The 68,905-nt window shown below is 46.1% G+C and overlaps 2 protein-coding genes and 3 non-coding genes across 9 annotated transcripts; all 5 read right to left on the bottom strand.

The window, feature by feature from the left end:
• Nucleotides 1-22,092: 22,092 nt before the first annotated feature.
• LOC132807984 (zinc finger protein 664-like) lies at nucleotides 22,093-25,670 on the bottom strand. 3 transcript variants are annotated; one of them, XM_060821870.1, is made up of 2 exons: nucleotides 25,545-25,670; nucleotides 22,093-24,200 (listed from the first exon to the last, which is right to left on the bottom strand). In XM_060821870.1, the coding sequence occupies exon 2, from the start codon at nucleotides 23,800-23,802 to the stop codon at nucleotides 23,389-23,391; it is 414 nt and encodes a 137-aa protein (XP_060677853.1). In that variant the 5' UTR covers nucleotides 23,803-24,200; nucleotides 25,545-25,670; the 3' UTR covers nucleotides 22,093-23,388. The 3 variants fall into 3 exon arrangements, with proteins under 3 accessions (XP_060677853.1, XP_060677854.1, XP_060677855.1); XM_060821871.1 differs by having other exon boundaries at nucleotides 25,571-25,670; XM_060821872.1 differs by lacking the exon at nucleotides 25,545-25,670 and adding an exon at nucleotides 25,412-25,538.
• Nucleotides 25,671-28,855: 3,185 nt separating this feature from the next.
• LOC132807987 (zinc finger protein 239-like) lies at nucleotides 28,856-36,643 on the bottom strand. 3 transcript variants are annotated; one of them, XM_060821880.1, is made up of 2 exons: nucleotides 36,570-36,643; nucleotides 28,856-30,746 (listed from the first exon to the last, which is right to left on the bottom strand). In XM_060821880.1, exon 2 carries the CDS (start codon nucleotides 30,350-30,352, stop codon nucleotides 29,453-29,455), a length of 900 nt encoding a protein of 299 aa, XP_060677863.1. In that variant the 5' UTR covers nucleotides 30,353-30,746; nucleotides 36,570-36,643; the 3' UTR covers nucleotides 28,856-29,452. The 3 variants fall into 3 exon arrangements, with proteins under 3 accessions (XP_060677863.1, XP_060677865.1, XP_060677864.1); XM_060821882.1 differs by lacking the exon at nucleotides 36,570-36,643 and adding an exon at nucleotides 31,908-31,937; XM_060821881.1 differs by lacking the exon at nucleotides 36,570-36,643 and adding an exon at nucleotides 31,658-31,777.
• A 13,651-nt stretch (nucleotides 36,644-50,294) lies between these two features.
• trnaw-cca (transfer RNA tryptophan (anticodon CCA)) lies at nucleotides 50,295-50,366 on the bottom strand. The gene has a single exon. It is a non-coding gene; the product is annotated as a tRNA-Trp (tRNA).
• A 1,981-nt stretch (nucleotides 50,367-52,347) lies between these two features.
• trnae-cuc (transfer RNA glutamic acid (anticodon CUC)) lies at nucleotides 52,348-52,419 on the bottom strand. The gene has a single exon. It is a non-coding gene; the product is annotated as a tRNA-Glu (tRNA).
• A 9,402-nt stretch (nucleotides 52,420-61,821) lies between these two features.
• Nucleotides 61,822-61,893, bottom strand: trnaw-cca (transfer RNA tryptophan (anticodon CCA)). Its single transcript has one exon. It is a non-coding gene; the product is annotated as a tRNA-Trp (tRNA).
• Nucleotides 61,894-68,905: the final 7,012 nt, after the last annotated feature.

Here is a 68,905-nt window from a genome sequence, read left to right as displayed (position 1 = left end):
CTACACCAGTCACTGTCTGTTGTCAGACAGGAGCAGCAAGCAATCAGCAAGGCAAGTGTTATATTAGCAAGAGGAATTGAGTTCAGAAGTGGGGATATCTTCTGCAGTTAGGGGGTCATTGAATATATCCAAGGCTGCATCCATCTGATTTTTGAACGTCAAATAAGTGAACGTTTATGGGGAAAGGCAAGAAAATGATTTTAAGACCAGTATGGATAGTTACAGAGTCATACAGCACAGAAACAGACCCTTCAGACCAACTAGTCCATGCTGAATATATTCACAAACTAAACTAATCACAGCTGCCTGTGTTTGGCCCATGCCCCTCCGAACCTTTCCTATTCATGTACTTATCCAAATGCCTTTTAAACATTGTTACTGTACCTGCACCCACCACTTCCTCTGGATATTCATCCACACACAAACTACTCTCTGTGTATAAAACAAAAGGTACCCTTCATGCCTTTTTAAAATCTTTCTCCTATCACCTTCAAATTGGCTGCTTATCTTGAAACCCCCACCCTAGGGAAGGATACCCGGCGGTCAACTCGGCTATGTCTCTTGTGATGTTATAAACTTCTGTAAGGTCAACTCTCAGCCTTGCAGTGAAAATGTCCCAGCCTATCCACGTAGATGTTGGCAGATTCATATCCAGTTATGATCTGTTGAATGTGCTGGTCAGGCTTGAAAGACCAAATAGATTACTCTGCTTCCAATTCTCACAGTCTGTGTCCAGGACAGCAAGAGACCATAGGACATAGGAGCAGAAATTAGGCCATTCAGCCCTTCGGGCCTGTTCCACCATTTAATAATGGGTGATAGGTTTCTCAACCCCATTCTCTCACTTTGTCCCCGTAACCCTCTATCCCCTTGATACTCAAAGTCTCCATCTCAGTCTTAAATTCCTCAATGACCAGGCCTCCACAGCCTTCTGTGGCAGTGAATTCCATAGATTCAACACTCACCTCCATTCTGAAAGGTCTTCCCTTTACTCTAAGGATGTGCCCACTGGTTCTAGTCTCTCCAACCAATGGAAACATCTTCCCAACGTCCACTCTGTTCAGGCTGTTCAGGATTCAGTATTGTTTTTGTTTCAATTAGAACATCCCTCCCCCCCAAGTGTGGGCCTGTTAACCAGCATGAACCAGACCCTTCAGGTTGTGGTACAGGAAGGATTAGGTTGAGCAAACTGAGAATGGAGGGAGAGTATGTGGGATGGAGATTTTCAAATTCTAGGGAACAAGAGAGGAGAAAAGAGGACATTAGAATGGATGGGCTGAAGGGCCAAGGAGTGGCAGATGAAAATGCGTGGTTTGCATTTTGGTCAAGCAATGCAGGAAAGACTGACACACTTCAGAGGGGTGTTGCAGAACAAAGAGACCTTGGAGTGCAAGTTCATAGTTCGTTGAAGATGGAGTCACTGGTAGACAGGATAGTGAAGAAGGCATTTGTATGTATGCTTTCCTTTATTGGTCAGACCATTGAGTATAGGAGTTGGGAGGTCATGTTGCAGCTGTACAGGCCATGTTTGGAAGACTGCATTTGTTTCTGGTCTCCCTGTTATTGGAAAGATATTGTGTAACTTTGAAAGGGGTCAGAAAAGATTGACAAGGCTGTTGCCAGAGTTGGAGGGTTTAAACTATAGGGAGAGGCTGAATACACCGGGGATATTTTCCCTGGAAGCATCGGAGGCTGAGGGGTGACCATGTCGACATTCATAAGGGGCATGGATAGGGTGAATACCCAAGTCTTTACCCCAGGGTAGGGAGTCCAAAACTAGAGGGGCATATGTTTGAGGTGAGAGGGGAATTTTAAAATTCTTCTGTTTGGGTACATGAATAGAAAGGATTTAGAGGGATATGGCCACATGCAGGCAAATTGGACTAGTAATTAATTTAGGATACCTGTTTGGCACAGACAAGTTGGACCGAAGGGTCTGTTTCGTGCTGTATGACTTTAATCGTCTTCTGTGAAAGCAGAAATCTGATGGTGAAGACTGGAGTTTCAGGATGTTTTGCCCTTACTGGGAGCAGAAATGTTTGACTGAAGTGTGTTGGTGTTAATGTCTTGATGTTCCATTTTGCTCCCACCTTCCTGGGGATGTTAACCAGGTTGTTCATCAAGAAGCTGCATTACACCCTGAAATGACAAATTTTTTTGCTGAGTGAGGCAATACTTCCTTCAGTTACGCTGTACCAAGGATCCAGTTACAAAAGGACAACTTGGTGGTGACAAACAGTAAAGAAGGTGAGGTGGGATGGGTGGAGAGTGTGTGTGCTTTGAACTGTTTAAAAAGCAGTTCCTTTTTCTATGCTTTTTTGCTGGGGGGGGGGTTCTGAAGGTGTAACAAAGCTGGGTCACAATAAAGATTACCTGAACTTACTACCGGGCTCAGATTCTCATTGAAAGCTTTGAGCTCCAAGAGTTTTTAGTTTTAAAGCTGCTCATTTCTTTCAGCCTGCTGCACTAAGTTTCCAATGTCGCGTATCAAATGGAGCAGTGAATGAGTAGCTAGTATCTTGAGAAATTGGGAATTTTTCAGGAGTGCAGAGAGTGAGTCATTTCATTGGCATTGTAAAGTGTAATGGCAGCACCGGGAGGTGTGGGCTGTGTTCACGAGTTACGTATGGAGGAGCCGGTATTGGAGTGGGGTGGATAGAGTTAAAGATCTCACATCACCAGGTTATAGTCCAACAGTTTATTTGGAAGCACTCACTTTTGGAGTGCAGCTCCTTCATCGGGTAGCTGTGGAGCAGGGTAATGAGACACAGATTTCATAGCAAAAGATCACAGTGTCATGCAACTGATAGGAGATATTAAACAAGCCTAGATTGCTGTTACCTCTTTCATCTTTTAGAATGGGTTGCAGGTTTTGGTTCATTAATATAAATCTTTTTAAACTCACATTCTCGTGACATCTCAGTTCAGACAATGCTTTAAGGTGGAGGTTCGAGTCTATCAGTATCCCAATCTTGAATCAGACTGGTTCTATTTCCAAAGTAGGAATGTATAAAATATTACATGGATTGACTGCCTGCAGTTTACGTGCTCTTTGAGCAAAATTGAATGTATCTGCAAGAATAATCCTGCCAATACAAATTCACCCCAAAGAGATATGTGTGTGCATTCATGAGAGAATGTGAGTGTGTGCATGTAAGATTGTGTGCGTGCAGGTAAATTGTGAGTGTGATGGAGTATAAGCCTGTGAATGTGTTGGGGGGAGTATGTCTGTGTGTCTAATAGAGTGTGTGTGTATGGAGGTATGGATAAAAGCAAGGGCTTGCATTTTGTGAAAACCAGGAAGGGCAGGACATGTACAGTTAATGGTAGGGCCCTGGTTATGTTGTAAAACAGAGAGACATGGGGAGGGGGGGGTGGTGAGGGATCAGGTACTTTTTTAGAGAGGCTGGGACTTTTTTCACTGGAGTGAAGGAGGCTGAGGGGTGACCTCATTGAGATTTATAAAATCATGAGGAGTGGAGGTAAGGTGAATAGCAAAGGGTTCTTCTTAGCATAAAACTAGGGGTTTTAAAATGAGCTCAAAGGCTAGGGGATATATTTCTTTAAGGTGAGAGGAGAGAGATTTAAAAGGAACCTGACGGGCAATGGTTTGACAGAGGGTGGTTTGCACGTGGAATGAACTTGCTGAGGAACTGGTAGATGCAGGTACAGTTACAATGTTTAAAGACATTTGGTGGGTACATGAATGGATTTAGAGGGATATGGGCCAAATGCAGGCAAGTGGACTAGTTTAGTTTCGGAATCCTGCTCGGCATGGGTGAGTTGTTTCTGTGTTGTATACCTCTATGAACCAGAAGTGACCTTATGAAACCAGTAGAATTCTGAAAGGGGCTTGACAGGATAGATACAAATGCTCCTTTGGTGGGGGGGGGGTTGGGGAGTCATAGAATCCCAAAAATGTGGTAAAGTAGGCCATTCAGCCCATCCATTCCACACTGGCCCTCTGAAGAACATCCCACCCATACCACCCCCTTACTCCATATTTCCCATGGATAATCCACCCTAATTTGCACATCCCTGGGCACTATAGGTAATTTAGCACAGCCAATCCACCCTAAATTGCACCCTAATCTATAAATTACCTTCTCAAAAGTGTAATTTAAATGCAGAGCTTTTCTAAGAAAATGTCAGTCTGACTCAACATTGGGACCCAGACAGAATTCACACCAGTTATTAGAAAAACTCTGCATTTAAATGACATTCTTGAGAAGGTCATTAAAAACAAGTTCAGGGATTAACATATCACAGAGCAGAAACCCATTCTAAAAGATGGAAGATTTTAATCTAAAATTGTTTAATGTATCACATTTTCATGACACTGGACTATTTGCTACAAATTCCGGGATCACGATCTAATTCTCCACAACCACCTGATGAAGGAGCGGCGCTCCCCGCAATCTGTTGGATTCCAATCTGGTGTTTGTGTGATTTTTAACTTTGTCCATGGGAAACTCATGAGTTGTGGGACTGGTAACAGTTGTTATTTTGTGATCCATTCCAAGTGAATTTATCCTCTGCGCAGACACGGGTGTGAACAGTCTGTTTTTGTGCATTGTGCGGGATCAGGCGAGCAGCTTTTAAATCCTTATGTTCAGCAGCAGAAGCAAACTGTAGATCAGCAATCGTATTCTGAGTGGTACTTCCAGCCCTCGTTAATCCCATTGGTCAACAGAGAGAGAGGGAGAGGATGTCACATCTAAAGTTCAGGCAGAATAGTTATTTCGGTTGTTCAGTCAGTTGAGTTGGTTCTGCACTCAGATGAGACTGGATATTGCATTTTAATGGATCACAATTGAAACAACAATGAAACACCTTAAATTCAAGGAATTTTGGGCAAATCGAACCTTGAAGAAATAATGTTCTTCCATTAATAACGTTGGGTGACCCAAATTAGACATTTTTATTGATAGCTCCATAATCATATTCCTGCTGGATTATTTTCTGGGCAAACAATTTCAGATGGGAGAAATTCTGTATCCTGGAAGGCAGTGAAATAAAAAAACGGCTGTTTAAAGCATTTTAACTGTGGACCCACGAGCTCTTGTCCATTAAATCTCTTTATTTGCAAAATAGCCCGTGAAAATGTCCATGTCCCTTTAAAATGCAGATTGCCCCTTTAGATATGAGGCCGTTCCGTTAGATGTCGGAATATCTGTTTAAATGGAGCCGTGAGCTTTCCCAATGTAGACAGGGCTCCTCGAAACGTGGCAGTGTCCCCCCTGCAGCTGCAGAGCGAGACAGGAGAGTTTGTTTTTGTGAATGAGCAGTTGTAGCGCGAGGTGGCTGTTGCTTGGTGACGGTGAGGCTCCCCCGGCCCCGCCCATCCCCCCGTGCAGACGTCACGCGGGGGTGAAGGCGGTTGGGAGGAGAAGTCGCTCGAGCGGGGAAGCGGCGGCCGTTAGGAAAATGGCGCCGTGCGGCCCGGGGCAGACCCCCGTCACTGGTCACCGCCGCCTTCCTGGCGCAGCTGCTGTGTCACGGCCACACCGGCCGGCTGTACAGCAGGCAGGAGCCGGTGACCATTCTGGAGGCGGATGGGGTTAAGGGCCTGTTTGGGAACTGGTCGGCCGCCTGGGTGGTGGAGTTCTACTGGTCGTGGGGCGGCCCCTGTGTCAACTATGGGGCCACCTGGAAGGTACTGGGCCCGGAGGTGAAAGGTGAGGCAGGTTGTGGGGGGGACGGAGGGGAAGGAATGTGGGGCCTGTCCTGTCATAGTCACATTTTACACTCACTTTCCATCTGCTTTTACTGGCGCTTGTGCTGTTTACCCCTCACTGTTTTATTAATCCTTGAGCTTTTTGCCCTCAATGTTTTTTAATCCTTTGCTGTTTATCCTCACTTTTTAAAAATCCTTGTGGTGTTTACTCTTGCTATTACTTGTGCAATTCCCTAGGGTAGTGTGGAAATACTAGTGAAGGAGATTAGGCTAGTGGAAGTACTGGTGAGGTAGATTATGCACCAGCATGTATATGTTCCTCAGTCACTGAAGGGGTAGGATCCGGTTGAGAATGGTTAGTAAAGATGTCGTGTACTAAGCCTTGTTAACAAGGACATTAGTTTGTAATTTGTCAAAGTATGCTTCTCATAGAGTTGTACAGACCCTTTGGGCCAACCTGTCCATGCCAACCAGATATCCAAAATAGTGACAGTGTAATGTTGGAAAAACACAGCAGCTCAGGCAGCATCCGAGGAGCAGGAGAATCGATGTTTCGGGCATAAGCCCTTCATCAGGCGAGCGTATGCCCGAAAGGAATCAAAAGATTGCAAATGAAGTGCTTATGCCCGAAACGTCGATTCTCCTGCTCCTCGGGTGTTGCCTGGCCTGCTGTGCTTTTACAGTACTTCACTCTTGCCTCTGATTTCCAGCATCTGCAGTCCTCACTTTCTCCTAGTTGGTTTCAACATTACTGTGAAGCCTCTTCCATGGAAGCCTACCTGGAAGAAGTTCTTCTTCTCCTCTGTCTACAAAGATCTGAGTCCCTCTCTCGCTGTACCCCCCAAGTCCTCTCCTCTGCCCAGAATTTATTCAGCCATGTCCTCAAGCAATTTGACTACCACAGCCATATCTCCTTTCTCATTGCTTGGCTACAGATCCATCTGATCCCACATGGACTCCGGGTCACATTCAGACCAACCCAGTTTGGACCTGAACAGGATACCAAGTACACACTACAAAACCTTCAACGATTCTCTTCCTGAATCCTCCACTCCACAGTGTCAGCCATCTACTTTACCTGCAGTCTGTCCTGCCCAAGCTCAGAGCCTCACTTTTCCAGAACTGCAACCCAGATTCTACATCCTCAGAAAAGATTCCTGTTGAAGGGCTTATGTCCAAAATGTCAATTCTCATGCTCCTTGGATGCTGCCTGACCTGCTGTACTGTTCCAACACTCTCAACTCTGATCTCCAGCATCTGCAGTCCTCGCTTTCTCCGAGATAGCCCAAATTAATCTAGTCCCATTTGCCAGCACTTGGCTCATATCCTCTCTAACCCTTCCTATTCATATACCCATCCAGATACAATTACAACATTTAAAGGTATCAGCCTCCACCACTTCCTCTGGCAGCTCCTTCCATACACGCACCACACTGTGCATGGAAATGTTGCCCCTTAGGTACCTTTTACATCTTTCCGCTCTCAACCTAAACCTATGCCCTCTAGTTCTGAACTTCACCCCTACAGCGGGGAAAGCACAGAGATTGAGCAGCCATACAAAATGCCAAAACAATAAAATGTCAAGCCGTGTGGGGAAAAAAAAGTTGTGGCTCTACCCTTTTTTCTCCTCTTGGTATTTGGACACTTAAAATCTGTCAGTCACACTAGAATCGCCACAGAGCATATTGCAGGGCGCGTGTTCAGTGGTGTCACCAAAACATTGGGCATGTTCCTTGCTGTCGGCAGAAAAAGTACAAGATCTTCTTTTGATGGACCGATATTGAGCACTGGAGGACCCGAAGGTGACTTGTCCTCTTGCCAATCACAGCTCCCCTACTGTCTGAAAGCAGAAGCTGGACCATGACCTTCTGAAGCTGCTGCTGTTCCACTCTCTCAGAATGAAGATTGAGCTTCAGCCCAGACTGCAACTTCCTTCCTCTGTCTAACATCTGTGAGTACAACACTCTTTTCTCACTCCTATTTCTATTTATTTTTCATTCTGGGGTTTAATTGTTGACTTGCAGCAACCAAAAGGAGAGGGAACAAATCCAGGGAAGGGGCAGACTCAGGAAATGTTGGTCCAGGTCTGTGTCTCAATTGGCAAAATAGACTGGCAGGAGGCTGGAAGAATGCAGCAAGCCAGGCAGCATCAGGAGGTGGAGAAGTTGACGTTTCAGGTGTAACCCTTGTTCCAGACTGGTGATGGGTGTAGGGGAAGATGCAGAACAAGGTTGTGCTGGGGGCAGGGTGGTGAAGTGGAGATAGTTGGAGACAGGTAGAGGGTACAACTTGGTTGATCAGTGGGTGGAAGGAATCTGGTTGGTGGCAAGGAGGAGTGGAATGGGAGGGACTGGGAAGGGAGTCGGGGATGGAAAGGGAGGTTATTTAAAATTGGAAAACACAATGTTGAGGCTTCTGGGCTGTTGGCTGCCCAGGCAGAAGATGAGGTGTTCCTTTAATTTACGGTTTGGTTCGTTGTGGCAATGCAGGAGGCCTAAGGTGGTGATGTCAGAAAGGGAGTGGGAAGGGAATTAAAATGGGTGGTGACAGGGAGGTCCATTCAGACTCTGCGGCTTCAGCTGTGGACCATTCCTCAAATTTACATTTGGTCTCTCGATGTAGAAAAGACCGCAATTGACAAACACGTGACGAATACAGTACCGCAATATGAAGTTATAGCCTTTGCTGTGGGAAAAAAAAACAGAAAGGAGGTGCATTGTTTAAATGCTGACATATTGGGATGTGGAGAAGGTGAGGTCTGCAGATACTGGAGATCAGAGTTGAAAAGTGTGGTGCTGGAAAAGCACAGCAGGTCAGGCAGCATCCAAGGAGTAGGACTGTCCACATTTTGGGCATGAGCCCTTCATCAGAAATGATGTATGGATGTACAAAGGGGGCTCAGCGTCCAGTGAACGCCAGTTGTCAGAAGTTGCAGCAAGCAATGAGCAAAGCAAGTGGTATGTGAGCAAGAGGAATTGAGTTCAGAATTAGGGGGATGTCTTCCTGCAGTTAGGGGGTCATTGAATATATCCAAGACTGCATTCATCTGATTTTTGAACATCAAATAAGTGAACATTTATGGAGAAAGGCAAGAAAATGATTTTAAGACCGGTATAGGACAGTTACAGAGTCATACAGCACAGAAACAGACCCTTCAGACCAACTAGTCCATGCTGAATATATTCACAAAACTCAACTAGTCATAGCTGCCTGTGTTTGGCCCATGCCCCTCCGAACCTTTCCTATTCATGCACTTATCCAAATGCCTTTTAAATATTGTTACTGTACCTGCACCCACCACTTCCTCTGGATATTCATTCCACACAAACCACTCTGTTAAAAAAAAAATCATGCCCCTCATTACTTTTTAAACCTTTCTCCTCTCACCTTCAAAATTTGCTCTCTAATCTTGAAACCCCACCCAAGGGAAAGGACCTCCGCCTTTCATCTCATCTATCCCCTTCATGATTTTTATAAACCTCTAAAAGGTCACTTTTCAATCTCCTGTGGTCCAGTGAAAATGAGTGTGGTGCTGGAAAAAATACAGAAGGTCAGGCAGCATCCGAGCAGCAGGAAAATCTACGTTTGGGCATAAGCTCTGATGAAGGACTTATGCCCGAATCATTGATTTTCCTGCTTTTCAGATGCTGCCAGTCCTGTGCTTTTCGAGCATCACACTCTGGACTCTGATCTCCAGCATCTGCAGCCCTCACTTTCTTCCAGTGAAAACATCTCAGCCTATCCACCGAGATGGAGGTAGATTCATATCCAGTTATGATCTGTGCAATGCTGGTCCAAGCTTGAAAGACCAAATGGCCTACTCCTGCTCCCAATTCTGACAGTGTCCAGGATGTTAACAGACCACAAGACATAGGAGCAGAAATAATGCCATTCTGCCCATCAGCTCTGCTCCAACATTTAATCATGGCTGATGAGTTTCTCAAGCCCATTCTTCCACTTTCTCCCTGTAACGCTCAATCCCCTTGATACTCAAGAACCGATCTGTCGCAGTCTTAAATTTTCTCAGTGACTTGTCCTCCACAGCCTTCTGTGGCAATGAATTCCATAGATTCACCGCTCTCTGGCTGATGAAGTTTCTCCTTGCCTCTATTCTGAAAGGTTTTCCCTTTACTCGAAGGCTGTGCCATCAAGTCCTAGTCTCTCCTACCAGTGGAAACATCTTCCCAATGTCCACTCTGGCCATGCTGTTCAGTATTCTGTATGTTTCAGTTAGATCCTCCTGAGTGTGGGCCTGGTCATCGGAATGATCCAGACCCTTCAGGATGAGGTTCAGCAAAGTAAAAATGGAGAGAGAGTGAGTGGGATGGAGATTTTCAGCTTCTCAGGAATAAGATAGGAAAGAGTGTTCACTATGAATTATAATTCATTAGATAGGCCGAGGAATAGTAGATGGAGTTTGATTTAGAGAAATGTGAGGTGTTGCATTTTGGAAAGGCAAATTGGGACAGGATGTATATACTAAATGGTCAGGTCCTGGGGAGTGTTCCTGAACCAAGAGACAGGAAGTGTAGGTTCCTTTCCTTGATAGTGGAGTCACAAGTAGAGATGGTAGTGAAGAACGTGTTTGGTATGCTTTCCTTTATTGGTCAGTGGATTGAGTATAGGAGTTGGGAGGTTATGCTGAGGCAGTAGAGGAGGTCATTTTTGGAGTACTGTACACAGTTCTGGTCTCTGTACTATAGGAAAGATGTTGTGAAACTTTCGAAAGGATTTTGAAGAGAGTTACAAGGCTGTTGCCAGAGTTGGTGAGTTTGAGCTACAGGGAGAGGCTGAGTCGCCAGGAATGTTTTCCCTGGAGCATTAAAGGCTGAGGTGACCTTAGAAATTTCTAAGGTGCATGGATAGGGTGAATAGCCAAGGTTTGTTCCCAGGGTAGGGGAGTCCAGAACAAGAGGGGCATAGGTTTAAGGTGGGCGAGGAAAGGGACCTGAAAGGCATTTTTTTTCAAGCAGAGGGTGGTGCATGTATGGAACAAACTAACAGGGGAAGTGGAGGAGGCTGGTACAATTACAACATTTAAAAGGCATCTGGCTGAGTACATGAATAGAAAGGGTTTAGAGGGATGTGGTCCAAATGCTAGCAAATGAGAGGAAATTAATTTAGGATATCTGTTCGCTGTGGACGAGATGGACGGAAGGGTCTGTTTCCATGCTATATGATTCTAATCGCCTTCGGTGAAAGCAGAAATGTGGTTATGAAGAATGGACTTTTTTGCCCTTACTGGGAGCAAAAGTTACAGTAAAATCTTTCAATTGAGAGACTGCAACTGAGTACATCTGGGATCTTGGTGGGAGATGGGAATTCATTGCACTGTGGAATGCAGCCCTATCCTATCCACACATTTCTGCTGGTGGATGAGACCAGGTGTCAAGATTAGGGGGAGTAGATTTAGGACAGACATTAGGAGGAACCACTATTCCCAGAGAGTCATGAATCTATGGAATTGTTTGCCCATGGAAGCACTAGAGGCAGCTTCATTAAGTATATTGAAGACACGGTTGGATAGGTTTTGCATGGTTGGGGACTTAAGGGTAGTTGGGACAATGCAGGGACGAGGAGCTGAGACGATGGATAAATCAGCCATGATCTTAATAAATGGCGGAGCCAAATGGCCTACTCTTGCTTCTATTATTATGAAACTATAACCTTGCATTTCCCATGGTTCACCATGGCATGTTGGAACCGACGGGCAATGAGTTGAGCATCCCTGAATACTTCTAAGTGCCCGTCACATTCTTCCTCATCTGAACAGATCCTGTGTATGCGTAGGGCTTGTCCATAAGGGGATGGCTGTTTTGGGTGGAAGCTGGAGAAGTGTAGCATCGTGAGGTTATGCGTGGTTTTGAGGTTGTGTGTGGTGCTGAGTTGCTGCCCATCCTTGATGGAGATGCAGGTGTCCAAGAATGAGACAGATAGTAGAGAATAGTCCAAGATGAGTTTGACGATGGGATGGAACATGTTGATATCACTGTATAGCTTTTTCCGTGACTCCTCTCCATGCATCCAGAAGAAGAAAATGTCGTCAATGTACCTGGTGTATAGTGTTGGTTTGAGGCCCTGCGTAGAGAAGTCGTCTTGTTTGAACCAATGCGTGAAAATGTTGGCATATTGGGGTGCAAATTTGGTCCCATGGCTGTTCTGTGTGTCTGGATGAAGAACTGGTTGTCAAAGGTGAAGATGTTGAGATCGAGGATAAAGTGGATGAGTTGTAGGATGGTGGTCAGAGATTGGCAATTGTTGGTGTTAAGTAATGAGGCTGTTGCCGTGATGCCGACATTGAGACTACTGGTCTGTGGGTGCTGAGTTTCTGTAAGAAATCTGTAGTGTCGTGACAGAAGCTAGGGGTTCCATGAATGATGGGTTTCAAGATGCCTTTGACATAGTTGGAGAGATTCTCACACAGTCCTATTGTCAGGGATGTGCAAGTTAGGATGGATTAGCCATGGGAAATACAGAGTAAGGGGGTAGGTATGGGTGGGATGCAAAATAGAGGGCCAGAATGGGCCGAACGACCTGCTTCCAAGTTGTCAGGATTCTATGACGCCCCCAACGAAGGAGAATTGTATCTGCATCTATCCTGTTAAACCCCTTTCAGAATTCTACTAGTTTGAATAAGATGACTTCTGGTTCATTGAGGTATACAGCACGGTCCAACCCCTTCATGCTGACCAGGATTCCCAAATTAAACTCGTCCCATTTGCCTGCATTTGGCCCATATCGCTCTAAACCTTTCTCTTCATGTACCCATCTAAATGTCATTTAAATGTTGTAGCTGTACCTGCATCTACCATATCCTCAGCAAATTCATTCCACATGCAAGCAACATTCTGTCAAAACGTTGCCTTTCAGGTTCCTTTTAAATCTCCCTCCTCTCACGTTAAAACAATATGCCCCCCAATTTTGAGCACCCCGACGTGAAGGAACAGCCCTTTGCTATAATCCTTACCTGCACGCATCAGATTTTATAAATCTCAATGAGGTCACCCCTAAATTTCCTGTGCTCCACCCTCTCCTTATAACTCAAACCCTCCAGTCCTGGTAACGTTCTGGTAAATCTTTACCGAACCCCCTCTAATAGAGTTCTTCCTATAACAGGGTCACCAGAACTGTACTCAGTATTCTAAAATGGCCTCACCAACATTCTGTACAACCTCAACATGATGTCTCAACTTGGAAACTCAACAGCGTGAACAATGAAGGCATTTGTGCGAAATGCCTTCTTAACCACCCAACCTACCAGTGATGCAACTTTCAAAGAACTGTGTACCTGAACTCCTACTCCTCCATGTCTCTCTGTTTTACAACATGACCCAGCAATCCCTCACTTTTATTCATAACACACACACAAACACCCCAACACTCCATCACACAAACTTTACCAAGCATGTGCACATGCTTGCATGCACTCTCCACACAAATCCACATGCATACAGAGTCTCTCATGCATGCGCACACAAACTCAACTCTGTGGAGTGACTTTGTATTGGCAGAATTATATTTGCAGATTCATTCAATTTTGCTCAAAAAGCACACAATTTGCAGGCAGTCAATCCATGTAATTTTTATAAATTCCTATTTTGGAAATAGAACCACTCTGATTCAAGATTGGAATACTGACAGACTCAAGCACTTTTCATGGATTGTTTGAACTGAGATCCCACCTTTTTTTAAAATAAAACCTTATGTCATCTAGAGAACGTGACTTAAAAGAGAAGCGAGTCAAACAGTCAGGGCAGGCAGGGACAAGGTAGGACTAATAAATTAAACTGCATTTATTTTAATGCAAGGGGCCTAACAGGGAACGCAGATGAACTCCGGGCATGGTTAGGAACATGGGACTGGGATATCATAGCAATTACAGAAACATGGCTCAGGGATGGGCAGGACCAGCAGCTTAATGTTCCAGGATACAAGTGCTACAGGAAGGATAGGAGCGGAGGCAAGAGAGGAGGGGGGCGGTGGTAGGGGGTGGCATTTTTGATAAGGGATAGCATTACAGCTGTGCTGAGGGAGGATATTACCAGAAATATATCCAGGGAAGCTATTTGGGTGGAACTGAGAAATAAGAAAGGGATTATAACCTTATTGGGATTGTATTATAGACCCTCTAATAGTCAGAGGGAAATTGAGAAACAAACTTGTAAGCAGATCTTAGTTATGTGTAAGAAAAATAGGGTGGTAATAATAGGGGATTTTAACTTTCCAAACATAGACTGGGACTGCCATCGTGTTAAGTGTTTAGATGGAGAGGAATTTGTCAAGTGTGTACAAGACAATTTTCTGGTTCAGTATGCAGATGTACCTACTAGAGAAGGTGCAAAACTTGACTTACTCTTGGGAAATAAGGCAGGGTAGATGACTGAGGTGTTAGTGGGGGAGCACTTTGGAGCCAGCGACCATAATTCTATTGGATTTAAAATAATGATGGAAAAGGATCGACCAGGTTGTAAATTGGAGAAAGGCCAATTGTGACGGTATTAGGCAAGAACTTTTGAAAGCTGGTTGGGGGCAGATGTTCGCAGGTAAAGGGATGGCTGGAAAATGGGAAGCCTTCAGAAATGTGGTAAAGAGAATCCAGAGAGAGTATATTCCTGTTAGGGTGAAAGAAAGGCTGGTAGATATAAGGAATGCTAGATGACGAAAGAAATTGAGGGTTTGGTTAAGAAAAAGGAAGCATACGTTGTGTATAGTGAATCCTTAGAGTATAAAGGAAGTAGGAGTATACTTAAGTGGAAATCAGGAGGGCAAAAAGTGGACATGAGGTAGCTTCGGCAAGTAGAATTAAGGAGAATCCAAAGAGTTTTTACATACATATTAAGGACAAAAGGGTAACTAGGGAGAGAATAGGGCCCCTCAAAGATCAGCAAGGCGGTCTTTGTGTGGAGCTGCAGAAAATGAGGGAGATACTAAATTAGTATTTTCCATCAGTATTTACTGTGGAAAAGGAAATGGAAGGTATAGATTGTAGGGAAATAGATGGTGACATCTTGCAAAATGTCCATATTACAGAGGAAGAAATGCTGCATGTCTAAACCACCTAACAGTGGATAAATTCCCAGGACCTGATCAGGTGTACCCTCAACTCTGTGGGAAGCTGGAGAAGTGATTGCTGGCCCTCTTGCTGAGATTTGTATCATTGATAGTCAACAGGTGAGGTGCTGGAAGACTGGAGGTTGGCTAACGTGTTGCCACTGTTTATGAAGGGTGGTAAGGACAAGCCAGCAAACTATAGACCAGTGAGCCTGACCTCTGAGGTGGGCAAGTTGTTGGAGGGAATCCTGAGGGACAGGATGTACATGTACTTGGAAAGGCAAGGACTGATTAGGGATAGTCAGATTGGGGTTTTTTGAGGAAGTAACAAAGAAGATTGATGAGGACAGAGTGGTAGATGTGATGTGTATGGAATTCAGTAAGGCATTCGACAAGGTTGCCCATGGGAGACTGATTAGCAAGGTTAGATCTCATGGAATACAGCGAGAACTAGCCATTTGGATACATAACTAGCTCAAAAGGTAGAAGACGGAGGGTGGTGGTGGAGGGTTGTTTTTCAGACTGGAGGCCTGTGACCAGTGGAGTGTCACAAGGATCAGTGCTGGGTCCTCTACTTTTTGTCGTTTACATAAATGGTTTGGATGTAACCATAAGAGGAACAGTTAGTAAGTTTGCAGATGCCTCCAAAATTGGGAGTGTAGTGTACAGCGGAAGAGGGTTACCTCCGATTACAATAGGATCTTGACCAGATGGGCCAATGGGCTGAGAAGTGGCAGATGTCGTTGAATTCAGATAAATCTGAGGTGCTGCATTTTGGGAAAGCAAATCTTAGTGGGACTAATACACTTCATTGTAAGGATCAACCAGGCAAAAGTGAGGACTGCAGATGCTGGAAACCAGAGTTTCGATCAGAGTGGTGCTGGAAAAGAGCTCTATTCCTGATGAAGGGCTTTTGCCCGAAATGTCGATTTTCCTGTTCCTTGGATGCTACCTGACCTGCTGTGCTTTTCCAGCACCACTCTGATCTAAAGACTTAATGGTAAGGTCCTAGGGAGTGTTGCTGAACAAAGAGACCTCGGAGTGCAGGTTCATAGCTCCTTGAAAGTGGAGTTGCAGGTAGATAGGATAGTGAAGAGAGCTTTTGGTATGCTTTCTTTTATTGGTCAGAGTATTGAGTACAGGAGTTGAGGTCATGTTGCGGCTGTACAGGACATTGGTAGGGCATTGTTGGAATATTGTGTGCAATTCTGGTCTCCTTCCTATCGGGAAGATGTTGTGAAACTTGAAAGGGTTCAGAAAAGATTTACAAGGATGTTGCCAAAGTTGGAGGATTTGAGCTATGGGGAGAGGCTGAACAGGCTGGGGCTGTTTTCCCTGGAGAGTCGGAGGTTGAGGGGTGACCTCATAGAGGTTGACAAATTTATGAGGGGCATGGATAGGGTAAATAGACTAAGTCTTTTCCCTGGGGTCAGGGTGTCCAAATCTAGAGGGCATAGGTTTAGGGTGAGAGGGGAAAGATATAAAAGAGACCTAAGGGGCAACTTTTTGACTCAGAGGGTGGTGCATGTATGGAATGAGCTGCCAGAGGAAGTGGTGGAGGCTGGTACAATTGCAACATTTAAGAGGCATTTGGATGGATACATGAATAGGAAGGGTTTGGTGGGATATGGGCCAGGTGCTGGCAAGTGGGACTTGATTTGGTTAGGATATCTGGTCGCTGTGGACAAGTTGGACCGAAGGGTCTGTTTCCATGCTGTACATCCCTATGACTCTATGTTCTGGGATTTACATATTAATGATCTGAAACCTGCAACCCGTTTTAAAAGAGGAAAGACTGAATAGCAACCTTAGGTTGTTCAATATATCCTATCAGTTGCATGACACTGTGATCTTTTGCTATAAAATCTGTCTTATGCTCATGCACCACAGCTCCCCGATGAAGGAGCAGTGCTCAAAAAGCTAGTGCTTCCAAATAAACCTGTTGGACTGTAACCTGGTGTTGTGTGATTTTTAACTTTACCCACCCCAGTCCAATACCGGCACCTCCACAACATTTTTAGTGAACACAGCCCACACCTCCTGGTGCTGCCAGGAAACATTACAATGCTGATGAAGCGAAGCACTCTGCACTCCTGAAAAACTTAGAATTTCAAATAATACTAGCTACTCATTCACTGCTTCTGCTGATACATGACATTGGAAACTCTGTGCAAGGAGGCTGAAAGAAAGGAGCAGCTTTAAAACAAATCCTCTTGGAGTTCAAAGCTTTCAATGAGAGTCTAAGCCAGTTGATAAGTTCAGGTAACCTTTCTTGCGAACCAACTTTGTTACAGCTTCAAATCCCCTCAGCAAAAAGGCACAGAAAAGATAGCTGTTTTTAATCAGCTCAAGGTCAAAGCTCACACACTCCCCATTCCACTTTCTTTACTATTGGTCGCCACCGAGTTGTCCCTTTGTAATCGGATCCTTGGTACAGCCGTAACCCGGAGGAGGTGTTGCCTCATTCAGCAATTTCACCCCATACACTGCATCTAAGTCAGTTTCTTCCCACTCGTTTGCCCAAATGGGACAGTGTTGAGTCATCCATATTGCTGTGGGTTGGCAGGGCACAGGCAAGGGTAAAGCCCTTACCGCACTCTGAGCAGCTGAAGGCCTCTCCCTGGCGTGGACCCACTGGTGCCTCAGCAGAACGCATAACTCGCTGAAGGCCTTCCCACACTCTGTGCAGAGGAACAGCCTTTCCTGCAGTCTCCACACTTCCATGGTTTGTCCATAGGGCAGGATTCCTCTGGTTTCTCCATGGCCAAAGCTGTAGCCGCACACAAGTGAGTGAGTGTATAGCAACTTCGTGCCATGAATTCCTCTTTCCAGGCTGTTTCAGGTTCCACACTCCAAGGTCATGTTGCGGCTGTACAGGACATTGGTTAGGCCACTGTTGGAATATTGCATGCAGTTCTGGTCTCCTTCCTATCGGGAAGATGTTGTGAAACTTGAAAGGATCCAGAGAAGATTTACAAGGGTTGGAGGATTTGAGCTATGGGGAGAGGCTGAACAGGCTGGGGCTGTTTTCCCTGGAGCATCGGAGGTTGAGGGGTGACCTTATAGAGGTTTACAAAATCATGAGGGGCATGGATAGAATTAATAGACAGTCTTTTCCTTGGGGTTGGGGAGTCCAAAACTAGAGGGTGTAGGTTTAGGGTGAGAGGGGAAGGATATAAACGAGACCTAAGGGGCAACCTTTTCACACAGGGTGGTACGTGTATGGAATGAACTGCCAGAGGAAGTGGTGGAGGCTGATATAATTGTAACATTTAAAAGGCATTTGGATGAATAGGAAAGGTTTGGAGGGATATGGGCCAGTGCTGGTAGGTGGGACTCGATTGTGTTGAGATATCCGGTCAGCATGGGCGGGTTGGACTGAAGGGTCTGTTTCCATGCTGTACATCTGTCTCTTATGATAATTGGTAAACAAGTTAAGTCATAAAGGTTAGGTCATCTTTATCTTGAGATACAAAGGACTTGCAGCTTGCAGAATGTGGTTAGTACTTTCTCATCGGTCTACTTCTGCATTCTAATGGTTTTAGTAGTTATTTATACAGCTATAGACACAAACAGCAGCTCGTCACGTAGCAATGCAGAAGCAATCTTGTGCAGCTCCTTCAGCCATTTTATCCTACCTTCCAGAGGCCCCATATCCTCTCACTCTCCCTCCATTCTCACTTTGTTGAACCTAATCCCATCTCATCCTGAAGTGTCTGGTTCATGCTGATTAACAGGTGTTACAAAGCTAGTACCTTTTTTTCCTGAAAGATGTTCCTTGGCTCAAGGAGACTGTGTCTTTGATTTTTTTTTCCCCCAGAGGGATAATAAACTGGGTCAATCTCCGATCAGTCTGCTTTGGTACAGAGATGAAAAGGATTTTAAGATGCCTTTTGTTTATATGTAAACTGATGAGATTTCAGGCCAAAGTGGTCATATTTTAGAAGTGGCCTGTATATTTAAAAAAAAGGGGGCGTAGTCAGCTCTTGAGCTGAGCAGTTTTAGTTCATCTTGAACTGGTTGGAAGCTGTGTGGCATTGCTCTCTCGCGCGCTCTCTACTTCAATCTGTAGGCATGTGTTCTATTTATACTGATTTTCAGATTGAGTTTGCTTATTGGGACTGTTGTATATATTCAAACAGCATAATTACTTTCTAGTTGGATAGGCTGACCTCTGTAGGTGTTCTTTATTCTGATCTTTGTGTTTAATGATGTAATTTTATGAATAATTCTCCGTTTTAAAATCTAGTCATCAACCAAGCAAACTTATTCCAGGTAATTTTTACTGTACACTTACCAAAACAAATTGCAAAGTCATGGTGTGGGGCTGCCTGCTTAAGAATGTTTTGCATGGTCTGGTTTAGTCCATAACACAGGCCCACACACAGGGAGATCTAATTGAAAAATACCGAACACTGAATGGCCTGGGCAGAGTGGACGTTGGAAGATGCTTCCACTGACAGAAGAGACTAGGAACCGAGGCCACAGCCTTCGAGTAAAGGGAAGACCTCTTAGAACAGAGATAAGGAGGAACCTTTCAGCCAGAGAGTGGCGAATCTATTGAATTCATTGCCACTGATGGCTGTGCAGGCCAGGTCACTGAGGATATTTAAGACCGAGATAGATAGGCTCTCGAGTATCAAGGGGATCGAGAGTTACGGGGAGAAAGCGGGAGAATGGGATTGAGAAACTTATCAGCCATGATTGAATGGTATGAAGATACCTGATGGCTGAATAGCCTAATTTTGTGCTCCAATGTTTCATGGTCTCTTGCTGTCCTTAGACTCATGAGGGTGAGAATTGGGAGCAGGATGCCATTTGGTCTTTCGGGCCTGCACCAGCATTGAACAGATCATAACTGGATATGAATATACCTGCATAGGTAGATATGCTGGGACATTTTTCACTGCAGCACAGGAGGTTGAGAGGTGACCTTAGTTTATAAAGTCAAGAAGGGATATTGATGAGGTGCGTGGCAGATGCTGTTTCCTTCGGGTGGGGGTTTCAGGATTAGGGAGTACATTTTTAAGGTGAGAGGAGAAAGATTTAAAAAAAAAAGACATGAAGAGTACTTTTTTCTTTTGATTCCACACACAAACCACTCTCTTTCAATGTCCTGAGGAAATGGTGGATGCAGGAATAGTGATAACATTTAAAAGACATTTGGATAAGTGCATTAATAGGAAAGGTTTGAAGGGATATAGGCCAAACTAGATGGGATTAGTTTAGTTTGTGAATATAGTCAGCATGAATTAATTGGACTGAAGGGTCTGTTTCTGTTCTGTATTACTCTGCAACTGTTCTGTACTGGTCTTCAAAACTTTTTTTTTAATTTCCCCCATCACCATACACTTTGTTGTTCAAAAATCCGATGAACTCAGCCTTGAATATATTCAATGACCCCCTAACTGCAGGAAGACATTCCTACTTCTGAACTCAACTCCACTTGCTAATATACCACTTGCCTTGCTGAATGCTTGTTTCACCTCTCTGACAATTGGCATTGACTAGTGTAGAAGGACGCTGAGCCTCCTTTGTACATCCACACATCATTCCTGTTGAAGGGCCCATGTCTGAAACGTCGACTCTCTTGGTCCTCGGATACTGTCTGACCTGCTGTGCTTTTCCAGCGCCACACTTTGACTCTTAATGTCTAGCATCTACAGTCCTCACTTCCTTCACATCCCAATGTGTCACTTTTAAACAATGCAACTCCTTTCTGATTTTTATTCCACATTAAAGGCTACATTATCACATTGTGGTAATGCAATTGCCATGTGTTTGCCAACTGAGAACAGACCTGGACCAACGTTTCCATAGTCCGTCCTGCATTCACTCCCTTTCCTTTCACTTGCTGTAAGTCAATAATTGAAGCCCAGAATGCAAAACAAGAAATGGAAATGAGAGTGTGTACCTCACAGATATTGGACAGAGGAATGAAGTTGCAGTCTGGGGTCGCAGCTCAACCATTCAGAGATGAGCAGCTTCCAAAGCTCATGGTCCGACTTCCGCATTCAGAGAATGGGGAGCTCTGACTGGCAGGAGGTCCAGTCTCTTTCCGATCCTCCAGGGCGCTCTATTGGTCCATCAAAAGAAGGTCGCAAACCGTTTGTGCGGAAATCTAGGAGTATACGCAGATTTTTGCTGACACCGAAGAGCATAAGCAGTCCTTTGCTGCCCCTGACTCTTGTCCGACATAGTTGGAACCTATATCACAAGACTAGGAATACACCACTCACCCATTACAGCCTATACCTAACTGCACATATTTCAGTGCAGATTCAGAAAAGTGCCTGCAGCTTTTTAATAAAATTGAAGATGCTTTAATGATGTTTCTGAATATATCACTGTAGCTATTCTTCATTTTAAAGATCAGCCATTTCTCATGCACCCCCATCTCTCATATAGACTCATCAACATCCATTCTCTCTCTTTCTCTTTAGAAAGTCTTGATACAGCAATCAAAGAAGTCTTGAGCCACGAGAAATAACAGGTACTAGGGGGAAAAGGGAAAGAGAATGGTTGGGGGTCTAGAGAGAGAAAATTGACAGGGGTTGGGGGGACAGGAAGAGAATGGACAGCGGGCAGCGACAGCACAAATCCCACCTTTCCCAGGACCTCAGCAGTTACTTCTCAATATACACATGGCCATGGCAGCAGAATCATATAATCCCTGCAGGCTATTTGGCCCATCTAATTCACAGGAGAAAGTGAGGTCTGCAGATGCTGGAGATCAGAGCTGAAAATATGTTGAATTCCTGATGAAGGGCTTATGCCCAAAACATTGAATTTCTTGTTCCTTGGATACTGCCTGACCTGCTGCGCTTTTCCGGCAACACATTTTCAGCCATCTAATTCACACCAAACTTCCAAACAGCATCCCACCAGACCAACTCACCTACCATATAGCTCTGCAGCTCCCCATGGCTTACCCACCCTAAACTGCAGATTGTTGGACTGTGGGTAGAAACCGCAGCACCCAGAGCTAAACCATGCACAAAGTCCACACAGACAGTCCCCAAAGGCTGGAATCAAACCCAGGTCCCTGGCGATGTGAGGCAGCAGCACTAGCCACAGAGTCACTGTGCTGCCCATAGCTTTGGGGTTCTGCTTTGTCTTTGTAGCTTCTGACTGGCTGTCTCCTCCTGACATTGTTGGACCACACCCACTGCAGCCTCCCTTTCCCACTTCTCCAGCCCTAAGCATGTTGGTTCCTGAATCCTGGTGCCATCTGGCCTCCTGCTGCCAACTGCAGAGAACAGAGACGATTGTCACTATTCTGTCCCTTACCGTCACCTTTCTCTCCCCCCCCCCCCCCCCCCCAACTTTGTTCTTCCTCCCACCACCCAGCCAGTTAACTTCTCCCCCCCTGCAGCCCTCTCTCAAATCCCCTTTACCTGCGTGATTCACACTCACACCCACCTGATCCTGTCCACTGACCCAATGAGAAGGCTCTGTCTGGAGATGAATGACCATTACCCGGAATAAAATGCTGGTTAACTTTTCCCCCTGATGTGTATGCAGCCTGGCTTCCAGCTCCAATTCTGAGCCGAAGGTCCTCCAGCATGTGTTTGCTCTCATCCAGAGCCTCCCACCTTCTGCAAAACAAAACACAAGTCCCACCCTGTACTGTCCAATGCGTGTTGTGTAACTGCTCAATTGTTTTTAGTGGCTGAGCAGAGGCTGATAGCCAAGTTCGGAACCCATGAGGATGGTCTCAACAGGGACTTTGGGTGACCCCACTACATTATACACACTCTCTCTCACACAGTCACACAGACCCTCTCATATACACATGGTCTCTCAGACACACACATACAAACACACCCCACTCACACCCATGCACACGCCTTCTCAGAGGCTTATACTCCATCACACAGACAAACTTTACCAAGCATGCACACATGCAAACACATACACATGGGTCTATGGGGTGAATTTACATTTGCAGATACATTCAATGTGCACTTTCTGAGCAGAAATCGGCAGGTAGTCAATCCATGTATTATTTTCTAAATTCCTACTTTGATAATAGAACCAGTCTGATTCAAGATTCGGATACAGACACACTCAAACTTCACACCTTTCATACATTGTGAGAGCTGAGCTGTCACCTATTTTTATAAAACCTTAAGTCATCTCGAGACTGTGACTTAAAAAGTGCTCTGGGATTTATACATTAATGAATCAAAACCTGCAACCCATTCTAAAAGATGAAAGACTTAACAGCAATCCAGGTTTTTTTCAATATATACTTTCTGTTCTATGACACTGATCTTTCGCTATAAATTCTGTGTCTTATGATCCTGCTCCACAGCTACCCGATGAAGGAGCAGCGCTCTGAAAGCTAGTGCGTCCAAATAAACCTATTGGACTATAACCTGGTGCTTTTTAACTTAACTATGATTTTTAATTTTACCCACCCCAGTCCAACACCGGCTCCTCCACATCGTTTTTAGTGAACACGGCCCACACCCTTTACTGCTGCCAGTAAACTTTACAATGCTGATGAAATGGTGCAGTAGCTGCACTCCTGAAAAATTTACAATTTTTAACGATAGTAGCTACTCATTCACTGCTCCATCTGATACACAACATTGGAAACTTAGTGCAGGAGGCTGAAAGAAATGAGCAGCTTTAAAACAAAAACCATTTGGAGCTCAAAGCTGGTGCTTCAGCAGGTCAGAGGATTTGCTGAAGGCCTTCCCGCAGTCGGGACAGCTGAAGGGCCTTTCCCCTGTATGGACCCGCCGGTGGGTCAGCAGGGCAGAGGAATCACCGAAGGCCTGCCCGCAGTCAGGGCAGGAGAATGGCCTCTCCCCTGTGTGGACCCGCTGGTGCTTCAGCAGGTCGGAGGAATTGCTGAAGGCCTTCCCACACTCTGAGCAGCTGAAGGGCCTCTCCCCCGCCCGGACCCGCTTGCGGGTCAACAGAGTGGTGGAATTGCTGAAGGCCTTGCCGCACTCGGGGCAGCTGAATGGCCTCTCCCCAGTGTGGCTGCGCCGATAAGTCTCCAGGACAGACGGGGCATGAAAGCCTTTCCCACAATTATCACACTTCCATGGTTTCTCCATGGCTGAAGCTTCAGCTGTACACAAATACGTGTACAACCCCCTTCCCGCTGTGAATTCCTGTTTTCAGGCCATATAGCTGTTACACACTCCACGCTCAGTGCGCTGCGACACTAGGGTCTCTCATCTAGTCCCACTGATGCTGAAATAGTACTCAAACAAGAACCAAAAAGCTTGTTTCCTTCTCACAGAATCATAGTTGAAAATTGTTGTGGTCCTGATGGATTGGGTGACTGTCAGACATTGATGTCAAAGTGAGGACTGCAGTCGCTGGAGAGTCAGAGTCAAAAAGTGCAGCGCTGGAAAGGCACAGCAGGTCAGGCAGCATCCGAGGAGCAGGAGAGTCAATGTTTCCGGCATAACACTTACACCTGTTCATTTTGAAACTTCTGTCTTCAGATCTGCAAAAAGAAATTATAAAATTCATCACTGTCAGTGCAGGGTAGAAATTCAGAACAAGCAATTCTACTTTCTGCAGAATATTCTTTTCTTATTCCACAAAATTGAAAACACCATCCCACTCTGTCTCCCCCTCTGTTCTCACTCCGCTCTAACTAATTCTTACGGGGCAACCAACAAGGTGACTTTGTCACTGTATGAGTTCAAAATTAATATGAAAGAAGTCTTCGATAAGTTGTTGGCACTGAGAAGATGACAAGGCACTGGGACTCAATGAAATGTATCCAAGGATCTTGAAGAAAAGGACGACAGAAATTGTGGGAGCACTCACCATAATTCAACAGTCTTCCATGGAATTGGAGGAAGTGACTGGAAAACTGCAAACATTATAGCCTTATTTAAGGAAGGTTGTAAAGATATACTCAGCAATTATAGGGCAGCCAGTTTAAATTTGGTGGAAAAGCAGAAATAGTTATTCTGGTCAAAATTAGTAGTCACATGGAGAAAGGTGGATTGATTAGGAAGAGTCAGCTTGGGATTGCTGAAGGGAACATTGCATTTCACTAACATGATGGTGTTTTTTGCAAAGTTACAGGCTTGACGAGGATAACACTTCAGCTCTCCTCTTTGTTATCTATCCTGGCTGTCCTAGGGAGTCTGGTACCCCTACAGCCTTGACGTTAGGCTGAATTTGAGGGGTTTAAAGCACCAAAGTGTGACTTCAAATTACTTGGCTGCACGGGTGTCTCAGTTTTGCTATCGTATCTCTCCCATAAAGGCTGACAGAACAGGCTGTGTACAGGAGTCTGCTGCGCACCACCTTCATTAATCAAAAGGGAAAGAGCTAATGATTCAGCACCTCAGTAAATCTTGAGGCAGTCTTGGCTCCTATGCACATGTTGGGATGCATGTAAGGAGATGTTTATATTTTGCTTCTGTACTGAGAATTCATAAATTGAAGCCAGTGTACATTTTAAAAATATTCAAGATTAAAAGAGGAGATCAATATTATACAACAATCCAACAACCCCGTCCCAAGACAACATGTGCCTGACTCTCACAAAGCTGGCGGCCGGTTGCCCGGGAAACCCGAGAGCTCCTTCCCCGGTGAAGTAAACACTGGGCCTGTGGGGCTTTTATTCGCGGCCTGCGGCCTCCCCCTAGGAGTTTATAAACTCCCCAGTCTCCCTCCTCCCGCGGTTCCCAATCCTACCCTGTCTCACTGTCTCCTCTCCCCGGGGGCAGGAGCCAGGTCTTGGCGCTCGGACCTGGCGACCTCCCCGGGATGTTTCTGAAACCTGGTCCTGTTCTGAAGAAGGATCCCCGGACCCGAAACACGTCCTCACATTTCTCTCAACACGAGCTGCCGGACCTGCTCAGCTTTTCCAGCGGTTTCTGTTCTTGTTCCTTCAGCCGCCGGCGCCATTCCTCTCCCACACTCAGTAACACTGTCTTTGTCCCATTGCACATGCGCCAACTGACAGGGGAGGGCGTCCCATCTGGTGACGTCATCACCCGCCGAGGGGGCGCGGTTGGAGGAATCCTCCAAGAATTCGGAGACAATGGGGGCGGGGCGATCGTTTTTCCCGCCCCCAGCCACTTGAAAGGTGGGTTTCTTTAAAGTTTGAATGTAGTTTTCTTTCAATTTTCAGAAATGTTATTCCAGACCTCTGGAAGGCTGAAGCATTGAGAAACTTGCAAACATAAACAAAAGGATACGAATAAAATTCATAAAAATAGGTAAGGCAAATTACGAAATAATTCCAGCACAAAATATCAAACAGAATAGCAAGAGCTTCTATTGGTGTGCTGAAGGGAACAAAATCGCTGAAACCGCTGAGTTAATAGGGGAACACTGAAATAGCAGAGCTGCTAAATCAAAACTTTCATCAGCTTTCACATTGGAGGACAGCAATACTATCCTTATTGGAACAGGCAAGTCAGAGGCTGTAGAAAGGGTAGAACTTAAACAACCAACGTTGACATGTACACTATCAGGATTGAGGGCGGACAGGTCCCCTGAGCCTAATGGCCCACATTCTAATGTACTAAAGCAAGTGGCGGCAGAGATAGTGGCTTCGTTAGTTACAATATTCCAAAATTCCTTGGACATAAGAAAGATTAATTGACTTTATTTAAGACTGAGATGGGTAGATTCTTGATTGTCAAGGTGATCAATGGTTACGGGGAGAAAGCGCCAGACAGGAGTTGACTTCAGCCGTGATTGGATGATGGAGCAGACTTGCTGGGCTGAATGGCCTCATTTCTGCTCTGATATCTTATGATTCCACTGGAGTGGAAAAATGCTAATGTAACACCTGTATTCAAAAAGGGAGCGAGGCAATATGTGAGAAATTGCAGACCAGTTAGTTCAACATGTGTTGATGGGAAGTTGTTAGGATCAATTATCAAGGAAGCAATATCAGGATGTTTGGAAAGTCAAAACTCTTCAGATAGCTCCTTTCAAACTACTACCGTTAAGAAGGTCAAGAGCAGCAGTTACATGGCAGACCATTACCTGCAAGTTCTCTTCAAAGACACTCACCGTTGGAGCAGCACACACATTTCAACACACGGAGATTACAAAGATAAAGATGGGAGAAACCATTGGAGAGATTTGAAGACTAAAATGAGAATTTTAAAATTTGGTTGTTGCTTGAATGGGCACTAGTACAGGTCAGTGGTCACATGAGCCATAGAGGAATGAGAATTGTTGCTATGAAACAAGAGCAAAGTCTGAGATGATTTCAAGTTTCCAGAAGGGCAAATGCGTAAAATTATTGATTGCAGCATTGAAGTAGTCCAGCCTGGAGGTAAGGAAGAGACAAAAGATGATTCCAGCAGCAGCAGCTACTTTGAGAATGGGACTGGCTCGAATAAGATGACAGAGGCGGATACAGGAGGCTTTGTGCTGGCACAGGTCAGAAGCTCCTCTCAGAATCCAATGTAGCAAGTTATGAACACAGAAACAGACCCTTATCCGAGGATGGATGCGGTGTCCCTACATTGGACAGGCAGAAAACTAGCCACTAGGATATATGAACATCAACTAACCACAAAAAGACATCACCCACTATCCCTAGTATCCTTACATATACATGAGGAAGGACACCTTCAGACAATAGAGAGGCTGTGATTAACAAGAAGACTAGACTCCTACTGGTCCTGCAGTACTCATCACTGGTCCATCAAAACAATGTAGTGCCGTTTTTGCGGACAGCTACAAGCATGCACGTTTTTTTTTTGCTGACACCGAGGAGCACGCGTAGTAGACTCTGTGGAGATGGGGTTACTGACAGTTTCTCACTGTCCAAAGGCCAATGTGAGAAAAAAAGATCGAGCCACAATGACCACCAACACACTCCCGCCCCGCCACACCCACCCTTCCCCCCCCCCCCGGAGCTTGACATCTTAACATGTGCGCCTTGCTATTTTTGCTAATCACTTTACTCCACCTCTCATGATTTTATATATCTCATTAAGGTCACCCCTCAACCTCCTCTGCTCTAGTGAAAGAAGTCTCAGCCTCTCCTTATAACTCAAACCCTCCAGTCCTGGCAAATCTTTTCCGAACCCTCTCCAATAGTATTCTTCCTATAACAGGACAAACTGTACTCAGTACTCCAATAGTGGCCTCACCATCATCCTGTATAACCTCAACATTATGTCCCAACTCCTATACTCAATGGTGTGAACAATGAAGGCAAGTGTGCTAAATGCCTTCTTAGCCACCCAGTCTACCAATGGTGCAACTTTCAAACTACGATGTACCTGAACACCCCCAGATCTCTCTGTTCCACAATACAACCCAGGGCTCTCCCATTAACTGTACAAGTCCTGCACTGCTTTGTTTTAGCAAAATGCAAACTCTCACTTTTATCCATACCTCTCAAACACACACTGTCAGACATACACACACCCCAACACTCTCAACTCCTGAGGCTTATACTCCAACACACCCACACTTTACGAAGCATGGTACGCGCACTCTGATGCACAAGGTCACATGCATGCATACACAGATATATATAAAATCTATGGGGTGAATTTGCATTTGCAGAATTACATTTGCAGATACATGCAATTTTGCTCAAAAAGCACATAATTTGCAGACAGTTAATGCAGGCAGCCAATCCATGTAGTATTTTATAAATTCCTACTTTAGAAATGATACCACTCTGATTCAAGATTGGGATACAGACAGACTCAAACCTCACATCTGACATGCATTGTCTGAGCTGAGAAGTCACCTATTTTTATAAAACCTTATGTCATCATGAGATTGTAACTTAAAAGAAATTCTGGAATTTATACATTAAGGAAACCTGCAACCCATTCGAAAAGATGAAAGACTTAACAGCAATCTATGTTTGTTCAATATAGCCTATCAGTTGCATGACTCTGTGATCCTTTCCTATAAAATCTGTGTGTTATGATCCTGCTCCACAGCTACCTGATGATGGAGCAGCGCTCCGAAAGCTAGTGCTTTCAAATAAATGTGTTGGACTATAACCTGGTGTTGCGTGATTTTTAACTTTATCCACCCCAGTCCAAGACCGGCTCCTCAAAACAGTTTCTAGCGAACGCATCCCACACCTCCCAGTGCTGCCAGTAAACGTTACAATGCTGATGAAATGATACAGTACCTGCACTCCTGAAAAATTTACAATTTTTAATGATACAAGCTCCTCATTCACTGCTCCATCTGATACACAACATTGGAAACTTAGTGAAGCTGAAAGAAATGAGCAGCTTTAAAACAAAAATCACTTGGAGCTCACAGCTTTCAATGTGAGTCTGAGCCCGATGGTAAGTTCAGGTAACCTTTATTGTGACCCAAGTTTGTTACAGCTTCAGATCCCCTCAGCAAAATGGCATAGAAAAAAGTAACTGATATGTTTTTAAACAGCTCAAGGTCAAAACCCACACACTTCCTCCCACGTTCTTTACTATTGGTCAGCACCTAGTTATCCCTTTGTAACTGGAAAAAGTGAGGACTGCAGATGCTGGAGACCAGAGCTGAAAACATGTTGCTGGAAAAGCGCAACAGTTCAGGCAGCATCCAAGGAGCAGGAGAGTCGACATTTCGGACATGAGTCCTTCTTCAGGAATTCCTGAGTTTTGGTTTTCTTCACCACCAAAAATGGTTTCATCGTTAAATACTGAACTCCAGGTTTCTGACCGAATTCCAATTCCGCCATCTTCCGTGGCAGGATTTGCCGGAACTCGGTTGTGAGTCCAGTTGATAATGGCACTAGGCCATCGTTCCTTCAAACCCCTGCGATGACAAATGAACTCGCTGGTGCCTCCGCAGGAGGGAGGAGCAGGTAAAGGCCTTCCTGCACTTGAGGCAACTGAAGGGCCTCTCCCCCGTGTGAACCCGCCGGTGGGTCTGAAGATTAGAGGAATCGCTGAAGGCCTTCCCGCACTCGGGACAACTGAAGGGTCTCTCCCCCGTGTGGACCCGCCGGTGGGTCTGGAGATTAGAGGAATCGCTAAAGCCCTTCCCGCACTCGGGGCACCTGAAAGGCCACTCCCCGGTATGGACTAGCTGATGCCTCAGCAGGGCAGAGGAATCGCTGAAAGCTTTCCAGCACTCGGGGCAGCTGAAGGGCCTCTCCCCAGCATGGAGCAGCTGGTGCTTCCGCAAGGTGCCCACTTGACTGAATCTCTTCCCACACTCGGGACAGCTGAAGGGCCTCTCCCGCGTGTGGACACGCCGGTGGATCAGAAGGTGGGAGGAATTGCTGAAGGCCTTCCCGCATTCTGGGCAGGGGAATGGCCTCTCTCCAGTGTGGACCCGCTGGTGAGTCAGCAGGATGGAGGCCCGGGTAAAGCCCTTCCCACACTCAGGGCACCTGAATGGCCTCTCCCCCGTATGGCGCCGCTGGTGCCTCAGCATGGAGGAAGCCTGGGTAAAACCCTTCCTGCACTCGGGGCAGGAGAATGGCCTCTCCCCCGTGTGGACCTGCTGGTGCCTCAGCAGGGTGGAGGCCTGGGTAAAACCCTTTCTGCACTCTGTGCAGGAGAATGGCCTCTCCCTGGTGTGACTGCGCTGATGAATCTCCAGGGCAGACGGGACACGGAAGCCTTTTCCACAGTCGCCACACTTCCACGGTTTCTCCACAGGGCGAGATTCCTCGGGATTCTCCATGGCCAAAGCTTCACCTGCACACAAACATGTGTATAGCCCCTCCCCGCCGTGAATTCCTCGTTCCAGGCCGTATCACTCATCCATGCTCCACACTCAGTGCGGTTCAACAGTCGGGTCTCTCATCCAGTCCCACTGATGCTGAAAATGTACTGAAACAGGAACCAAAAAGCTTTGCTCCTTCTCACAGAATCTAAGTTGAAAATTGCTGAGGTCCTGATGGATTGAGTGACTGTCAGATATTGATGTCAAAGCAAGGATTGCAGATGCTGTACAGTGAGTCGAGAAGTGTGCTGGAAAAGCACATCAGGTCAGGCAGCATCTGAGGAGCAGGAGTGTTGATGTTTTGGGCAGAAGTCCTTCATTTGTTGATTTGAAACTTCTATCTTCAAATACTCTGTGAAAAGAGATTATAAATGTCATCACTGTCAGTCCAGAGTAGAAACTCAGAACAAGCAATTCTACTTTCTGCAGAATATTATTTTCTTTTACTATTCCACAAAATTGAAAGCACCATCCCACTCTCTCCCTCTGTTCTCACTCCATTCTAACTAATTCTCCTGAAGGTACTGATTCAGGATCTTACAGGGGCAGAGAAGCAAAAATATCAAGACTGACATCTCTCTGAAGTTTGGATGACTCCACCTGAAAGCTAATATCTTCCACGACATTGGGATGCTGCTGAGAGCGAGCAGGTCTAATTTTGGGAAGCAAACAAAAATGTTAATTCAGGGTTAACCCGCCATGCAGCTTCTTGAGGAACAACCAGACACGAAATGGTTAACGCCCCCAGGAAGAGGGGAACAAAATGAGACATCAAGGCATTAACACTGACACCAGAGAGAAACTGAACATACAGATGTGGCAAACATTAGTGGCAAGCCAGAGTCATAGAGATATACAGCACAGAAACAGAGCCTTCAGCCAAATTCTTCCAGATATCCTAAATTAATTGAGTTGCATTTGCCAGCACTTGGCCCATAAGCCTCTGAACCCTTTCTATTCATACACCCATCCAGATGTCTTTTACATGCTGGAATTGTACCAACCTCCATCACTTCCTCTAGCAACTCATTCCAAACATGCACCAGACTCTGTGTGAAAAATTTGCCCCTTCTTATGCTTTTAAATGTCCACCCCACCCACCCACACCCTAAACCTTGGTACTATCTAGTCCTGGACTCCCCGTCCCAGGTAAAAGACCTCGTCTATTTACCCGATCCACATCACTGATGATTTTAAGGTCACCCCTCAGACTCTGCCGCACTAGGGAAAACAACCCCATCCTATACTTCCATCTTCACTCACCCGAGCAATTAAGATTCACACTTGAGTTTGCTCCCTCCCTGGATTCACTCCAGTTGCTCAAGTGAACAAAGGTCCCTCCCTTCTCTCTCTTGCCCCCAGGATGAAGAGTTGCCCAGACGGAAAGAGTTTCACTCTGAAACTGACAGGGCCACTTCCGCGTTGTGACATCAATAGTGATTCACAAGGACGGACCCAGGCCAACACTCAGCCCCCGCACTGCACCGGCTCCGGACGCCGGCGTGGGACTGACCTGCATTACGCCTGCTCCGGAGGGACGACAGCATCCGGCTGACCCTTACTGCGCCTGCTCCGGATGGACAGCATCCGGCTGGCCTCACTGCGCCTACTCCAGACAGCCGGCGTCCGGCTGACCCTCACTGCGCCTGCTCCGGACGGACGGCATCCGGCTGGCCCTCACTGCGCCTACTCCAGACGGCCAGCGTCCGGCTGACCCTTACTGCGCCTGCTCCGGATGGACAGCATCCGGCTGGCCCTCACTGCGCCTACTCCAGACAGCCGGCGTCCGGCTGACCCTCACTGCGCCTGCTCCGGACGGACGGCATCCGGCTGGCCCTCACTGCGCCTACTCCAGACGGCCAGCGTCCGGCTGACTCTTACTGCGCCTGCTCCGGATGGACAGCATCCGGCTGGCCCTCACTGCGCCTACTCCAGACAGCCGGCGTCCGGCTGACCCTCACTGCGCCTACTGCGGTCGGACGGCATCTGGCTGGCCCTCACTGCGCCTGCTGCGGTCGGTGTCAGACTGACCCGCATTCCGCCCGCTCCAGACGGCCGCCGCAGGACCTGCGCTGCCCTGCACAGTTGGGAAAATCTCTTCCCTTCAACAAATCCCCATAGTGTGGAAGCAAGCAATTCGGCCCAACGAGTCCACACCCATTCCTCTACATTCACCCTCTGACTAATCCACCCGAACCGGAGGGCAGAACTAGAAGGCATAGGTTTAGGGTGAGAGGGGAAAGATATAAAAGAGACCTAAGGGCAACCTTTTCACAAAGAGGGTGGTATGTGTACGGAATGAGCTGCAAGAGGAAGAGGTGGAGGCTAGTACAATTGCAACTTTTGAAAGGGATCTGGATGGAATATATGAATAGCAAGGGTTTGGAGGGATATGGGCTGGGTGTGGGAAGGTGGGACTAGATAGGTTGGGATATCTAGTCAGCATGGACAAGTTGGATCGCAGGGTTAGTTTCTGTGCTGTACATCTCTATGACTCTATTTCAGCTCAGACAATACATGAAAGGTGTGAGATCAGAGCCTGTCTATCCTAACCTTGAGTCAGGCTGGTTCTATTTTCAAAGTTGAATTTACATAATACTACATGTATTGATTGCCTGGAGATTGTTCATTTTAGGAGCAAAATAGAATGTATCGGCAAATATAATGCTGCAAACACAAATTCACTGCCATGGACTTGTGTCTACACACACACGCACGAGAGAAATAAAAAGTCTATTTCTGTGCTGCATATCACACAGACATTGAGATAACAGATGCTTTATTTCTGTGGTTGTAAATGTTGTTGTAATTTATAGCTGGGTACTAATAGTATATGTAAGGGACAGAATTCCTCAAAATAGGGCACTATAAGAAACCTGGGAGAACCCTATTCTGGTTTACTTATTAGTGAAAAACATTAAGCACAAGTATCTATTTATTTCTAATTTTGTTTCGTTTTTCTTGTTTGATTCCCTGCTCTGACAACACTGTATCTGAATGGTTGACAGGTTGAGATGGTGGGTTGGGTCTCAATTGACTTCAATGTTTTGTTGTTCCAAATGGTGTAAAATGGGTGTCAAAGCTTCAGCAGAAATCCAGCAGAGCTGACAGACCGACATCTTATTCTTAGCGAACAGGGAGATCAACAGAGGAGAGAGAAATCAGGACCTGAAATCTGAGCTGACACCAGACTACCCTGGGATCAATGCTTTGATTAGCAGTGCCAACCCTCGACCTTTACCTAGCTTCCCATTTGACTAACCCCTCAATATTAAGGATACAATCCTTGTCATCCTGAAGCTGGGTTAGCCATGGGAAATGCAGGGTTATAGTTCCATAGTAATAAAAGCAGGAGTAGGCCATTTGTCCTGTCAGGCCTACTCTGCCATTCATTAAGATCATGGCTGATCGGTTCACCATCGCTATTCCTCCTCCCTGCATTGTCAAAGCTACCCTTAATTCACCAACCATGCAATAACCCATCCAACTGTGTCTTGAATATACTGAAGTGGCCTCTACTGCTTCACTGGGCAGAGAATTCCATAGATTTGCTACTCTCCAGGAAAAATAGTTCCTCCTCATCTTTGTTTGAAAGCTACTCCCCCTAATCTTGAGGTCTAGTCTCACCCAACAGCAACGAATTCCCACTTTCCACCAAAATCTGGGATAGACAGACTCACTCAGTTGTTTGCTCTTAAATGAAAGATTTCACTGTTACAACTTCTGCTCCCAGTCAGGGCAAAACATCTTTGACAGCTGCTCTGAAAGTCCAGTCTTCACAACCACACTTGTGAATCATTCTTCTCTCACCTCAAATATGCACCGTCTAGTTTTGGACCGCACCATCCTGGGGAAAAGATCTTGGGTATTCACCCTATTCATGCCCGTTACAAACGTCAATAAGGTCACCCCTCAGTCTCTGATGCTCCAGGGAAAATATCCCTGGCCTATTCTGCCTCTCCCAGTAGGTCAAACCCTCCAACTCTGGCAACAGCCTTGTAAATCTTTTCAAACCTCTTTCAAAGTTTCACAACATCTTTCCTATATCAAGGAGACCAGAATTGAATGCAGTGTTCCAAAAGTGGCCCAACCAATTTCGTGTACAGCGGCCACATGAACACCCAACTCCCATACTCAATGTTCTGACCAATAAAGGAAAGCATACCAAACGCCTTCTTTACTATCCTAGCTACCCAAGACTCCACTTTCAAGGAATTATTAACCTGCACTCCAAGGTCTTTGTTCAGCAACACTCCCCTTAACTGTGTCAGTTCTGCCTGGATTGCTTGACCAAAATGCAACTCCTCACATTTGTCAGAATTAAACTCCATCTCCCACTCCTTGGCCCAATGACCCATCTGCTCAATTCCCATTTATAGCAAACTCTCTTTCCTCTCTTATTGCCTCGAAGCTGAAAATCTCCATCCCACACACTCCCTCCATTCTCACTTTGCTGAACCTAATTCCTGCTGCATCTCATCCTGAAGGATCTGGTTCATGCTGATACACAGACCCACACTCTAATTGAAACATACAGAATACTGAATGGCCTGGACAGACTGGACATTGGGAAGATGTTTCCATTGGTAGGAGAGACAAGAACCTGAAGGCACAGCCTTAGAGTAAAGGGAAGGCCTTTTGGAACAGAGATAAGGAGAAACTTCTTCAACCAGAAAGTGGTGAATCTTTGGAATTCATTGTCACAGCAGCTTGTAAAGGACAGGTCATTGAGAATATTTAAGATGGAGGTAGACAGGTTCTTGAGTATCAAGGGGATCAAGGGTTATGGGGAGAAAGCGGGAGAATGGGGCTGAGAAACTTATCAGCTGCGATTGTGTGCTATCAGCAGAATGGTCTAATATCAGCTCCTATGTCTTATGGTCTCTTGCTGTCCTGGACACAGAGGGTGAGAATTGGAGCAGGACTAGGACATTTGGTCTTTCTAGCCTGAACCAGTATTGCACCGATCATAACTGGATATGAAAATACCTACATTTTGGTGGATAGGCTGGGACATTTTTCAGTGGAATATAGGAGGTTAAGAGGTGACCTTACTGAGGTTGATTAAATCATGACCGATATAGCTAACGTGAATGGCAGGTGTCCTTTCCCTTGGGTGGGTGTTTCAAGATGAGGGAGCAAATTTTGAAGGAGAGAGGAGAAAGATTTGAAAGACATGAGGGACACTATTTTTCATTTTACACAGAGAGTGGTTCATGTGTGGAATGAATGTTCAGAGGAAGTGGTGGATGCAGATGCAGTTATAGCATTTAAAGGACATTTGGATAAGTATCTGAATAGGAAAGATTCAGAGGATATGGACCAAATACTGGCGGGTGGGACTAGTTTAGTTTGAGAACATAGTCAGCATGGACTAGTTGGACTGAAGGGTCTGTTTCTGTGCTGCCTGACACTGTAACAGTTCTATACTGGTCTTGAAACCATTTTCTTGACATTCCCCATAAACATCCATTTCATTGTTGTTCAAAATATCAGATGAACTCAGCAGTGAATACGTTCAATGACCCCCTAACTGCAGGAAGACATCCCCACTTCTGAACTCAATTCCTCTTGCTAATATACCACTTGCCTTGCTGATTGCTTGCTGCACCTGTCTGACAACTGGCAGTGACTGGTGCAGAAGGACACTGAGGTCCCATTGTACATCTACACATCATCCTTCATGAAGGGCTTGTGCCCAAAACATCAACTCTCATGCTGCCTGACCAGCTGTACTTTTCCGATGCCACACTGCGACTCTGATCTTCAGATTCTGCAATCCTCACCTTCTCCACATCCCAATGTATTACATTTAAAAACGCACCTCTTTTCTGCTTTTTTTTGCCACAACAAAGGCTATAGCTTCACATTGAGGTACTGCATTTGCCATGTGTTTGCCAACTGTGACACTGACCTTGTCCAACATTTCCAGAGTCTGTCTGCACCCCAGAGAATCACTCCCTTTCCTTTCAGCTGCTGCAAATCAACACTACATGAACAGGGATATCGGCTGGGTGCTGGCAAGCAGGACTAGATTAGGTTGCAATATCTGGCCGACATGGACGAGTTGGACCGAAGGGCCTGTTTCCGTACTGTCCATCTCTATGACTATAATTGAACACCAAAATGAAAACTAAATGGAAAAGGGGGTGAGAAAAGAAAGTGCTGTACTCACAGACGTTAGACAGAAGGAAGTTACAGTCTGGGGTGAAGCTCAATCTTCACAGCAGCGACAAAACCTTATGCTCCTCCTTCTGCATTCAGACAATCAGGGTGCTCTAACTGGCAGGAGGACCAATCTCCATCCGGTCCTCCAGGCTTTACCATTGGTCTATCTACAGGAAGTCGCGTGCAGATCTTCGGACTTCGAGGAGCATGCGTACTACTTTGCTGACACGGGTGAGCATGCGCTTTCCTCGCTGACACCTCGGAACATGCGCAGTGTGCGCTTTGGTGACCACTGTTACTGACAGATGTAAAGAATCGAAAGGCCAAAAGGAGAAAAAAACGGCTGGAGCCACAATTTTATTTTTCCCGGTGGCTCGACGTTTTATTCTTTTTGCATTTTGTCTGGCTGCTCAACTTTTGTAAGTCTTTTCACCAGGGCAGATGAAGTTGTAAACTAGAGGGCATCGGTTTAAGGTGAGGGGAGAAAGATTTAAAATGGTCCGAAGAGGCAACTTTTTCGCACAGAGGGTGGTGTGTGTACGGAATGAACTGCCAGGCGAAGTGGTGGAGGCTGGTGCATTTACAATGTTTAATAGGAGTCTGAATAGGAAGGGTTTAGAGGGATGTGTTAAGTTCGGATATGGCTAGATCAGTTAAATTCCCTACAGTGTGGAAACAGGCCCTTCAGCCCAACGAGTCCACACCAACCCTCCGAAGAGTAACCCACCCAGACCCATTTCTCTCTGACTAATGCACCTAACACAATGGGCAATTTAACATGGACAATTAACCTGACATGCACATTCTTGTACTGTGGGAGGAAACCGGAGCACTCTGAGGAAACCCACGCAGACACGGAGAACGTGCAAATTCCACACTGACAGTCACCCGAGGCTGGAATCGAACGTGGAACTTTGGTGCTGTGAAGCAGCAGTGCTAACTACTGAGCCACCGTGCTGTCATTCAAGTAAATTTCTCCTCGGGGGAGGACGGACAATCAAGAGTCAACCATACTGCTATGGGTCTGAAGTCACATGTAGGCCAGACTGGGTAAAGAATGCAGCTAGGACAACTGAGTGAATCCTTTCCCACAATGGCAATTTCCTTCCCTAAAAAGGATATGAGTGAATCAGATGTCTTTTACCCCACTAATTCAAAAGATTACATTAGTTTTGGTTCCTTCATATGTAAATCCCACAACTTTTCGAAAGTTACATTCTCAAGATAGCTCTAACAATCGGTGCCATCTCAGCTCAGATAATGCATTGAAAGTATGAGGTTAAAGTCTGTGTTCCAATATTTCTATCCTACCCATGCCCCTTATTTTATAATCCCCTATAATGTCACCCCTCAGCTTCCGACGATCCAGGGAAAACAGCCCCAGACTTTTCGGCCTCTCAATATAGCTCAAATCCTCCAACCTTGGGAACATCCTTGTAAATCTTTTCTGAATCATTTCAAGTTTTATAACATTCTTCCAATAGGAAGGAGACCAGAATTGTCCACAATATTCCAAAAGTGGCCTAACCAAAGTCCTGTACAGCCGCAACACGACCTCCCAACTCTTATAGTGAATGCTCTGACCAAAAAAGGAAGGCATACCAAACATGTTCTTCATTATCTTATCTACCTGTTTCAAAGGGAGACTCCCTCCGGGCAACATCTGGGAACAAAGCATTGTCTCCCTCTTTCCATTCCTTATCCGGGGGCGGTGGGGCGGGGGGGGGGGGCGGGGTATGGACTCGCCCACACTGGGGAAGCAACATCAGTATTCACCCTATCCATACCACTCATGATTTTTTTAACCTCTATAAGGTCACCCCTCAACTTCTGAGGCTTCAAAGAAAACCAGTCCCAGCCGATTCATCCTCTCTCTTTACCTCAAACCCTTCAACCCTGGCAACTTTTTCTGAATCGTTTAAGTGTTAAATCCTTCCCAAAGCAGAGAGACTGGAGCTGAACATAGTATTCCAGAAATAGCCTCAATTATTTGGGATATCTGGTCAGCATGGACGTGTTGGTCTGAAAGGTCTGTTTCTGTGCAGTGGAGTTTTATGGCTCTATGGTCGGGACATAACCCATGTCTACATTCCCCCCTCCATCCTGCCACTTGTTGTGTGGTTCAAACCATGGATCTCAGTTGGTCACCAGACTCTGACAATGTCCAAATACCTTGAGGCATTTCTCACATAAGCTACCAGGATTGTAGCCGCAGTAAGAAACTTTATTTTTCCTAATTTTAATTGTCCAACCTTCAGCACTGGAAGAGCTCTCTCTTTTACTCATGTAATCATCCTGACAGTCTCACTGGGAAGGGAGAAAGTGGAGCCAATTTTATACGGGGCAGATTTCGTCACAGACTCAGAGGAGGCGAGGACTGCAGATACTAGAAATTCAGGGTCAAAATATATGGCACTGGAATGTAATGTAGGGCTTATGCTCGAAACATCAACTCTCCTGCCCCTCGGATGCTGCCTGACCTGCTGTACTTCTTATAGTGCCACACTTTCCAACTCAGATTTCTTCAAAGAGTCAAACATTTCAGGTATATACTTCCTGATGTCACTGCATGTCCCAAATTGTTAAGAGCCTCTTAATAGATGCTCAACTGACCAGTAAATGTGTGCTATCTTGAATACTAATGCAAGTCACACCTACATAAAGAATTTCAAAACTCTCTACTCAGTGTGGCTGAAGAGGTGTCTCAGCAGATGGGATGACCGACTGAAGGCCTTCCCACACACTGAGCAGGTAAATGGTCTTTCCCCGGTGTGAACACACTGGTGTATCTGCGGGGCGGAGGAATCTGTGCTCCCTGCAGGTAGAGCAGGAGAATGGCTTCTCACTGGTGTGAATGTGCTGGTGAGTTAGCAGAGAAGTCGAATGGGTGAAGACCTTCTCACACACTGAGCAAATTAATGGCTTCTCCCCGGTGTGAACCCGCCGGTGAGTCACTAGGTGGATAGGTGAGCGAATGCCTTCCCATACACTGAGCAGGTGAATGGCCTCTCCCCGGTGTGGCCACGATGATGGGAATCAAGCAGACACAGGAATTTGAATTCTTTCCTGCAATCCTCACATTTCCATGGTTTCTCCATCACGTGGAAGTCCTGGTCTCTCTCCAGGTTTGACAATCAGTTGAAAGACCACTCACACATGGAATATGTTCTGTCTCTTGTCACTGCAAATGGGATGTTGCTATTTCAGGCTGTGTATCCGCTTAGTGCTCTTCCCACAGTCAGTTCACTGGGACACTCTCACTCAGGTCTGTGTGCCTCAGTCTCACTGATGTTTGAAACCTTTGGAAGCAGACAGGGCAACAGAGAAATAAAAAATCCTGAGAGATTCAAAGGCTGATGATGATTGTCTCTATCAGATCTTGTTTTGATATTTCTGGCTGCAATTCCTTCCCTTTCTCATATCCTGTAAAAGGAGATTACAGGAAGCATCACTATCTGCACAGGATAGAAATTCAAAACAGACAATTCTGGTTGCTGTGGAACCCTAGGTCTGAATATCGTGCATAGGTTGAAGCACTTTATCCACATCTGCCCTGTCAAGATCCCACAGGATGTTTATAAAACCTTTGACCAAAATAATCCATTCAGCCCATTGAATCTGCTCCACCATTTACTACCATAATGTCTAATATTATGATCCAAAAACCCACATTCAAGCCTTATTATTGATTCCCTTATTGACTAAAATTCTGCCCACCATCTGCCTTGACTTTACTTAGTGATAGAAATTCAATAGCCCTGTCAATCATTACCCTCTGAGAGAAGATATCCACCTCATCTCCATAATAAATATGCAAACACTTAAGATGAGAGGCTATTCCTTCTGGACTCTCCCACAAATGAACACTACCTTTTTGGCAACTAACCTTTCAGGCCCACTAAGATTCTGATATTTATTCATTAAGATCTCCTCTCATTCTTCAAAACTCGAACGAATGCTCAACTAAGCTTCTCAACATTGCATCATTAGCAAACACGTCAATTCCCAGGATTAATTTTGAGAACGCTCTCTCACCAGCTTCCAATGTTTCTGTCATGTCCTCTACTTCGAGGGACCAGAAGTAGAAAACACACAAGTTACAGCATAATAAAAGAATGATAAAGAATAGACATTTTTCTAGCAGCAATTCGAAGTTGTGCAAAAAATTTCAGATAGAAAAAGAGTCCAATCATACAGTGTTAAGGAGTCAGATGGCTTGGGGGAAGAAACTGTTGCACAATCTGGTCGTGAGAGACTGAATTGGGAGGTGGGTTGGGGGGTCTGGGAAGTTGGAGTTCCTCGCTGCCACATAATTTTGTGCCTCAAACTATGCATAAAAAGTTGTTCAACTCATCCAGCAGTGGGGAGGCACCACCAGCACAACCAGACAATGCTGTTCGGTGGGTCATGATGGCCTGGATGGCCTTCCACACGCTCAGTTTATCACTGCTGTCCTGAAAGTGGCTCTGTATTTTTTGTGTGTATGCACATTTTGACTCTTTGACGCCCGGGGCAGGTTGGCCCTCACTGTTGTTAGGCCCACCTTGTCATCTGCTATGAAGGTAGAATCACAGGTCCTCAGCACTGCACACACCTTTGCAGTCATTCATGGCTTCTGGTTGGGGCAAGAAGTGATGGTCTTGGACAAAATGACACCGTCAATACACTTGCTAACGTAGGAAATAGCTGACACCATGTACTCCTCTAAATTGATGGAATCGCTATCATTTGTCATCTCCCTGAACACCCACCAGTCAGTGCGCTCAAAACAGTCTTGAAGAGCAGAAATGGCTCCACCTGGCCTGGTTTTACCTGCTTCAGAACCGGTCTGACACGCCTGTATACTGGGATTAGCATAACAGAGATGTGCTCTGAGGAGCTTAGGTAGGGCCGGGATATCAGTTTAACCCCAGAATGAGAAAAGAAATTGAAAAGGATGCGAAGGGTGTAGAAAGAAAGTGCCGTACTCACAGATGTTGGACAGAGGAAGGAAGTTGCAGTCTGGGCTGAAGCTCTATCTTCATTCAGAGAAGTAGTAGCAGCTTCCCGAGCTCATTTAGACAATAGGTGAGCTCTGATTGGCAGGAGGACCAGACTCCTTTCTGGTTCTCCAGGGTTTGCAATTGGTCAGTCGACAAGTATGGTTCATGTCTTTGTGCGACGTACGGACCAAAAGGACCTAGAACACAGCAACATGACCAGTCGGCGCTGCGATTCCTATTGGCTCCTTCAGGACGCCCCGCCCTCCATCGTGAACGTCACAACGCGGGTCGAGGCCAGTTTCAGAGGGAAACTCCCTCCCTCTGGGAAACATCTATGAACAAATCAATGTCTCCCCTTTCCATTCGTCATCCTGGCTTGGAGACGGGGAATGAGAGGGGAAGGTGTAAAACTATTCAATATAGCAGCTGGAAAAAGAGGAAGTGAATCAAATAGAAGGGGTTTCAGATTCTCTCAGTCTCTCAAGGCTTTCAGATCCGCAAGGCATTTATCAGGACTGGAACTTGAGAAGGGACAGAGATCTATCGAGTGTTATTAAATGGTGATATATTCAATGTGCTAGCCTCTGAGATTCAAATACAATTATCTGTTGTATTTTTGTCCTTTAGCTATGTCATATACTTCCAATTATAGAATTATTGAAGGGAACAGTAAGTGACCATTGGACAGAGACCTCCCAATTCATATACTCAATGCTCTGAACAATATAAAGCTACTTTCTCTGGAGTGTCAGAGGGTGAGGGGTGACATTATACAGGTTTATAAAATCATGAGGGGCATGGATAGGGAAAATAGACAAGGTTTTTTTTCCCCTGGATGGGGGAGTCCAGAACTAGCAGGCATAAGTTTACGGTGAGAAAAGCGACCTAAGGGGCAACTTTTTCACGCAGAGGGTGGTGCAGGTATGGAATGCGCTATTAAAGGAAGTGGTGGAGGCTGCTACAATGACAACATTCAAAATGACATCTGGATGGGTGTATGAATAGGAAGGGTTCGAGAGATATGGGCCAAGTGCTGGCAAATGGGACTAGTTTAGGTTTGGATGTCTAGTCAGCATGGACAATTTGGAATGAATGGTCTGTTTCCGTATGTACATCTCCATGCTTCTAAGGCTCTATGACTCTCCCTAGAGCTCAAACTCTCCAGGCCTGGCAACATCCTTGTGCATCTTTTCTGAAACCTTTCAACTTTAACATCCTTCTGACAGCAAGAAGGCCAGAATTGAACACAATATTTCAGAAGTGGCCTCACCAATTTGGGATAACTGGTCAGCATGGATGAGTTGGACGGAAAGGTCTGTTTCCATGCGGTCAGGTTCTATGACTCTATGGTAGGGATATAACCCATGTCTGCATTCCCTTCTCCATCCTACCATTTGTGGTGTGGCTCAGACTCTGGGAACATCAGTGGGTCACACAGACCATGACAATTTCAAAAATACCTCCAAAAGCCACCAGGATTGTAAGACATTATCAGAAACTCTCATTTTTCCAATTTGTTCAACCTTCAGTAATGGACAAGCATTCTCTGTTTCCCATGTTATCGTCCTGACAGCCTCCTGGGGAAGGGACAAACTGGAGCCAATCTTTCCATGGGATAGATTTCTTCACAGAGTCAAACATGACAGGTATACATCTCCCGACTCCACTGCATGTTCCAAATCAGTAAGTGTGTCTTAATAGGTGCTCAACTGACCAGTAAATGTCAGCACTCTTGAGTATTAATAGTCGAGAGTGCGTTGCTGGAAAAGGACAGCAGGTCAGGCAGCATCCCAGGAGCAGGAGAATCGATGTTTTGGGCATATGTCCTTCATCAGGATCGATGTTCAGGCAGAAGCCCTTCATCAAAATCAGCTATTCCTCAGAACTGCCTATGGAACCATCTGATCTCACATGGACTCCGGACCACATTCAGCCCAACACAGTTTGAACCTGATCAGGATACCCAGTACACTTACAAATTCGAAACCTTCAGCAACAATTCTCTTTCCGGATCCTCTGCTCCATGCTATCAGCCACGCACCGCCACCTACTCTACCTGCAGTCAGTCCTGCCTCAGCAATACTCCCTTCCTCTTGAATATTAATACAAGTCACACACTCAAAGAATCCAAACGTGCTCTGCTTGGTGTGATTGGATTGGTGTCTGAGCAGATGGGATGACTGACCAAATCCCTTTCCGCACATGGAGCAGGTGAAAGGCCTTTCCCCAGTGTGGACCCGCTGGTGTCCCTGCAACTGGAATAATCTGTGAATCCCTTACCATACACAGACCAGGAGAACGGTCTATCCTCAGTGTGGATGCACCTTTGCGCCAGCAGGATGGATGAATGGCTAAACCCTTTCCCACAGATGAAGCAGGTGAACAGCCTCTCCCTGGTGTGACTGTGCCGGTTTGTCTGCAGGTCAGAGGAGTTAGTGGATCCCTTCCCACACTTGGACCGAGTGAATGACCTCTCCCCGGTGTGAACCTGCTGGTGGGTCACCTGGGTGGATAAGTGAATGAACCCCTTCCTGCACATGGAGCAGGAGAACAGTCTCTCCCTGGTGTGAACCCGAAGGTGCATAAGCAGGGCAGACAAATTAATGAATACCTTCATGCAGACAGAGCAGGAAGATGGTCTCTTCCCTGGTATGGACCTATTGGTGGATCAGCAAGGCGGATGACTGGGTTAATCCGTTCATGCACTTAGAGCAGGCGAACGGCCTCTCTCCGGTGTGAGCCGGCTGGTGGGTCACCAGGGTGATAAATAAATGAACTCCTTCCCACACACGAAGCAGATGAAAGGTCTTTTCCTCGTGAAACTCTACCGGTGGATCACCAGGGTGGATAAATGAATGAAGCCCTTGCTGCAAATGGAACAGGCGAAAGGCTGCTCCCCAGTGTGATCATGGCAATGACGTTCAAGCAAATATGGAATTTTGAATTCCCTCCCACAGTCCTCATATTTCCACGGTTTCTCTATGATGTGGGAATCCATGTCTCTGTCCAGCTTTGACAACTGTTTGAAGGACCACTCACACATGGAACGTGTTAAATCTCTTGCCACTGCCATTCATCAGGCTTACTTTCCAATTAAGAAGATCATGCATGTCCTGCTGTAGTGTTAACTTCATTTGCTACCTGCACTCAATAACCTTTCATTCCCTGTCACTCAAAATTCAGTTCAATTCAGCCTTAAATACATTCAAAGAGCCTGTCGCTATTACTCTCTGTGTGGAAGCATTGCAATAAAGAAGAGAGAATAAATTCCTCACTCTGCCTGATATGGGAAAGCCCTTATTTATAATCTGTGTCATCGAGTTCTAGATTCTCTGACAAGGAAGCATTTTATTGGCATCTATCCTGACAAGCCTCCCCTCCTCAGAAAGTGCCGTACTCACGTGTTGGACAATGGAAGGAAGTTACAGTCCGGAATGAAGCTCTATCTTCATTCAATTTCAGAGTAAAACTCCCTCCTCTAGACAACACCGAGGAGCAAAGCAATGTCTCCCCTTTTCCATTCTTCATCTTGGGAGGGAGAGATGGGGGAAAACTGTTCACTGATTGCAACTGCAGTGAATCCAGGGAGGGACAAGACTCTGCAAAGGTGCTCAGATGCTCTCTGTCCCTCTTAAATGTATTTTCACCTTTTTCCTTAATTTGACACACTCATTTGAATACAATTTGCACCCGAGAAATGGATAGCTTCTTTCCTCACGTACACAATTAAAAGGGTAGTTTCTCATGGAATTGAGCAGCATTTAAGGGATTAGCCATTGTTATAAAAAGTACATATGTGTTGCTTCATTTTGAATATATCTAATATTATTCACTGTTGTAAAAGTTTAATAACTAATATTTTTCACCTTCTAATAACATTCTATATTTCTTGTCCTCTTTTTCATTTAATAGAATAGAAGGAAGTCATTCAACAACTTAAATGGCTTTCTTTTCTCAAGCGGTCTTGATATTTCATTTTCATGTCCTTGATTCAGCTCCATTTGCAGCATCTTTGACAGCATCTTGTTCTAGGTCATTGTGTATGGAGGAAAGCTTCACTTAGGTGATTCTTAAGGCTGGCTGACTGTCTGCATGACAGTTTTCAGTTTTGGTGTCCTGGATAACGTGTGATCAGAAGGCATCTGGCAGTTTACAGGAATTTGGTGCCTATGCTATGTTAATTTAACAGCACACTTATTTTGTTAATTTTTCTGAAGGATATCAATTGAAAGACCAGGGTTGAACAAGGGAACCACATTTGCTATCCTCCAGTCTTCTGGCACTATTCCTGTAGACAACGAGAACATAAATATCAAGGCCAATGGCTCTGCAATCTCCTCCCTTGCTTCCCAGAGAATCGTAGGATAAATGCCATCAGGCCCAGTGGACTTATCTATTTTCACCCTTTCCAGAATTTGCAATACCTCTTCCCTTCATACTTCAAAGTCATCCATTCTAATTAATTGTGACTCAATATTCACATTGGCAACAATGTCCTGTTCCTGAGTGAATACTGACGAAAAGTGTCTCCTCAATCTCTTCAGCCTCCACGCGCAACTTCCCACTACTATCCTTGACTGGACCTATTCCTACCCTAGTCATTCTTTTATTCCTGACATACCTACAGAAAGCCTTTGGGTTTTCCCTAATCCTACCAACCAAGGACTTTTCATGTCCCATCCTTGCTGCTCTTAGCTCTGTCTTTAGATCCTCCCTGGCTACCTTATAGCCCTCAATCACCCCAATTGAACCTTTACGCCTCATCTTTACATAGGCTGCCCTCTTCGCTTTAACAAGAGATTCCAATTCATTATTAAACCACGGCTCCCTCACACGACCCTTTCCTCCCTGCCTGACAGGTACATACTTATCAAGGACACTCAGTAGTTGCTCCTTGAACAAGCTCCACATATCGATTGTGCCCTTCCCTTGAAGCCTACTTTTCCAAGCCACGCATCCTAAGTCATGCCTCACCGCATCATAATTTCCCTGCCCCCAGCTATAACTCTTGCCCTGCAGTGCACATTTATCCCTCTTCATCACCAGAGTAAAAGTCACCGAATTGTAGTCACTGTCCCCAAAGTGCTCACCTAACTCCAATTCTAACACCGAGCCTGATTCGTTATCCAGAACCAAATCCATTATGGCCTCACCTCTTGTTGGCCTGTCAACATATTGTGTCAGGAAACCCTCCTGCACACATTGGACAAACACCGACCCATCTAACGTACTCGGGCTATAGCTTTCCCAGTCAATATCTGGAAAGTTAAAGCCCCCATAACAACCACCCTATTACTTTCACTCTTCTCCTGAATCCTCCTCGCAATCCTTTATTCTCCATCTCTAGGACTGTTAGGAGGCCTGTAGAAAACTCCTAACAGGGTGACCTCACCTTTCCTATTTCTAACCTCAGCCCAAACTACCTCAGATGACGAGTCTTCATCCATCATCCTTTCCACCACTGTAATACTATCCTTGACAAGCAATGCCACACACCCCTTCTTTTACCCCCACCTCTGACCCTACTAAAGCAATTAAACACTGGAATCTGCAACAGCCAATTCTGTCCTTGTTCTACCCATATCTCCAAAATAGCCACAACATCGAAATCCCAGGTACCAACCCACGCAGCAAGTTCACCTACCTTATTTCGTATACTTCTCACATTGAAGTATACACACTTCAAGTCACCTTCCTGTTTGCAGGCACCCTCCTTCGAGATTGATGCCATGTTCCTAACCTCCCTACACTCAAGGTCCTACACCCTAAAGCGACAGTCTATGTTTCCATGCCCCTGCAGAGTTAGTTTAACCCCCCCACCCCACCCCAAAGAGCACTAGCAAACCTCCCCCCAAGGATACTGGTGCCCCTCAGGTTCAGGTATAAACCATCCTGTTTATAAAGGTCCCACCAGTCAACAATCCACAAGCCAGGGACACAGCCAGACAGAACGGACTCAGGATGATCAGGTAATGATTACAGATGCTCACAACAGCCTTCAAAAATACAGACAAGAAATTGTGCGCCAAAAATCGTTAATTTCCAAAACCACCAATCAGGAATGGACCCGGACCATAGAACAGGCCGTCACCATAGGACAGAACAGGACCACACACCGCCAAAAAACGGCACGAAAAGAAAAAATTGCCAAACTAACACACAACGAAGAGGACACCACAACACACACCTGGGTTAAAAACCTTTCCCACAGACAGCTCACAGACACGGAAAGAATAATACTGGCCAAGGGACTCAACTACAACCATAGGGACGCCAAGACAGCAGACGTCCTAGCAGCACTAGAATGCACACTCAGGAACAATGGACTGACAGAAGAGACACAACAAACAGTGAGGCAAAGTATCGCACCTCTGATAACAAGGAAAAGACAAACACATAACCTCAACACCAAGGAGAGAGAAGCACTAAAATCACTAAGAAACGATAAGAACATAATCATACTACTAGCAGACAAAGGCAGAATGACGGTCATCCTGGACAAAGCAGAGTATATCCAAAAAGCGCAACAACTACTTGCAGATTCCAACACCTACCAAAAGAGGGAGTTTGACCCCACCCCACAGCTCACCAATAGGATAAACAACACATTGAGGAATCGACAAAACAACGGACAGATAACCAGGTCTGACCTACAAAGAATGAAACCTGAAAGCAACAACACCCCCAGATTCCATGGACTACCAAAAGTGCACAAACCAGGCATCCCACTCAGACCCACAGTATCACTACCAGGGACACCATCACACAAACTGGCTAAAGAACTACAGCAGAAACTGAAACACCTGATCAGCAGATCCAGACACTCTATACAGTTAATACAGGAATTCTTGGACATCATCAGAAATATACACATAGACAAGGAAGAAACCATGGTCTCCTTCAATGTAACAGCATTGTTCACCTCTATCAACAAAACCCTAGCCAGAGAAACAATATCCAACCTACTGGACATACAGAACAGACAACAGGACGTTGAACCTATCAACAAAGACAGCATACTTAAACTACTGCACCTGTGCCTCCCAACACACTTCACAGTCAACAACTGGTATACGAACAAATCAACGGAACATCCATGGGCTCACAGATCTCTGGACTTATAGCAGAAGCAGTAATGCAAAGGTTAGAACAAACAGTCTTACCGCAAATTCAACCCAAACTCTGGGTCAGATATGTGGATGGCACTTTTGTAATCATTAAGAACACAGAAATAGAGAACACACACCGGATCATCAACGCCACACTCACAGGAATCCGATTCATGAGAGAGGAAGAAAAGGATAACCAACTCCCATTCCCAGACGTGATGGTACAGAAAACACCGAACAGAGAATTCACCACAAAGGTATACAGGAAAGCCACACACACAGACCAAGTCCTGAACTATGTAAGCAACCACCCCAACACACACAAACGAAGTTGCATCAAGACACTATTCAAAAGGGCCACAACACACTGCAGCACACCAGAACTGCAAAAAGAGGAAGAAGAACACCTATACAATGTATTCGCCAAAAACGGATACCCGCGCAATTTCATCAACAGATGCCTAAGGGAAAGACAACGGAACGAGGACATGCCGCAACCCGAAGGACTAGCCATACTACCATACATAAGGAGCATTTCAGAACTGACAGCCAGACTACTGCGACCACTAGGACTCATAACAGCACACAAACCAACAGCCACTCTCAGACAACAACTCACGAGAAGGAAGGACCCGATACTCAGCATGAGCAAAACCAATGTAGTGTACAAAATCCCAAGCAAGGCCTGCACAAAACACTACATAGGACAAACAGGAAGAGAGCCAACGATCTGCATCCATGAACACTAACTAGACATGAAACGACACGACCAGCTATCCTTAGTAGCCACACATGCCGATGACAAGCAACATGAATTCGACTGGGACAACACTACTATTATAGGGCAAGCCAAACAGAGAACAGCCAGGGAATTCCTAGAGGCATGGCACTCATCCACAGATTCTATCAACGAACACATGGAGCTGGACCCAATATACTGGCCACTGTAGCGGACAGCTGGAACTGACAACCGGAAGCGGCAGAGAGAAGCCATTATAAATGCTGGAGGAAACATCACAGAAGCGCTTCACAGGAGGCTCCCAAGCACTGAGGATGTCACCTCGACAGGGGGCGAAACGTTTGCAACACAAATTTCCAGCTCGGCGAACAGAACCACAACACAGGTCCCACCTTCCCCAGAAAGAACCCCAGTTATCCAGATACCGGAATCCCTCCCTCCTGCACCATCCCTGTAGCCACGCATTTAACTGTTCTCTCTGACTATTCCTTGACTCGCTATCACGTGGCACGGGTAACAAACCAGAGACAACAACTCTGTTTGTTCTAACTCTGAGCTTCCAACCTCGCTCCCTGAAAGCCTGCCTGACATCCTCATCCTTCTTCCTACCTATGTCGCTGATGCCAACGTGGACCACGACTTCGGTCTGCTCCCTCTCCCCCTTCAGAACCCGGAAAACACGATCAGAGACGTCACTTACCCTTGCACCTGGGAGGCAACATACCAATCGTGAGTCTCTCTCGCCCCCACAAAACCGCCTATCGGTGCCCCATAACTATTGCTCTGCTCTTCTCCAAGCTTCACTTCTGAGCAACAGGAGCAGGCTCCGTGCCATAGGCCTGAAACCCATTGCTTACCTCTGCTAAGTCGTCTTCCCCACAAGTATCCAAAATTGACTTCAATGAGCCTGACGTGATTTGAACACACAACCTTCTGATCTGGAGTCAGACGCGCTACCGTTGCGCCACAAGCTGACGGGGAGCCTGGGGCCTCTATTCATGCTTAAGGGAAGTGACCGCACTACAATGATTTTACGTCTGCGTAACAACTGAGATCAACAGTTCAGTCTGTTCTGTCTCTCCACCTCTCCTTCTGTTTTTCGAAACAATTTCCAACTCTACCTCAATAAAAAGCTGAAAGAACTGTGGATGCTGTATATCAGAAACAAAACACAAACAGTAGTTGCCGGTGACCCTTCCATAGAACTGATGGTGATTGGGAAAACGTTGGTTTATATGCAGGAGATATTGTGGGAGGAAGGCGGATGCAGTAAATGATAGATCAGGACAGAGCCCAAAGCGAGGGAAGAACTGTTGGACAGGAAAGGGAGTTGATAACGTTCTGTGTGGGAGGGTGAATGGAGACTGTTCGTGGCAGTCATAGGTAGTGTGTAATGACAGACTATGGGATAACAAGGCTTGGTGTGTGTGGTAGGGACGAGGATACTATGGATTTCAAGCCCTAGAATTATTGAATTCGATATTGGGACCGGAGGGATGTATGGTCCACAAGTGTAATATCCGGTGCGCTTCGTTCTGCTGGTGCTGGGCTTCGCTGGGACAATACAGCAAACCTGAGACAGAGATGTTGGTCAGGGAACAGGGTGGGGTGTGGAATTGGCAGGCAACTGGAAGCTCAGGGTCTTTTTTTGCGGGCAGAACGTAGATGTCCTGTGCAGCAGTCACCCAGTTAATGCCTCGGTTTCCCCAATGTAAATGAGCCCATATTGTGAGCAGCAAATGCAGTCGACTGGGTTGTGGGAAGTGCGCGCCTATATTGGGAAAAAAAACTACCCAGGTAAGTTTGCGTTACACCAGCTTCCGGGTCCGCTCCGCGCTTTTTTCGAAAAAGATATTGAAATTTAAACCGTGAAACAAACGTAACCGCGTCTACAAACAGACAGTGCCAAACAGCCCTTACCTGCTCCGCGGAGAGAGTGAGGATTGTTCACTCGTTTGTGGGTGTTGGGATGATTGCTTCTGTGGTTAAGTATTTGGTTTGCGTGTGTTGTTTTTCTGTCGACGCTAGTTTGAAGTTCCCCATTGACTGTTCGCTCTACTGTGACATCTAGGAATGGCACTTTGTTGCTGTTCTCCTCCTCTTCAAACCAGGAGTCCCCCTCAAGCCACAGTCTCACCACTTGGAACACCAGTATACAGACTAGTCAAAGACCTCCACTGAAGACTAAAACACCAAGTCGAAGACTCACTCCACTCCAGTTACTCCATCCAAGAATTCTTGAACACCAAATACAACAAGATAGAAGAGGATGGAATAATACTGTCCTTTGGCATACAGCCGTGTTCACATCCATTAACATCAACGTGACCAAAGAAAACTGAAGACACTACTTGAAGAACCAAAGACACAAACACCAAACAGCACCAACGTCATCAGCAAAGATAACACTGTCAAGCTCGTGGAGCTGTGCCTTACCTCCCACTTCCTATTCAGTAACAAGACTAACAAACAAATCAACGGAGCACCCATGAAACCACCAATATCAGGATTCCTAACAGAAGCAATAATGCAGAGTTTCGAACAAACAGCCCTTCCAAAGATCCAACCCAAACTTTGGGTCGGCTACAGTGATGACACTTTTGTCACCACAACGTGAAACAACTTAGAGGAAACCTACAACACCATCAACAATCTCCTTAGTGGCATAAAATTCACAAAAGAGGAGAACAACAAAAAGTGTTGTTGTTCTAGATGTCACAGTAGAGCGAACAGTCAATGGTAAATTCAAAACAGCGTCTACAGGAAAACGGCACACGCGAAACAAGTACTTAAGCTGCGGAAGCAATCATCCCAACACATACAAACAAATCTGCATCAGGATGCTATTTCAACGAGCTACTTCACATTGCAGCACCCAGGAATGACGAAGATCAGGAAACAACGATACAGCGCATTTAAGAAGAATGGATAGCCTGCAGACCCGGGGAAAATTGCTTCCCTGACCGGGAATCGAACCCGGGCCACGGCGGTGAGAGCGCCGAATCCTAACCACTAGACCACCAGGGAGACATAGACCTGTTTTGTAGCTCTGCTAAAAATTGCCTCGCTGCCTTGGAATCGAACCCGGGCTGCGGGAGGAAGAAGACTTTCACCGGTCCATCCATCAATGTAATTTTTTTGTATCCATTGCTCCCGATGCGATCTCTATAACATTGGGGAGATTGGAGAGTCAAGTCACTTCTCCGGGACACCCGCACCAATCAACCCCATCGCCCTGTGGCCTAACATTTCAATCCACCCTCCCATGCTGCCAAGGACATGCAAGTCCTGGGCCTCCTTCACCGCCGCTCCCTCCCCACCCGAGGCCTGGAAGAAGAACACCTCATCTTCCGCCTCAGAACACTTCCACCCCAGGGCATCAATGTAGATTTCACCAGTTTCCTCCTTTCCCCTCCCCCGACCTTACCTCAGTTCCAACCTTCCTGCTCAGCACTGACCTCATGACCTGTCCTCCTTGCCAATCTCCCTTCCCAACTATCCGCTAAACCCTCCTCTCTGACCTGTCTCCTCTATCCCCACCACCATTCACCTATTTTACTCTTTGCTACCTTCGCCCCAGCACACCCCCCACCCAAATTTATCTCTCCACCCTGGAGACGTCCTGCGTCTATTCCTGATAAAGAGCTTTTGCCCGAAACTTCGATGTTCCAGCTCCTCGGGTGCTGCTTGACCCGTTGTGCTTTTCCAGCACCATTCTGATCTAAACTCTGGCTTCCAGCATCTCCAGTCCTCACCTTTGCCGACCCAATAAACCCAGTGTGCCGATTTCTCATCAACAAATTGACACAAGCAGACACAACTTGTGCAGAAACCCTAGCCACATTACCTTACATTAAATACATCTGTTAAATGGTGTCCCGACAACTCAAACCTCTCAGCATCATGGTAGCCCACAAATCTACCAACACACTTGAACAGCGGCTAATGAACCTGAAATACCCGATACAAACAACTAGCAAACGAATGTTAGTTACAAAATATCATTCAAGGAAATATACACATGAACTCTGCCGCACAGTTATCTGTTGAAAATGTGTTGCTGGTTAAAGCACAGCAGGTTAGGCAGCATCCAAGGAATAGGAAATTCGACGTTTCGGGCATAAGCCCTTCATCAGGAATGAGGAGAGGGTGCCAGGCAGGCTAAGATAAAAGGTAGGGAGGAGGGACTTGGGGGAGGGGCGATGGAGATATGATAGGAAGGAGGTCAAGGTGAGGGTGATAGACTGGAGTGGGGTGGTGGCGGAGAGGTTAGGAAGAAGATTGCAGGTTAGGAGGGCGGTGCTGAGTTGAGGGAACCGACTGAGACAAGGTGGGGGGAGGGGAAATGAGGAAACTGGAGAAATCTGAGTTCATCCCTTGTGGTTGGAGGGTTCCCAGGCGGAAGATGAGGCGTTCTTCCTCCAACCGTCGTGTTGTTATGTTTTGCCGGTGGAGGAGTCCAAGGACCTGCATGTCCTCGGTGGAGTGGAAGGGACAGTTAAAGTGTTGAGCCACGGGGTGGTTGAGTTGGTTGGTCCGGGCGTCCCTGAAGTGTTCTCTGAAGCGTTCCACAAGTAAGCGGCCCGTCTCCCCAATGTAGAAGAGGCCACATCGGGTGCAGCAGATGCAATAGATGATGTGTGTGGAGGTACAGGTGAACTTGTGGCAGATATGGAAGGATCCCTTGGGGCCTTGGAGAGAAGTAAGGGAGGAGGTGTGGGCGCAAGTTTTACATTTCCTGCGGTTGCAGGGGAAGGTGCCGGGAGTGGAGGTTGGGTTGGTGGGGGGTGTGGACCTGACGAGGGAGTCACGAAGGGAGTGGTCTTTGTGGAACGCTGATAGGGGAGGGGAGGGAAATATATCCCTGGTGGTGGGGTCCGTTTCGAGGTGGCGGAAATGACGGCGGATGATACGCTGTATACGGAGGTTGGTGGGGTGGTAGGTGATTTCTCCAGTTTCCTCATTTCCCCTCCCCCCACCTTGTCTCAGTCGGTTCCATCAACTCAGCACCGCCCTCCTAACCTGCAATCTTCTTCCTAACCTCTCCGCCACCACCCCACTCCGGCCTATCACCCTCACCTTGACCTCTTTCCACCCATCACACCTCCATCGCCCCTCCCCCAAGTCCCTCCTCCCTACCTTTTATCTTAGCCTGCCTGGCACCCTCTCCTCATTCCTGATGAAGGGCTTATGCCCGAAACGTCGAATTTCCTATTCCTTGGATGCTGCCTAACCTGGTGTGCTTTAACCAGCAACACATTTTCAACTGTGATCTCCAGCATCTGCAGACCTCATTTTTTACCCGCACAGTTATCTGTGGCAAGAAATGCTGGGATGAGATAAGGAAGATATTTTCAGCCAAAAAGAATCGACACTGAATGGTCAACCATTTACAATCACCCTTTGTTAGCCCAGGATGGAAGATCCGAAGGGATGAACAGTTTTCTTATTTTCGGAAGATTCACAAATATGAGACTGGGTTTTGGTGTTTGTTCCCTTTCCATTCCCAGGATCAGTGGGTTGGGGTGGTGAGTTGGGGAAAGTGAAATGTGCCCGTGAGCAGCTTGTGGGGCTATTTCAGCTTCCCCTCCTCTGACAGCGCTGTGACGTGACTCTGATGTTCTCAGGGACACTGACTGACGTGAGACAGTGAAAAGTGTCTCGTTCCTGCAGATCAAGAATTCAAACCGGCTTCAGGACAATGAGAAAGATTAATTGGGGTGTGTGAAGAAGCTGTGAGCTGCATTTCAAACAGTTAGGTGGAGTCAGATGCGTCATCCATTGCGCCCCCGGCCCTGTGCGTATCTAACGCCACCATGCTGCAGAGTTCTGACGTTAACACGGACATGCGCAGCAATGGGAACAGTCACAAGGTCAACAACCAAAGATAATCACCGTCACTGCTTCCCTTCCACAGTCCCAACTTTGTGAAGCAGTATCTTTCACTGACAAAGGAAACACCCTTGTCCTCAGGTGCCTGCTTCATTTCGATCACGATTTCCAGCCCCTCACTGTTCTAGTCTCATTTCCAAACACTTGGCTCATAGCCTCAAAAGAAGCTCTGCGGGTATCTGCTTGTTCCACCCGAACAGGCAGTGGGTTGCAGATTCCCACCAGTCCCAATGTGAGTGAAATATCTTTCGCCCTCCACTGATTTGAATCTTAAAGAAAAAACCGGGGAACAGTCTCCCTTTCGTTTTGACGACATTTCCAATTTTGTAGTCGGCAGGGGTCACACCTGCCTGGGGGAACCGCAATAGATTTCACGTCCGTCGCATTCACCACTCTGCCCACGAATAAAGACCCACACTGACAGCTTCATTTCCCAGGTCTCTCTGCCTGTGGAGCTGAGAAAGAGTGAATTATTGCTGGGTTTGTTTGAATCCAATCACTTCACAGGTTACGAAAGGGTTAAATATCTGCAAATGGAGAGTCTGGTTGTTTCACACCGAAAGATGAAATGAACTTTCAGTTAAAAGCAAAAACAGAAATTGCAGGAGCAACTCAGCAGGTCAGGCACCATCTGTGGAAAGAGAATCAGAGACAATATTTCAGAACTCTGTTTTCTCCCACAGGTACTGCCAAACCTGCTGAGTTTCTCCAGCAGTTCATCTTTCTGTCTCGGATTCTCAGCATCCGCAGTCCTTTACGTTAGAAATTAAATCATTTCAGCCTCATGTGCAGGAATGAGAATCATTTCAATTTCCCAAAAAATCGGCAGAGATTTCAAGGCATTTGGAAAAAAAGTAAAAGTGACATTAGGAAGAACATTTTGGCACAAGGAGTGGTTCGGATGCGTAAATCTCTGTCTGACTGTGACAAAGAGGCAGATTCACGTACACAAAAGGGAATTCTGTGGTCATGTTCAAAGTAACAATGTGGAGACTTACAGGGAGAAGGTAAGAGAATGATACGAATAGAGACTCTTATTTACTTGCTGTGTAGAACCAGCAGAGCTAAGGTGGGCCTCCAAATGCGCTGTGACACGTGTTGTGATTCAGAGTGAACTCACAGTTCGACCAACGGAAGGTGGGAATTTAGAAAAGTTTATATTTACACAGTCTCCTCACATCAACGCAACAGCAAAATGGTTTAATAATCCGCCAATGCAGAGAACCCGGTTCCTGGAGATGGGACAAACTGCTGACTCAGGGCTATCAGTCCACATTGCTCTCTTTGCCACCAGTTCAGAGGGAGAACATTGGAGGGCCAAAGGAGTGAATAACGATCTGTGTAGGAGGGTGACTAACTGTTAATGGAGACTGTTGCTGGCTAACGATAAGTCGTGTGTAACAGCAGAAGATGTAAAAATAAGGCCTCGTGTGGGTGTGGTCGGGGTCAAGGGCATGGGGGAGTTCGGGTCCGAACAATATTGAACTCGATGTTGAAGACTTGATGGCTATAGGATCTCCAAGTGGAAAATGAGGCGTTGGTCTTCAATCAGGGGTTGAACTTTGCTGGAATACTGCTGCATGCCTGAGACAGAGAAGTAGGCCAGGGTACAGGTTGGAGTGTTAAAGTGACTGGCAACCAGAAGCTCAGGGCCTTTTTTTCGGCAGAACCGAGATATTCTGCGAAGCAGTCACCCAGTTTATGCTTCATGCTACTTTGGGGAAACCACACTGTGAGCAACGAATGCAGTAGACTAGTTTGTGGCAAATGTGCAGGTAAAGTGCTGCTTCACCTGGAAGGTATGTTCGATCCCTTGGATATTCAGGATGGAGCAGGTAATGGGCGGGTGTTACACATTCGGCGGTTGCAGGGGAAAGTGCCTTGGGACAATGGGAGGTGGTGTGGGGTGTGAGAGTGAAGGACGAGTGGACCCGAGGTGTAAGCCCTGCCCATTTACCTCCTCTCATATATAAATCCGTGAAGTTGAAAGAACATTCCATAGAATGATTCAGTACCACGTGACTCAAGAACTAATTCGTATTCATGTTCCGGGGCCAGCACCATTATTGCGTCACAGCAGCTGCAGGCCATCACCGGGGGCTTGCCCTATGACGTCATGGTGCGACTGGAAGTCCCCGGGACAGTTTATCAAAGAAACCTCCCTGTGGGTCAGGGCAGCCCTGCATCGGGAAGCACTGGGATGGCTAACCACTATCAGTTTACATGGGGAACACATCTCCACATTTCACAGCCTCGAGGCAAACTTCCCTTCCTTTTACTTAAAGTTCAAGAGCACTCAAACCGAAATTCCTAAGGTACGTTTGGCAGAATTCCTTCGAGGTGTTCGCTAAATATATCTATGAGCACTTTGTTAAAGTTTGAACATTGCGAGTGTTGAAATTTTGTGCTTTTGAGCGAAATCACAGTTCGAAAAAACAGAATGTGGGAATTTAGACAGAGTTTATGTTTGTACAACGGCGATATGTCTGCGGGTGTGTGATGGGAGCTTCACCCAGAAGGGAAACCATCTCTCCTATTCAGTCAATGTCGTCTTTAGCAACTTTCCTGTCTAACGGCGCACTGTTCTGCACCTCGCCTTCTCATCTCTTTCACAAAAAACTTCGACATAAATATTTCACATTGATATACTGGCCCAATGTGCACAGTTGAGATGACAGCCTCGTGGAGGTCTGACTGGTCTTCTGTTGTTCTCTGTATCCTGTGTTGAGGAGGGCAATGCTTGTCACTGGTCACTCCGGTGTTAGAGAAATGTTTAAAAACAAAATGTTTTAAATTTCTGCCAGTAGAGAGGACCCGGGACAAACAGCAGCAGGGAGATAGAATGAGAAGCAGCTGTTCTGGAAACTCTTTGCCGCTTGCAATTCTCAGAGCAATGTCAAATGTATTTCACACTGAGCAAGACTCAGCTGGCTGAAGAGGAACAGCGGGGGGGGGGGGGGGGGGGTGCTTGCGCAGTGTCTGTTACTCATTGGTCTCTGGGTATGGTTCGCGGTTTGGGTCTTCTGTTGTGCAGGCTTGCAGGAGATCCAGGGTTCGCATCTCCGATGAGCCTGCGTTTCCTGGTTTGTGCAAGATTGCCCGCTTAACTTTCTCAAAACCCACTGTCGCTAAAGTAGGTTGGGCTGCTTGGAGTCCAAATTGAGCCGAAAGCAAGGAAGTGAAATGATGGAATATTGCGCTGACGTCAGTGGTGCCGTGTTTAGGGAATGTTAGCGATGAGGGCAGATTGGAAAATTGGGACAGCTCTCCTCGGAGAACAGAAGTTTGAAATCTGGCGTGTTTGAAGCTTTCCAAGTCATGCGGGGTCCAGACAGGGAAAGTAATGCAGCTAAAATGCTCCCACACCTGAAAGGATCGGCAGAGTTTTAAAGTCATCAGGAAAAGAAATAAAAGAGAGATTAGAAAGGTGAGGTTAGCGTCAGCAAATCTCCTGACATTGACAAAGAGGCAGATTCAATAGACGCATCAGGTAATTCGCTGGTCATGTTTAAAATAACAATATGCAGAAATACACGGAGAAGGCAAGAGAATGATACGAATAGAGACACACGTTTACTCACTGTGTCGAATCAGCAGAGCGAAGGTGGGCCGCATGGCCTCCGTTTGCAATGTGACACATGCTGTGATTCAGAATGAAATCACAGTTCGACCAACAGAATGTGGGAAGTGAGAAAGAAGTTTTTATTTACACAGCCTCCATACGTCTGCGCACCAGCATATTACACGACAGCAGCGGAGGTCATTGACATCAGTCCGGAACGTGCATGCCGCGTGCCAGACTTAAGGCTGAAGGGACCTGGGGAAAACGGGAGCGGGCTGGGCCCATAACGCAGAGATCGATGGGTTGAAACCATCCTCTGCTGTTGTTCGATGTCTCCTTGAGCAGTTTCCTTTTGTAATGGTGCTGTGCTCTGTTCTGTATCTTGCCTTTGCACCTACTTCCTGAGTGTCTGAATGCCCTGTATCATACCGATACACTCGCGAACCCCACACGGTTCAAGTAACATGCTTTTGGAGGTCTGAGTGGTCTTCTCCTGTTCTTCATCAGTTTCCTATGAACTGATTCGCAAAACCACTTCTCTGAGATGCCAATGAGCTGATAAAGTTGAAACATATGCCTTGCGGTTTCGCCCATTCCCTGCAGTAATTCGCCACGCCGGGCCGGACGTGAATGACAAGACGATCAGCATGTCAGAAACTGTATCACCATTCAGACACAGTCCCTTACTATTAGGACAGATATCACTGATTGTGAATCACCTCAGAGAGAGACAAGTGGCAGACAGTCGCGGTGGACTCGATGGACTTAACAGCCTCTGTCGGCGGGAGAATTGCAAGTAGAAACGAAATGGTTCAATTATCCACCAGTGGAGACAGCCCGGTTCCTGGGGACGGAACAAACAGCAGCGTCCTGGGAGCAGGGAGGCAGAATGAGAAGCAGATGTTCTTGAAACTCTCTGCTGCTTGTAATTCTGGGAGCAATGTACAATGTATTTCAGACTGAGCAACTCCCAGTTGCTTCAGGAGCTGGGCGCGCATATGGTTTTTGGCTCGTTGGTCTCGGGGTATGATGCTAGTTTTGGGTTTTCTAGCTTATACAGACGGGTGGGAGGGGCCGGGTTCCAATCCCAGGCGAACCCTCATTTCTTAAATTGACCTGAGCAAAGATGCCGGGTCAGTTTTCTCAAAAAGCCGCTTCGTTAAATCAGATCAGACTGCCTGAATTAGGGATGGGACAGAGGGACCATTGCAGTGAACACGGCGAAGGGAAACATTTGCTCAAAGTGAGAACAAGTCTTGCAGATTTCTCGCCGGCGCAATCCGAGTCTGAATGAAACCTCCACCTGTATTACGCTCAATTCTGAGGGTGATACTTCAGGAAGCGGGGAAGTGAAGTGATTGCAGACGGCGCTGAACAGGTTGAAGTGAATGGTACCGTGTACGAGGAATGTCAGTCATGAAGGTAGATTGGAAAGTTAGGGCAGTTGTCTTTGGAGAACAGAGGGCTGAAAGCTGGCCTGATCGAAGTTTTCCACATCATGAGGGTTTTAGACAGAGGAAATAATGCAGTGAAAATGCTCCCAGGCCTGAAAAGATCGAGAACAATTTGGCAGAGATTGAAAGTCATCAGGAAAATAAGCAAAAGTGACATTAGGAAGACCGTTTTCGCACAGGGAGTGGGGTCAGTAAGTCGCTGTCTGACAGTGACAAAGAGGCAGATTCAATGGACACAAAAGGGAATTCGGTGGGCATGTTCAATGTAACAATGTGCAGATTTACAGGGAGAAGGCGACAGAATGAGACAGTTATTTACATATTGTGTTGAACCAGCCGAGCTAAGGTGGGCTGCATGGCCTCAGACTGCGCTGTCACACATATCGTGATTCTGAGTGAAATCGGAGTTAAACCAACAGAACGTAGGAAATTTGACAATGGGATATATTCTGCCCAACAGGATATTCCATCACAGCAATGAAGGTGTTTTGACATCATTCTCGAAGGTACATGACACAATGCAGATTCAAAACTGAGTATTCCTTTGAATCACTGAGTAATTTGTTTACAGTTGTTCAGTTGAGGTGAGCGGAGTTGCGCATTGGGAGCCACTCCAGTTGATCTGTCGAAGCCGTTTTCTCCTGTGTGATAGTCCCACCAGCACTCCAATTTGCTGTGCTTCCAGTCAGTAGATGCAGATTACTGTCCCATACTGATACACGGGCCACGATGACCCAGCTGTGGTGACAAGCTTGTGAAGGTCTGAGTGCTCTTCTCCTGTTCTCTGTCGGCCTGCTATGATCCGAATCATCAAACCTCTCTTCTCCGAGATGGGAATAAACTGGTGAAGGTGAAACACATCAGTTGCGGTGTGTTCCATGCGCAGGAGGCCCTGCAGTAATTCCCCACGCTGTCTCACACAGCAGCATCCTCTCGGTGAATTACGCTTGGCAAATAAAAACGATTGAACCAAATCAGTGTCCTCCATTGGATTTTACTGACACCGTTTATACAATTCAGGCTCACCGTTAATGTGGAGAGGGGCTGTCAGACTGTAGTTTCCGCTCCTTCTGTTGAATAAAGATAATTTTAACTGTATCCAGTGAGAGGAAAGAATTTGCTGTTGGTGGGAAACATTTCTATCTGAACTCGTTTGTCACTCTGCTATGACAGAAGGAGCTGGGACCTCCTGATAGTTTGAAACACAAAGCTGATAATCTCTAGATTATGTTGTAAAAATATCGGTATAATGTTTTTCACACCGCGCTGTCACCAACTGACCGAAGCGGCTGTGTGTTTAAATCCCGTGATGATCAGTTTGTCTTTTATTTCTCACACTGGGGGGAGCTGAGCATTTACCCAAACACTGGGCACACCACCTCCCTGATTCAGTGTTCACAAATCAAACTGACAGCAAAGCTTTCCTGTGATCGAAAGTTTCCGGAAAGAAGATTTGGCTCAACAGAAAAACGGAGTAAACATACTCCTTCCTTGGTTTGAAACATAAATGGTCGACTTCAGTGAGCCTGACGTGATTTGAACACGCAACCTTCTGATCTGGAGTCAGACGCGCTACCGTTGCGCCACAAGCTCACGGATGGCTGGAGGCCTCTATTCATGATTAAAGGAAATGATCGCACTTCAATGATTTTACGTTTTGAGTAGCAACGGAGATCAACAGTTCATGTCTGTTCTGTTCCTCCCCCCTCTCTTTCTGTCTCTCGAAACAATTTCCAACTCTCTCTCAATAAAAATCTGAAAGAATTGCGGATGCTGTATATCAGAAACAAAAAAAACAGGAGTAGCATGTGACCCTTCCACAGAACTGATGGTGATTGGGAAAATGTCGGTTTATATGCAGGAGATATTGTGGGAGGAAGGCGGAGATCAGGACAGAGCCAAAAGCGAAGGAAGAACTGTTGGACAGATAAAGGAGTTGATAACGATCTGCGTGGGAGGGTGAATAACTGTTAATGGAGACTGTTCGTGGCTAAGTAGTGTGGAATGACAGACGATGTGATAACAAGGCTTGGTGTGTGTGGGAGGGACGAGGATACCATGGAGTTCAGGCCCTAGAATTATTGAATTCGATATTGGGACCGGAGGGATGTATGGTCCCCAAGTGGAATATCCGGTGTTCTTCGTTCTGCTGGTGCTGAGCTTCACTGGAACAGTACAGCAAACCTGAGACAGAGATGTTGGCCAGGGAACAGGGTGGGCTGTGGAATTGGCAGGCAGCTGGAAGCTCAGGGTCTTTTTTGTGGGCAGAGCGTAGATGTTCTGTGCAGCAGTCACCCAGTTTATGCTTCGGTTCCCCAATATAGATGAGACCACATTGTGAGCAGCAAATGCAGTAGACTGGTTGTGGGAAGTGCAGGTAAAGTACCACTTCACCTGGAAGGTAAGTTTGGGCGCTTAGATAGTGAGGAGGGAACAGGTAAATGGGCTGGCGTCACACATTCGGCAGTTGCAGAGGAAAGTGGCGTTGGACTATTGGGGAAGGAATGGGGGGAGGGTTGATGGGAATGAATGAAGTGTGGACCCAAGGCATAACTCCTGCCCATTTACCTATCTGCCAAAAAGAGGAATAGGTTAAGTGTGTACAAGGAAATTTTCTAATTCACAATGTGGATGTACCTACTGGAGAGGGTGCAAAACCTAAGGCCAGCAACCCCAATTCTATTAACATTAGAATCGTGATTGAAAATAATATATCAGATCTAAAAGTTGAAGTTCTAAATTGGAGGAAGATTCAGGTATTAAGCAAGATCTTACAAAAGCTGATTGGGGGCAGATGTTCGCAGGTTGCTGGAAAATGGAAAGCCTTCAGATATGAGATAACAAGAATCCAGACAAGTATATTTCAGTTAGGGTGAAAGGAAAGGCTGGTATATGGAGGGAATGCTGGATGACTAGAAAAAATGAGATTTTGGTTAAGAAAAACAAGGAAGCATATGTCAGGTATAGACAGAGAGATCGAGTGAATCCTGAGAGTATGAAGGCAGTACAAGCATACTTGAGAGGGGAATCATGAGGGCAAAAAGGGGGCATGAGATAGCTTTGGCAAATAGAGTTAATGATAATCCAAAGGGTTTTTATAAATACCTTAAGGACAAAAGGATAAAAGGGAGATAATAGGGCACCTGAAAGATCAGCAAGGCGGCCTTGGTGTGGAGCTGCAGTAGATGGGGGGGGGGGGGGGGGGGTGGATACTGAACGGATATTATGCATCAGTGTTTACTGTGGAGAAGGGCATGGAAGATATAAAATGTGAGAAAGTAGATGGTGACATGTTGAAAAAATGTCCATATTACAGATGAGAAATTGCTGGATATCTTGAAATGCATAAAAGTGGATAAATCCCAAGGACTTGATCAGGAGTACCCAAGAACTCTGTGGGAAACTAGGGAAGTGATTGCTGGGCCTCTCACTGAGATATTTGTATCATTCATAGTCGCAGGTGTGGTGTCGGAAGGCTAGAGGGTGGCTACTGTAGTGCCAGTATTTAAGAAAGGTGGTAAGAAAAAGCCAGGGAACTATAGACCAGTGAGCCTGACATCCGTGTGGGCAAATTGTTGGAGAGAATCCTGAGAGATAGGATTTAAATGTATTTGGAAAGGCAAGAATTGACTAGGCATAGTCAGCATGGCTTTAAGCTTGGGAAATCATGTCTCACAAACATGATTGAGTTTTTTGAAGAAGTAACAAAGTGGATTGATAAGGGCAGAGCATTAGACGTGATCTATATGGACTTCAGGAAGGCGTTCATCAAGGGTCCTCATGGGAGACTGGTGAGCAAGGTTTAATCGCATGGAAGCTGAAAATGTGTTGCTGGAAAAGCGCAGCAGGTCAGGCAGGATCCAAGGAGCAGGAGAATCGATGTTTCAGGCATAAACCCTTCTTCAGGAATTCATGGAATGCAGGGACAACTAGCCATTTGGATACAGAACTGGCTCGAAGGCAGAAGTCAGAGGGTGGTGATGGAGGGTTGCTTTTCAGACTGAAGGCCTGCGACCAATGGTGTGTCAGAAGGATTGATGCTGGGTCCCCTACTTTTTGTGATTTATATAATGATTTGTGTGTAAACGGAGGAGGTATAGTTAGTAAGTTTATAGATGACACCAAAATTGGAGGTGCAGTGGACAGCAAAGAAGGGTACCTCAGATTGCAACGGGACCTTGATCATGGGCCAAGGGGCTGAGAAGTGGCAGATGGAGGTTAATGTAGATAAATATGAGGTGCTGCATTTTGGAAAAACAAATCAGAGCAGGACTTTTACACTTAATGGTACGTTCCTTGGAAGTGTTGCTGAATAAAGAGACCTTGGAGTTCAGGTGGATAGTTCCTTAAACGTAGAAACGCAGGTAGATAGGATAGTAAAGAAGGCTTTTGGTGTGCTTTCCTTTGTTGGTCAGAGTATCGAGGATAGATGTTGGGAGCTCATGTTGCCACTGTACAGAAAATTGGTCAGGCCACGTTTGGAATATTGCATGTTATTTTGGTCTGCTTCCTATTGGAAAGATGTTGTGAAACTAGAAAAGGTGCAGAAAAGATTTACAAGGATGTTGCCAGTGTTGGAGGGTTGAGCTATAGGGCGAGGTTGAATAGACTGTTTTCTCTGGAGCGTCAGAGGCTAAGGGGTGACCGTATAGAGGTTTATAAAACCATGAGGGATATGGATAGGGCAAATAGACAAGTTCTTTTACCTGGGATGGGGGAGTCCAGGACTAGAGGGCATAGGTTTAGGGAGGGGAGTGGAAAGATACAGAAGGGACATAAGGGGCAACCTTTTCACGCAGAGGGTGATGCATGTACGGCATGAGCTGCTGGAGAAAGTGATGGGGGCTGGTATAATTACAACATTTAAAATGCGTCTGGTTGTGTAGATGAATAGGAAGGTTTTATGGGGATTTGGGCCAAGTGCTGTCAAATGGGACTGGATTAGGTTAGGATATCTGGGCTGCATGGACGAGTTGGAGTAAAGGGTCTGTTTCCGTGCTGTACATCTGTGTCACTCTGTGAGACTCCATGGGATTATCTGCCCAAGAGAGCAGTTGAGACAGCTTCATGAAGTATATTGACGACACAGTTGGATGGGTTTTTGCATGGTAGGGGATTTAAAGGTAGTCGGGATAATGCAGGTTGGTGGAGCTGTGATCTTAATGAATGACGAAGCAGGCTTGACCAAATGGTCTCCTCCTGCTTCTGTTAATATGAATCTGCAATACTGCGTTTCCCCCGACAGGAGTTTTCCCACGGCACAAAGGAGGTTTTCTAAAATAAATTTGAACCCCTTGCTTTGCTTGAACTCAAACTGCATTGACTTGGAGGAGAGTGGGATTTGCAAAGTCTCCTCCCCTCCACACGTGCCTCAACTGCAGGACAGCTGTCCGGCCCGCCTCCATTGTTGACGTCACAATGCGGATGCAGCCCTGTCAGTTTCAGAGTGAAACTTCCTCTCTCTGGGCAATATCTGGGAGCAAAGCAATGTCACACCCTTTCCATATACCATCCTCCAGCAGCGAGGGGGGAGGGGAGGTAGGGGTGGGTGAAACACTGTTCACTTGTAGCAACTGGAGTGAATCCAGGGAGGGGGCAGACTCTCCAAAGGTGCTCAAATACTTTCTATCTCTCTTAAAACTATTTTCCTTGTGTATTCACTCAGTTTGGCACATGTACAGTTTGCACTCTCGAAAAGGATTGCTTCTTTACTCATGTTCACAACTAAAAGGTTAGATTGTCATGGATCTGAGCAGCATTTAAGGGATTGGCACGTGTTAAAAAAATGCAGGGAGGCTGGGGCATGTGGCTCGTTGGTCTAGGGGTATGATTCTCGCTTCGGGCCTCCTACTGCGTGGATGTGCGAGAGATCCCGGGTTCAAATCCCGGGCGAGCCCTTGCTTCTTACATTACCTTGTGCGAAAACGGCCAATCAATTCTCTCAAAAGCAGCTTCGTTCAACGAGATCCGACTTCCTGAATCAGGCATGGGGCAGAGCTACCATTACAATGAACGCGGCAAAGGCAGCACTTATGCAAAGCGAAAGTAAGTTTTACTTCACACAGAGGGTGGTGGGCGTTTGGAACGCGTTGCCAGCAGAGGTGGTAGAAGCAGGCACGGTAGATTCATTTAAGATGCGTCTGGATAAATGCATGAGTGGGTGGGGAGTAGAGGGATACAAATACTTAGGAATTGACCAACAGGTTTAGACAGTACATTTGGATCGGCTCAGGCTTGAAGGGCCTGTTCCTGGGCTGTAAAATTTCTTTGTTCTTTGTTCTATATGATGTATATCTGATATTGTTGGCTGTAGTAAAAGTTTCTTTGTAATTATTATTCACCTTCTAATGTAGTAATGGAGTTACGTCCTTTTTTGTCATTTTTTAAATTTAATAGGCCAGCAGGAAGTCATTCAGCAATTTTACTGCCCTTCTTTCCTCAAGCAGCCTTAACATTTCATTTTCATATCCTTGATTCAGCTCCATTTCCAGCATCTTTGTAGGCAGTTTGTTCCATGTTATTGTCACTGGAATGAAGTTTTCCTCCATACATACCTAAGCCTATCTGGCTGCATGAGGGTTTTCAGGTTTCTGTGGCCTGGATAATATGTGATCAGCAGGCATCTGGCAATCTAAAGGAATTGCCACCTATGTTATGTTCATTTAACTGTACTGACAGTGATCACTTATTTTGTGATTTTTCTTTGCAGGAAGACGTGCAGAAAGAAATCTGAAAGCAAATGATACATCAACTTCTGACAGAGCCACTTGATTCATTGGACCTTGAATATCAGCAGCCATTCCAATCAAGAAGACATGTTTGCTTGAGAGATTTTGGACGCTGGTGTGACAGGAAGAATACTGAGACACCCGAGTGAGGGAGATTCAGTGCGCTGACTGTGAAAAGTGCTTCAAACCATTTACTCAGCTTAGGGGAATCAAACTCTCACCCCTCACGGTGGGGATAGACTGGTAATTTCAAACCCAGAGTAACACAAGGAAAGCTCCTTCAATGGGGAAACCGTGGAAATGTGGGGACCGTGGGAAAGGATTCCCTTCCCCATCCGTACTGGAAACCCACAGACTCATTCACACCGGGAGAGGCCATTCACCTGCTCAGTGTGCAGGAAGGGCTTCAGTCGGATCAGCCATCTGCAGGCGCACGAGTGGGTCCACAAGGGAGAGAAGCCATTCGCGTGCCCCATGTGCAGGAGAGGGTTCACTCAGTCAGCTGCACTGCTGACCCACCAGCGGCTCCACACCGGAGAGAGGCCATTCACCTGCTGTAAGTGCCGGAAAGGATTCACCTGCTCCTCCCACCTGCGGAGGCACCAGTGAGTTCACGCGCCATCGCAGGGGGATTGAAGGAGCGATGGCTGAGTGCCAAGTGCTTATGCACGAAACGCGATTCTCCTGCCCCTTGGATGCTGCCTGACCTGCTGAGCTTTTCCAACACCACGCTCTCGACTCTGATCTCCAGCATCTGCAGTTTTCACTTTCTCCTCGAGGGCAATGTTGGACTTGTCTTTTATTCACTCATTCACTCCTTTACAGCCTCTCCTTTGTTGTGGCCTAACTGCACATACATCAATGCAAGTTTCAGAAAGATTTTTGCAGCTTTTTTTTTGGGAAAAAATAACATTCTTCCCGACTTTAACGAAGTTTCTGAATATACGGTTTTAGTTTCTCAATTTTAAATATCAACTATTTCCCACATGCCGTGTTTCCCAGGTAAAGTCATCACCATCCATTCTCTATCTCCCCTGAGAAAGACTTCATACAGCGATCAAAGAGGGCTGAGGCACGAGAAAGGACGATTGTGGGGGTGCGGGGATGAGGGGGTCGCTGGGGGTGGGTGGAGAAAGGAGGGAATGGACTGGGGAACAGACTGGGGTTCAGAGGGTTGCGGGGAGAATAGAGGGTGCAGTGTGAGGAGAGAGAATGGGCAGGGGGCAGTGAATGGAGGAGAAAATGGACGGGGAGCAGAATTTGAAGAGAGAGACGGCACAAATGCCACATTCTCCAGGCCTGGTGTCAATGTCCCACGAACTGGAACCCACTCCTCCTACATTTCTCACAATACACGTGGCTAAGGCAGTGGAACCATATCATCCCTCCAGGCCATTCACACCGACCTTCCCAACAGCATCCCACTTACTCACTCGATTAGCTACAGCCCTGCAGTTCCCCTGGCTATTTCCTGATGAAGGGTTTTGCCTGAAACGTCAATTCTCCTGGTCCTCGGATGCTGCCTGACCTGCTGTGCTTTTCCAGCTCCACACTCTCGACTCTAATCTCAGCATCTGCAGTCCTCACTTTCGCCCAGTAAGGGGTAAATGTTCTATTCCTAGTTTTTCAGATCTTTTAAAATCTTCTCCCCACACCCTAAGCCTTTACCCTCTAGTTTTGGAATACCTCTACCCTGGGGAAAGGACAGAAACGTTGGAGCAGCCAGACAAAAATGCAAAAGAAATAAAATGTCGAGGCACAGGGAAAAAAAAATTGGAAAATAAAATAGCGTCGGCATTTGTCTCCGTTATTTGCATTTTGGACGCTTTAATATTTGTTATGATCGGGAGGTGCCCGTGTTGGACTAAGGTGTACGT

Source organism: Hemiscyllium ocellatum (assembly GCF_020745735.1).
Source record: "Hemiscyllium ocellatum isolate sHemOce1 chromosome 27 unlocalized genomic scaffold, sHemOce1.pat.X.cur. SUPER_27_unloc_29, whole genome shotgun sequence".
Taxonomy (NCBI): domain Eukaryota; kingdom Metazoa; phylum Chordata; class Chondrichthyes; order Orectolobiformes; family Hemiscylliidae; genus Hemiscyllium; species Hemiscyllium ocellatum.
This window is presented reverse-complemented; position numbering and strand designations above follow the sequence as displayed.

Bases quoted from the DNA above. Each gene is read 5' to 3' on its own strand.
- LOC132807984 (XM_060821870.1), bottom strand. From the start codon at position 23,802: ATGGAGAAACCATGGAAGTGTGATAATTGTGGGAAAGGCTTTCATGCC.
- LOC132807987 (XM_060821880.1), bottom strand. From the start codon at position 30,352: ATGGAGAATCCCGAGGAATCTCGCCCTGTGGAGAAACCGTGGAAGTGT.